This window comes from Protopterus annectens, chromosome 13.part0, assembly GCF_019279795.1.
Source record: "Protopterus annectens isolate FY-2018-M chromosome 13.part0, PAN1.0, whole genome shotgun sequence".
Taxonomy (NCBI): Eukaryota; Metazoa; Chordata; order Ceratodontiformes; family Protopteridae; genus Protopterus; species Protopterus annectens.
Window position 1 is genome coordinate 452,389,209 of NC_056747.1, and position 72,089 is coordinate 452,461,297.

Consider the following 72,089-nt stretch of genomic DNA (forward strand, 5'->3'; position numbering starts at 1 on the left):
AGAAAGCAGATTCTGCTTCTGGTGTCCATTGTAACAAATCCTGTGCTGCTATAGGCTTTTTATGAATCAGGTTAGTCAACGGTGCAGTTTCCAAGGCATAGTTTGGAATCCAACTCCGACAAAAATTAGTCGTACCCAGGAAGGACATAATTTCCTTCTTGGTAGTGGGTTTTGGTGCTTGCAAAATCGCTACTTTTCTGTCCTCATCTAATGTCCTACCCTCCTTGGATATTACATATTCTAGGTATTTAACTTGTTTTTTTCCAAAGCTGCAGTTTATTTTTGTTTAATTTATGTCCTTCAGTGGCTAAAAATTGTAATAGCGCTATGGTATCTTCTTTACAATCTTGCTGGGTGGGGGCCGCCAGCAGGATATCATCAACATAAAGTAAAATCTGGCTACCTCTTGGTGGGGTAAATCCCGCCAAGTTGCTTGCCATTTCTTGTGAAAATATTGTTGAACTTTCACAATACCCCTGTGGTAGTTGCATATATGTATATCTTTTCCCCTGAAATGTGAATGCAAACCAATACTGGCTGTCAGGGTGTATCGGTATTGAGAAGAATGCATTGCTGATATCTACCACAGAAAAATATTTCTGTTGAGGTTTTAAATCATTCAACAGGGTGTGTGGGTCTGGCACCGTAGGTGCCCTTGGTATTACTGCATCATTTGCAGCTTGTAAATCTTGGACCATACGCCACTCTCCATTCGCTTTCTTAACAGGAAATAAGGGTGTGTTATATGGTGAATCAGGAGATTCCACCAGTACCCCTTCCTTAAGTAAGGCTGCTATAATAGGTTTGATTCCTACTTCTGCATCTTTTCTTAAGGGATACTGTCTTTTTTGTGGTCTAAATGCTGACTTTGGCGTTATAGTAACTGGTCCCGCTGTATGAATAAGTCCTACATCTGATTTTCCTGTTGACCAGAGAGTTTCTGGTATATTCTGTAAGGCATTCTCTTCCTCCTTCAATAGGAGTTCTAATCAGCTGTCCTTGCTAGACTGCAAGTGTACAGCTGGGTGGGTCTCAGTTATCTAATTCAACTTCTGCATTTGTATTCCTTGTTCTGACAGTTCTAACTCTGTCTGTTTTTCCCATCTCGTGACTTTTTCTCCTAAGTCTACCCATTTTACATTCTTGTCCTTAGTTAAGCTAACATGTGGTAATCGATTAGATTTATAGAGTGCAAATAACTCCTGGGGCAATGAACAGCTGGCTACACTGTTCCCTTCTGTATCCCAGTACAGATTACGTAATATCAATCTGTTTGCACGATTTCTAAACAATTCTTGCTCATATTCCTTATCAGGTCCAGGTGTGTTACAATAATACAGAGTACAGTGCAACAAATGCTGTTTATCAATGTCAAGGGAGGGGAATTTGCTGATGGCTACGTTCATCAACTCTTCGGTCACTGCCCCTGCATAAGTCGTAACCAAGTCCTGGCTGTACCAATAAAACATTTTACCCTCCATTTGCACTGCAAAGGTATCAATTTGTCGCTGTGCTTCCATACCCTGCATAGTTAGAACTACTGCTATACCAAATAGCTGCATAAGGTCTCTGCCCAAGAGGTTTACTGGGCATTTTGCAGAAACAACAGTTTTGCTTTTCTGGGTCAATCCTGAAACAGGATCAGTTATCACAATATTATGGGAGAGGGGCTCCCGATACAGCAGTCCATTAGCTGCTTTCACTAATATGTAATCAGGTGACTCTGAGTTCTCCGGCAGTTTGGAGTTATGTATCAGGGTCCGTGATGCCCCTGAGTCACACAAGAATCTACTTCCCTCCCTTCTACCAGGAGTGTAACTTCTGGTTTCGTGTCTGCTAAATAGAGCTCTAAGCTCAATAAAGCCAAATCTAATATTTCATTTTCTTCACTATCCGTGACTTCCTGCACTTTCTCTATTTCTTCTGTCACATTCTCTACTTCCTCTATCACATTCTCATTTGTCCCTTCTCTGCTATCCCCTTCTAGTGATTCCTGACTATCATATAGTCAGTCCTGACCCTCCTTATCTTCCGTGGTTGCTTTCTTGTTTTTCTTGCAATCCCTTGCCAATTGTCTCTTTTTACCGCATTTAAAACATTCACCCCTTTTCTTTCGCCCTTCAAAGTCCTCTGATCGCTGATCAGATTGTTTGTTTCCCTGGGCATTTCTCTTGCCCTTTTTCCCAGACTGTACTACATAAACATCTGCTCCATCTTCTACAGAAAATACTTGGGCTTTCTTTTTCTTTTTGCTATTAAAATGCCTTTCGGCATGCCTAGCATATTCAAGTAATGACTGTAACTGCTTGTAAGATGATCTACCATGTGCTTTGTAATAAAGCTGCTTATGGGTGCAATACTGCCTTTCAAAAATGCATTCTTTAACTGCTGCTCATATGGGGAATCATGTGTCTGATCTTCAGGAACCTGCATTCCACAATGGTTATTAAAACATTCTAATAGTCTCGCATAATATCTGTCAATAGTTTCGCCTTCCTGTTGGATGCATTGATTAATGCAAGTCCAGTCTGCCCTAGGCTTCCATTTCTCAGAGATTCGGTCTGTAAGACCTTTCACTCTGTTGTCTAATTCTGCACTGCTATGTAGGAGGGGCCTGAGCGCAGCGTCACGGGGATTCCAGTCGCCACTAATCATGTGCCAGTCTGGTCCCACAATTTGTCTGACTACTTTTTCTACCTCTACTCCGTTTAAATTATAACTTAGCCTCATTCCTTGCAAATCTTCTAAGAACTTTCTAAAATTAACTTTTGGCTGGGGAATTCCCTCAGTGGCTTTCCGGATGTCTTCCCGAGTCCAGGGTCTATACACTAGAATAGTTGGGTCCTGACCTTCTTGTCCTGCCTGCGATTAGGCACTTCTATAAGTGGGCATATTTCTTCTTCACTCATATATTGTGAATTTCTACCCATTTGATATAACTCAATGTCCCCTTTTGAGTTTACTGCCCGTGTTCGAGACCTGGTCTCGACGGGATCTCTAATAAACGGTTTCGCTTTTGTAGTGTCTCTACTTACAGTGACAGCAGGATATCGCAGGGGTGGACTAACTTGTTCACTTGCCTCATATTCTGGTAAGGGAGGCGGAGGGGCCGACGCTATTACTAAGTTATTGTTCTCCCTATCTAAAAACATTGCTTTTGAATTATTACTCTTTTGTTCCCTTCGGTTTACTTCCTCAATCCACCTGTGTGCCTGAGGAATTCCTAATTGACGTTGCTTGTTTACCCGACCTTTAGAATCGGTTTTAAACTGTTTGACAAGTTTGACAAGCGAGTATTTTTCTAGTTTACCATCAAATTCATACTTATTAACCCATTTTGAATAGTATTTAATATTATCAGCACGCTGTGACTGCATGTATTTCGCGTCTTCGGTTAACGGCGGATTTTGGGATCTTTTTATACAATTATTACCCATTTTGTTCTACCCTTTTAATCATTATGTAACTCCTTATTTTTAACGTGGTACCACGGATTTTGTTATAGTCTGTTCAGAATGACTGCCTACCTGCTCTGTTTCCCTGATCTATGACAAGACAGTAATCCTTTTGTCCCTGACTTGTATAAACAAAGTCTTAACAAAATAAATACAAATCTAGTCCCTGATCTAAAATAGAAAAAAAAGGTAGATTCACCTTACCTGAGCCTTCGTGATTGATCACCTGGTTCGAGTAAACCCGTCCTTCAGTCGCAGATCAGAAAGTGGCTGGCCTCTTTTGTACGACAATTCAGTCGGAGGGCTTTTCAACTAAGAAGAACCGATGTGGTTTCTTCCCCGTACGGTTTCAAGCCACCTGGCCTGTCTGATCCGAGGCGAAGTGAGGGTTTCTGGTCCGAAGGACCAATCTGTCAAAGGAAAAAACTTCAAAGACCAATACACGTAAGGTTCAGTTAAGGCATATTTATTTACTTGCCGCAAGGAGACAAAAACATGCAAATACAAGGATTTGTCTAACTACTAACAGGAAGTATGCTTATTCTTATACTATTTTACAAGACATGGCCTTCTATGGCTGACGTAATCAAACACAACTTTCAGTATTGTTCTACAGCAGATGTTACTCAGATTTTCTGCTGACATCACTAGATTTGTGAGAAACTTTTGAGAAAAACAACCTGGCCTTGGTGGGCACTAATTCGTTTACAAGCTTCCATTGTACAGTGTTACATTTCAAGGTAGTCTTCTAACTCAGATACAAGCAAATGCTGATTGTAGTTCATGTTTTCAAACAGGCTTTGTCCTAATTATCTATAGCTTCTACAGCTGTGTATTTTCTCACAGCACAAACAGAACTTCTTGTCTAAGTTTCAAACAAGTAGTATTGTTCTATTCATTATTTTCCTAACATAAGCAGGAATCATCTGCTTCTCAGTAAATTTCCAAGGCACGAGCAAGATTTTAGCTAACAATACAAGGTCAGAAAGCATCTGCAGTTTGTACAAATTTATGCAGTATGAAATAGAATAAATGTGTTAACCCTTTTCAAGCTCTAAATGCACTAAGCATATTACTAATACACACATTAATACATATTTTTCTGACAAATATCATGTCAAGGGGTTATCTGGGCAGGATTGTTAGAGTGGAAAAGTGGGGAAGAGGCTGACATATGTAGGGAATAGCTACTCCTTGGATCTCTACAAGTAGTTTTTTTTTCCAAGGAAAGGTCATTGGACCTATGGAATGGACTACTGTAATGCATAGTGAAGGGAGAATTGACAGAAGCATTCAAGAAGGAACAGGACAGGTGGAAAAGTATAAAAAGGATGATAGGGATAGAAGGAAAGTATAATGTTAAGGTAATTAAAAGAGCAGGTAAGACAGGCTTATTGTCTCTTTTTAGAATTAAGCTGATGTAAAGCATTTGTATAAATAACAAATATGGACAGTACAACGGTATTATTTCCTTAATTATTAATTTTATGGCCTAATTTCTATAGCTAGCTTCTTCTCTTCCTTACAACATCCAGACATTCCTATAAATTTAGGGATTAGTTTCAGTCTCTGTCTTGGAATATATTTAAATATTTTCTATAATTTGTGCTTGCAATATTTTGCAACTCACTTCCCCTGACCTTGCTATATTGCAGACTTCTGACCCTTGCCTATGTCTACAACCTGAGTTACCCCTGTGCATACCCCTGAAATGTGTCCAATTGTTTTTAAGTGTCAGAAAGAATATGGAGAATTTTTATTTTCTGTAGTTATCCTTCAGACCTGATGTACTGTATAACTATTCTAAATCAAAGGCTTGAAACAGAGCAATTTTTGTATATTTCTTTAATATAAAGGCTGTTTTATTCTAGGTAAGATAATGCTGATGGATAAGTTTTAATACCTACCACCTCCAAAGACAGGTATGCCATTCTCATTAGTTTTGTGTGTGTGTTTTTACTTAGGTGCCACCATGGCTTGTTTTGGTTAGCATAGCACTGCAGAGGCCTTGCAAGATGTGCAATCATTACATGCAGTTTATGCAGCACCTCCTTAGGCTTTGTAAATATGGTAGGGCTGAGGTACTTTCTGGAGCCTGACTTAGCTGAGGGTAACTTTAGAAAAAAGTTCTTACAATAGTGTCTTCCTTTGTTATAAGAGGCAAAAGACTCTGCAGCTGTCCTAAAACTACCATGGTCCTATGAATGGGAAATATGTTTAATGTAGGATCTACCAGGCTAAGTGCATTAGAAACTGCAGGTCCATGCCTGGACTTCAGAACAGTGTTGCGCAATTCAAAGAAAGTTATAGAATGGATGTGCCCACGAGGAAGCTGCCTTTTTGTGCCTGAAACTGCTACTTGTAGCTTGTGCACTTGAATCCATGTAATCAGCTCTGTTTTAATCAAGCAAAATGTGATGAAGTAGCTAATTGGTACCGTCTCCCACAGAACCATAGAAAAATAATAGACTGCACTTAACTCAGACAGAAGCTTATCACATACATAAAAACATACCTCTGTACCTGTTTCACAGACAGGGGATATATATACTCTTTTTTCAGCATAAAGCTATCAGCCTATACCTTAATGCAGATAACATAAAGAGTGTACTACCAAAGTGATCCTTAGCATTCATATGTAGATAATAAAATTGTATACATGTAAATACATATTCAGTGCTTTTTATTCTTTTTTATTATTTTTTATAACCAGTGCTACTAAACTTACTTTCTTAAGTATGTATGCATGTAAGTCCTGAGGCTCAGCTGTATTTTAAAAACTTCTAAAGATTTTTTTTTAAACTCTGCTTCTCACTGTATGCTGTATGCTATATTCTGTAATGAATGCATTGCTTTGTATCATTCTGATAACATCTGTACCACTGAGCTGAAAATGTGTTTGGTTGGAGTGTGTAAATAGTCCAAGGACAGCCCACCTAATCAGTTAACAAGTAAACAAATAAAGAAAAGTATCACTTCTCACAGATATGATTACCTGAATATTGCCTTACATTAAATTGAGACTTCTGTGGTACACCTAGGATACGGACTGCCTGTTTATCAGAGTAGATGACCTTTAAAACATGGCTGAGCCCTGTACCTTAAAGTAATTCACTAGGATATTTTGTACTGTAGATGTACAGTACACTGTATTGCTCTTTCTAAATACTGCGACTTTTAATGCACACATATTTACATTATATTTATGGAAGGATCCATTAATACATTTCAGTTGGGCATCTTGTCAGCTGTACGCAGAAAACAGATTACTTATTGAATAATGTACTTACTAACTTTTGCTATACTTTATTTGTTTTCAGCTGACTATGTAGTGCAGTTTATATTTTGGCACTGGCATTGATTCACTGTGTGTTGGCTTTTCTCCTTTCTTAGAGATTGTGTCATTATGGAGTTAGTATATATAAGTAATGGAGGTGTAGATCAAAGCCTCCCAAATAATCTCTCTGTCTATTTAATTTTTATTTTATGGGTGTGCAGGAATATTCAGTGTGTATATTACAGATGGAATTATTGCCACTGCAGTTTTCATATTGTCACAAGCAGTAATTCATTATGTTGTCTGTTTCCTTAATTTCTTATGGTGTGTAATCACGGAATTAAGGTAAATAACTAAGGGGTTTGTCTGTTTAATTAAGTCATTTCTGTTGTTCACTGATATTTATTTCACTGAGGTATGGTTGAAACTGTGTGATTCCAAGGCTCTGTGATGCTAGTGCATTTTTTGACAATTTTTTGTCACAAATTGTTTAATTCAATAAATGTATAGAGACCCATTATGCCAGTCCAGACAAGATGTCGAAATAAACAGCTATGACAATTTTTGAGACATTTAGTTTGATTTTGATTCTGCTATGGTTAATTTTACACTGTGCGATTCTGAATGAACCATATCATTTCTCCATGTGTGAGTCAGCAGTCAAAATAGTAATTTATGTTAAATGGATCTAGACTTAAAAATGCAGTTTTGTATGGAAACAGGGAACGCTCATGGTACTGGACTGCTGGGCTGCCCCCCCCCCCCCACCACCAAACTAAAAAAAAAACACAAAAAAAAGAAGAAATGTGCCAACTCAGCAATTCATCTATAATTTTTAAATTACAGATAATTGTTGACTTTCTGTTGTGTTCAGCATGCATTGAGTTCCGAGGAGAGCCAAAAAAAACAACAAAAAAAAAAAATCAGCTTCTTAAAATTACCATTCTGTTTTGAAAACAGTCTGGCACTAGGCTTCCTGAAAATCAGTTGGGTTTGATCGGCAGTATTTAACAAGTCATGTTGCTTAGGCTGCCTAAGGTGAATTTTTATTTTTTTTTGCTGGCAGAATGTGTGTGTTACTGCACAGATGTGGGAAGAAGGTAAGAACTTAAAGTGAGTCTGTGTGTGTGTGTGTGTGTGTGTGTGTGTGTGTGTGTGTGTGTGTGTGTGTGTGTGTGTGTGTGTGTTTATGTGGGAGAGAGAGAGAGAGAGAGACTGTCTGCATACATGGAAAAACTACTGAAGGGATTGCTAGGAGAAATTTATTTTGAAAATTATTTATTTTGATGTCAGTGAAATGCTTGTGCAGACATGACCAAACTACTGAAGGGTTCATTGGGGAAATGTTTTGTTTTGGTTCTTGTGTCTACATGGCAAACAGCTGAAGGCATCACAGGGGAAAATGTTTCAATTTGGTGGTTGTGCATACATAGACAAACTACTGAAGGAATCATGGGGAAATGTTTCAGTTTGTTGCTTATGCAGACATGGACAAACTACTGAAGGGATTGTTGGGGAAAAGTTCCATTTTGTTACAGAGAAGTGCTTGTGCAGACATGGATATACTACTGAAGGGATCGCTGGGGAAATGTTTCATTTTGGTGTCAGTGAAGCCCTTGTGCATACACAAATGTACCAACTGAAGGGTTTTCTATGAGAAATAGTTTATTTTGGTGCTTGTGCAGACATGGATATACTACTGAAGGGATCGCTGGGGAAATGTTTCATTTTGGTGTCAGTGAAGCCCTTGTGCATACACAAATGTACCAACTGAAGGGTTTACTATGGGAAATAGTTTATTTTGGTGCTTGTGCATACATGGCTATGCTACTGAAGGGGTCAATAGGGAAATGTTTCATTTTGGTGTCAGTGAGGTGCTTGTAAATACATGGACAAACTGCTGTAGGGATCATTAGGTGGAAATGTTTCATTTGATGTCTGTGAAGTGCTTGTGTGGACATGGACAAACTACTGAAGGGATTGTTGGGAGAAATGTTTCACTTCAGTATTAGTGAACTGCTTGTACATGAACTGGCAGATGAATGAAGGGATTGATGGGAAAATGGTGTCTTTACTGTTTGTGCATGCATGGTTAAACTACTGAAGGGATTCGTGTGAAAATAATTCATGGTCACATCTCTGTATGGAAGGGAAGTTTAAAATAAATCACTTTATTGAACTGTTGCTGTTTTTATTATATTACATCTGATATCTGAGGTATAGTAAGTCAATAAAGTTAGATTCAGTCTGAGGAAGTCATTATTAAGACGAAAGCGCTTACTGAAAAAGTGCTGCTGTTTTGGTGAATAAAGGCTGTGTTGTTTAAGATTCAGTGTGGATTATTGGATTTTTGGTCTGTTGTTGTTTTTGCTGAACACTCCATTTTGGTTTTAAGTCAATAAAGTTAGCTTTTAATTGCTGGATGCAGAGATTGTCTGTGGATAAAAGTGACTGACAGTGTTGACATTTGTTTAAAATAAACATTTATTATTCTGGACTGGCAGAAGTAATGTTCATATTTTTTTTCACTTTCAGTAACAGTCAAGCATCAGCACTGTACTTAGTATGTAACTATCGGTGTGGTTTGGGCAGGCTGTGTGTAATAGCAACTGATCATTGCCAGAGTGTTGCACTGAGTGGTGTTGCCATAAAAGAGCACTTTGTTCCTCTGTTGAGCTTTTGGCTGTCCATTCCTTTTATGTGAAGCCCTATTCTCTTTGTGGATTTTATCTAAGTGCTTTGGTTTCTTTTCCCAGAACCTCAACAGTATAATATATACCTCTGGCCATTTGTTCTTTTACTTTTCTTCGCAATCTGCCATGATAGTGGCACACAGAAAATAACTATCTTTTCAGAGGGGTAAGAAGGAAGGCAATAGTCCCAGAAAGACTAAATATGTGTCCTTACTCATGAGTTTTTCTTCAGGCCATCATCAAGTCAAAAGTTAGTAAAGAAAATCTACAATGCACCTCAGTGCATCTACAACTCTGTGGCTTTGGTGTCCTTGCAGACCACCATCTTAATTCAGTTACTTCCTCTAGTCTTGAAATTATAGTGTAGCATTGGCCACTTATAGAGTGTTAAAAGTATGGGGAGGGAGTAAGACAAATATGAAAAAGAAAGAGGTAATCTGTCTGGATGATGTGGCTCCTGGTTGGGGGAAAATAGAGGAGGGCACTGGGGGAGTGCAGAGGAGACTAGTGGGTAACAGGGGGATCCATGGATTGTTGATTAAGGCTAGACATCTAAGGTGTATAGAGTCAGTAAAGTGGCTATAATGAATAGGTTTGTACGTAAGCATGCTGTGGATGAAAGTGAATGATCACATCTGTTTGATCATAGGTAACGGTTATTGATCTACTGTAATACAGCCCTGCCCTGCTGTATTTGGCTCAACTCATTAAGTTGCTTCCTGCAGCCACCCCCTCTTTGCTTTGAAGTCACCAGGTGCCATTGCAGGGTGATGCATATTCTTTTCAATGATAGATATAAAAAGATGAAGTTTATAAATACAGGGGAAATGAAAAACTATTTAGAACGCTGTTTTGATCTCAACACTTTTACTTAGCACCATACCACTCAGTCTCTTAGCATAAGAAATCTGGACAAAGCTAAAAATAATGGTGGGATAAAGGCCCAAAATTAGGCACAAATTTTAAATATCGCTCTTATAAACTAAAAATAAAATCCTAGAATAACAGGTTTAGCTTTAGCATGCATTTTTGAAGGGTAGTGTTGTCGCCTCACAGTAAGATGCTGTCCGGTTCGATTCTCAGCTAGAGCGTCTTCAGCGTGGAGACATGCATGAATGGGTGTACCTTCATTGAAGGTTGTGCGTCAGGGCCTGGCAAGCTGGTATGTAAAAATCAACTGCCAATCATTAGTGGATGGGAGTTCCGCTGTGGTGACCCCTAACCGGGAAAAGCCGAAAGACACAAACAAATTACATCTGAAACTCAAATGTCTGTTATTATTTAGTGACATCAAGCCTTTATGATTTTTCAAAAAACTATAACTTTTATTGAGGAACAGACCAACTATATGCAACACAAATATGGACATTCTGCAGAAATCTGGACAATTGAAAGGCATGCTTGGGCCTCTCCTTCCAGCATCCAACTGACCCATTTGTCTCTTCTATAGGGTCAAGAACTAGGTTCATTAATTCTCTAACCAAGATGAGGGTCCCATGGGCACTAATTCCTTGCTTTAGGCAGGAAATTTATGGTCCATTCATTCACCACAGGAGGCAAAAGTTGAGTGTTTATGAGCAGGTTATCAGTAGTTACGTGAGCACCATCTCCTCAGTCCTTACCATCTCTGTGGCAACTGTGATTTCTACAATCACTGTTTTCCTAGAGAGATGCGTGTGTTCATCACACAAATATGACCAGGCTTCCTAGCAGATGTGCTAATTGGCCATTATCCAGCCATTAATAATGTCTGCTAAACTGAACACTTCTGTTAGGGTTAGTAGTGCAGTAAGCTGAACTACCTTCCTTCCCTTCAGAAGTGCACGCTGGTGATGAAACTTTAATTCCATTCTTTCCTACTAGGCAAATGTAGTACCCGAGAAGCAACTGTACCTCAATGTACTCTGAGTCCTAGTCATATCACAGAACTGGGATACAAAATATAACTCTCATGTTAACAAAGCTAAATGCACTATTCTGGGAATTCAATAAACTCTGTGCAAGCTTTGCTTGATGCTTACATGGAGTTTATGTGTTTGTGCGGTTAGCATCAGCACTAATTACATATTCATGCCATGCACTGTGATTAAACATAAATAAGTGTGCTTCATGGCTTGAAACAATATTGCCAACCAGAAAACCATGGGAAGCAACATGAATAGCAACAAACATGTAGACTTGTTTACCTACAGGCAAACTAAGTTGGCAGGATTGCATGGAATGCCACAGTGATTACCAGGGTTAATAATATAGCTATATATATGGTCCAAACACATTACAGGACAGCATAGAGTATTGGGAATCTCATTTCAGGCATCCTTACAAAAGTAGTATAATACTCCTTAACAGTACATAGACTGTCATTTAAAAATACACAATCAGGGGAAGTGTGTATATTGAATAGGGATAGACAGATGAATTGTAGGAATGAACACAGGGAAAGTAACAGATGAAACATCTTAATGCACAGCAAAGGACATTTAAATGAAGACAGTTGTAGCAGGAATATTAATCACATATTGACATAATACAGTACAGATTGTACAGTGTAAATGTGTATTATGTGACTGTCACACAAGGTGACAATAATAGAGAAGAATGTCTTTGAGATTTGAGCAGCCTGACGTACAATGGAGAGGACATCTATCAGAGATGTTATCTACAATAGGGGTTAGCTGCGTATTATGAAGCTGTGCAAAATGAGTTGTCTGAATATGACTATAATGTCAGCAGAGATCTCCACTAAATGGGACACATAGCTACAGGCTCATGGACAACAGTAAATGGAAGCACACACAATCATGGACAATATCAGAATAATATCACCAGTAATCCCATGTCTATGACATAACATATGTAATTGTGTGTGATCATAGATGTTTCTCCACTAACACACTTGTACAACTATTATGAGATGCCAGCAATTTTTGAGGGCAATCAACCATATTGTCCTGACACTGTAACATCTGCTGGAGGTGTTAGGAGGGACACTGCTATACCTGTATGTGACATTATGAACAATCCAGGCTAGTTCATAGGTTCATAGGTTTGTACTAGGCTATCTGCCCTAGGGCATTTATAAGCCTAGCCAGAGTGTATGTGGCTTACACCACCCCTTAGGATGAGAATACTATGCCCTTTTAGGGTACTATGCCTCTGTCTAGTAGTGACAAAGAGATGACCCCCGGGGTAAACCTACGATCTCCCATCCACTCATCGAGATTTCTCTTGAATAGAGTCAGTGAGGGGCTCTGCCTAACATGGACTGGGATTCTGTTCCAGAGTGTAGGGAGCCTCTGGGTTATGAATCTGTCCCTCCAGCACGTTCTATTTATTTCTGTGTTGAGGTTTAAGTCACTTGTTCTCGTGGCTCTGGTGGATTTGGATTTTCTGAGGAGGAGCATGTCCATTAATTCAGGATTGGACATGGCCTTGTACGTCAGGCACAGATCACCTCTGAGTAGGCAGTATGCGACTGAATAGAGCTGGGGTTTTTTCAGTCGGGCAGCATATGACATATGTTTAAGACCCTTTATCCTCTTGGTGAGGAACTTTTGGGGTCTTTCCAACTGCTGCAGGTGTCGGGTGAGATACATCCCAAATGGGGCATTGTACTCAATCATTGGCCTGATAAGAGAAGAGTACAGGGGCACAATGACCTCTCTTGATCTAGATGTGAAACCCTTCATGATAAGGTGGGCAATATAGAAGGTCTTCCTAACCACTTTGGCAATGTGAGTGTCAAATGAGAGGTTACTGTCAACCTGGGTCCCTAGGTCCCTGATTACCTCTTCCGTGCCAATGGATTACCGCCTATGTGGTAATTTGTCGGTACCTTGTTTTTCCCAAAGGGTATGACTATACATTTTTTGGCGTTTAGCTTAAGGCCATGGCTATGGCACCAATTATCCATGTCTATGAGGCCTCTCTGAAGGATGTTTGTGTCCGCTGGAGTATCAATTATGGCACCCAGTTTGCAGTCATCTGCGAACTTTGTCAGCCACAATCCTCCTATGTTTGCCTGTACCTCGGAAAAATAAATGCCGAACAAGAGGGGTCTCAGGACTGAGCCCTGTGGGACACCGCTTGTGACTGGCTTAGAGTCTGACATAGCTCCAGCAACTCTGACCCTGTGGGTTCTGTCCTTGAGCCAGTTTGCAACCCATCTTGTGACATATGGGTTTACATTTAAGCTGGTGAGTTTGTCTATGATGCCCGAGTGGGGTATTGTGTCAAAGGCTTTTGCAAGGTCAAGGTAGGCTGTGTGAACTGCCTTACCCTCATCAATGGCCTTAGTGACTGTTTCAAAAAAGTCGACCAAGTTCAGAAGGCAGGATCTGCCCTTGACAAAGCCAAATTGGGTAGGATCCAATGTCTGTAGGTCCCCAATGTCTTTGTTTATGAGTTCCATAATGATCCTCTCCATAGCTTTGCAGACCAGGCTCGTCAGGCTTATGGGGCGGTAATTTCCAGGGTCCGTAGAAGCACTGCCTTTGTGAAGTGGGACCACTGTTGCCATACGCCACTCTTTGGGTACGTATCCTGTGGTAAGGCTAAGATTAAACAGCAGCCTTATGTGTGGGTTTAGTTCCTCTTGGAGTTCATGTAGCACACAGCCCGGGACACCATCCGGTCCCATTGATGCTGTGTTTTTAGCTTTAGAGAGGGCGGCTCTCACCTGGGCATCTGAGATGTTAGGGAGACTACACTCTGCTGGGATAGTTATTTCTCCTTTTGGCGGGGAGGGGGAGGAGAAATTTGCACTGAACCTGTCTGCCAGAATGTTGGCAATGTCAGTGGGTTCAGTGTATTTTGTGTCATTTTGGACTAACTCTGAGCATATCTGGGAGTTTCCACCCAGGTATCTAACATAGCTAAAGAAGGCCTTGTGATTGTCTTTTGTGTCATTTGCGATTTTTCTCTCAAAGTTGGCCTTGGATGATTTTATGAGTAATCGTAGTTTTTTGCTAGTACTCATCAGAGATGCCTTTCCTTTTAGGGATTTTGCTCTGTCATGTAGTAGCGTCCTCCTTCTGTTGTAAAGTTTGTTTATGGCTGGGGTCCACCAGACCGGTCGCCTGCCTTTGGGGGAATGGGTCTTGGTTTTATTTGGGATTGCATGATCCATGATTTCTTGAAGGTGCCCATAGAAGGCATTTGCAAAGGATTCAGCAGTGTGGGTTGTGGTTTCCACTGGCCCAGGGGCCTTGAAAGATACCACTTCAGTCTTAAGAAGTGTGAAGTTTGCTTTTGAGAAGTTCTTCACTGTGGTCTTTTATGCAGGGGGTGGGGGCGGGATGTGGATTTCCAGTGAGATTAATTTATGGTCTGATCTTACCAAAGAGGGATGTACTTCCGGTGTGGAGCATTTTGTACCCATGTTTGTGATGATCAGGTCTAGTATATTGTCTCCTCTTGTGGGAATGGTGACTAGTTGTTCCATTGCATTTGAGTTTATGAATTCTAAGAACATTTGGGCTAGAGTGTTGGGGCTTGAGTAATGTTCCCAGTCTATGTTTGGGTAGTTGAAGTCTCCCAAAATTATGGTATTTGGAGAGACATTCATACTCTCCAGTGTCTTCAGGAAGGCTGTGTGGGGTTCCTGAGTTTGAGAGGGTGGTCTGTAGCATGCTACAAACTGTAAGGCAGTTTTGCCTATAGTTAGTTGCACCTGGATAGTCTCCGATGCTTCGTGCATTGCCACTAACCTGGAGGTGTGGGTATCTTTGATGAAAATGGATACTCCCCTCCTTTTGTGGTTCTGTCCAAGTTTTGGGGCCGGAAAGCATGATATGAGGTAAAACCTGATAGTGCTGGGGTGCTCTCAGGAGCCTTGAACCAGGTTTCAGTAACTGCACAGACATCGATGTTCTCCATACTGAGGAGGGCTTTGAGGGCGTGCATCTTGAGGTTTAGACTTCTGGCATTGAGCAGCATTACCCTTAGTTTTTTCCACTTGTGTTTTCTAGGGAGGTAGGTTTGTCATTTGAGCCTTGCCTAAAAAGGCACTATGGGGTGGCAAGAGCCTTGGCCAATATCCGGAAGCCGAGGGTGACAGGTGCAAACCATCCCTTGAAGCAGCGTGGCTTGTCAAGCATGTCATCCCAAGCAGACAGACACTGGATCCCCTTAGAATGACACCAGTAATTAAGCCAATTGTTAAAACTGATCATTTTGTCTTTGTACTATGGCATCATTCTTGGTGAGGGTAAGATGCTGCTCAGGGTCAGGGTCATACCGGCCTGGGCTACATAATCAGAGAGCTCCTCTATGTCTCTTTTCATGTAGTCCAGGGAGGTACGTCTCAGGTCATTCACACCTGCATGTACAATGACTGAGTCATATTTGTACTTGCTGTGGAGTGACCTGAGTGCTTGTGTTATGTGGCGGATTCTAGCTCCCAACAGGCAGCTTACTGTGACCCTCTCCTTGTTCAGTCTGGTGAGCGGGACGTCAGTGTGCCTGACTATGGAGTCACCTATTACAAGTGTGTCTGGCATGTTGTTTGGCCTTAAGGGCTGTGACTGTTTAGCACACTGACTTTGTGAACTATGTGTTGCATTTGCTATATCTTGAGGTGGTGGTTGCTTGGGTGTCTGCTTTGGAGGCCTCTGTTGTTTTGGTAGATTTTTAATCAGCGCCTCTGAGTATGTTTTTGTGTGTTTATGTGTTTGGTTTTCAGTTGTGATAGTTCTATGTGAGACTGGGTTTGTGGTGTGCGTGGTTACCTTCTCCTCCTGACTGGTCTTGCCAGTACTGAATTGAGAGAGCTCAGCCTCCAGTTTGGCTATATAGTTGCATCTCTCATATATTTGTATTTGTTGGGAGGAGGAGAGGGTTGTCTGTGTACATGAGGCAATTGTAACATTGCCTCAAGATTCCCAGATTCACCAGCTGAACAGGAGAGGACGCTAGCAACTGACCCTTCGACATGCTAGAAATAGTGAAAAAGATTGCTGTGTAACTGAGTCAGAAAGGACCTATAGGGAAATGGGTACTCAACAGAATTTAGGTGAATGAAGTACTTTTCGTTTGTTTAAGAGTGCTTTACCTGTATACAAAATGCTTTAGGAGCAAGTGCTGAGCTTTTCAGATAGAGTATAGGCTGTTTAAATTGCAAGTAGAACAGTTCTAAGGGAAAAATTGAAGAGCAGACTTGGCAGAGCCAGAAAAAGTATAACCTTGTTTAACCGACCGCGCAAAGGCGGATTTTAAGCAGTGAACTACAAAAGAGCTAGGAATGGTCCCAAACAACCAATTACTAACAGCTTCTTGTGCTGAGGTCACTTCCCCCAAGGATAGGTAGGCTGCTCAAGGCTCCCAACTCCCACTGGTGAGCAAAGAAACTTCCTTTTATCCAAGTAAGTTAATGGACAACACAGGAACTACACCACAGCCCAGAATACAGCAATGTCTGTATACTGGTCTAAACTAGTCGAAAAAGGCGGGAAAACAAGGATTATTTTTTTTGGGTTTTTTTGCAGAAATACACAGAAAATGCAGAGACAGTGATAAATTAGTTACACAGGCTAGCACACTTTAGTGGGCAGCCTCCACAGTTCAATTAAACAAACAAACAAGCAAACTTTCGACTAAATTCGACTAAATGTAACTTTAAGTGCAATTTTTAAAATAAATGCAGTAATCAGTAAAAAAACATTTCAGGCTAGTTTAAAGTAAGCAGCAGAAGCTATTTTCAGTGAAAAAAAAGCAAAGATACTTAAATCCAGAAGGTAGTCACTTTTTCGAGTTCCTTGCTGCTAGGACCACTCTGTAAACCCACGTGGAGCTTGTCTGAGCAGTTGACAGGTGTGCATTGCATATTGATGGCACAATCGACACTGCCATGAATGTAACCCATGCCATCAATGTTCTCAAACAACTATGCATCTACTGTGTGCATCACTTACTAAGCAATCTACAACAGGACCTAGCAGACCAAATTAACATAATCTGTCACCATAGCCTGAAAACTGGATTGCTTCCAAAGGAGTAGAAAACAGCATTAGGCTCCTTGCACAAAGGTGGGCCATCGATCAACCCTGGGAGATATGGCCCTATAAGTCTAACCAGTCTCATCTGCAAGGCTATGAAAAGAATCATCATGGACCTTATCAACAAGGACAAAGGTGACCTTCAAACACTACACCCAACCTAATTTAGCTTTGTTAAGAACAGATCATGCTTATTAAACATAGTATACTTCTTTGGCAAAATCAACAAAGGGCTGGATGAAGGTAAGACAGTGCATGCTGGATGTGTTGATCTGGCCAAATGTTTTGACACAATCCTCCACTCAGTTATTTAGAAATTCTTCCAGCTGAGGATTATCCCTTACCTCAGTAGATGGTTACCCAATTTGGCTCACTGACAGAACACATACTGTGAAAGCTGGTGAATCAACCTATGCCAGTAGAGCCATCATTAGTGGCATACCACAAGGATCTATGCTATTCCCTTTACTATTTGGAATGTACTTCTTGGAAATCCAGGCTAAAATATATGGCCTTTGATTTACAAAGTCTGCTGATGATTGCATATTGGGTGTAATCACCGAGTCCACCAGTGATGTTAACATATTACTGGAGGGGCTAACATAGACAAATGACTGGTGCCAAAGCCACTCGGTCTACAAAGAAATGCAAAAATGTGTCATTATATTTCCCTTCTGCAAAGTGGAATTCCCTGCTAATTACAGCATTGATAACACCCTTCCCCCCAAAGTCAAACCCAATGGTACAAGAGCTGGGAACACAGGTGGATAGCAATCTGAAATTGAATCATGAAATTATCACAGTTGTAAGGAAAACTTTCTGTGTCATGCACATCATAGGTCAGGTCATCATATCCAGGTGTGAATATCTTATAACACCACTGTACTCAAACCTCATCAGAACACTAATAGCGTACAATGCTACCTTTTGCATGTACCTCACCAGACACCTGAAGCAGCTGGAGTGATCACAGGGGTTTCTCAACAATAAAATACAGGGCCTACAAACCATGCCATGATGTATGTGGATAGACTTGAAGCCCTGTCACCATAATCAATATCATATAGGATAAGGTGACTTGTGCCTGACCTACAGGCTGGTCTCTGACCTTGCCCTGATGGAAATGCTTCACATCTGAAAATCTAATGGCACAAGAGTCACTTGCTTTAGGAATCTTAACCTAGCCTGTGACATTAACAGAACAAGCTTGAGAGACAGCTATAGTTGATGACATCAGCAGAGTCTGTTGACAGGAAGAATATAATAGCAGTTTCTGAAATGCTGGTGTAAAATGCTCACATACCAACACACACACACACACACGCACACACACACACACACACACACACACACACACACACACACACACACACACACACACACACACACACACACACACACACACACACACACACACACACACACACACACACACACACACACACACACACACACACACTGTCAACCCCCAAACCCACTTACCTGTATCGACATTCCATACCATTGACATATCCATCATTCATCCATCTGCACCATCAACAACCACAGCACAAGTCTGACTTGCAGACTGTTGGACAAGGGTCTATATCATATGAGCGCATCAGACAAATTGTGAACGTTCATAATATCGAATGTGCTGGACCTCAAACTTCCTATTCTGGGGGGGCTGCACCCCCACCCCCCACTAAATATATATTCCAACTCCAAGATTACACTACAGTGAGGAAAGGGCAAATATCCCATCCTTCACTGTACCGCGATCTCAGAAAAAGCACTTTGAAGTGCAATACATTCGGTATGAGCATTCGCAATTTGTGTGATTCCCTCATATCATATAGACCCGTTGGACAATACTTTATAAGTGATGATATCAGCAGTGTCTGGCAAGAGGAAGATGGTAATACCAGAGTCTGACATGGTCTTGTAAAATCCTATGTCTAATGTCAAGCAAGTGCACAAACACACAAACACACCATTTGACTGCAATGAGAACAGAACTCCTACCTATCAAACTACACTGACTAGAGACCTCCATATGTAACGCAAGTGCCACAGCACAAGTCTGACTTGGAGAGTGTCAGAGAACACTAATGACATCAACAGTGTCTGGTGAGAGGAAGATGTTAATAACAGTGTCCAACATGCAGTTGTAAAATGCTATCTCTAATGTCAAGCAAGTGCACACACACACACACACACACACACACACACACACACACACACACACACACACAGACACACACACACACCAGTTGACTGCAGTGAGATTAGAACCCATACCTATCTATGTACATGGACTACAGTACTCAGTACTTTATGCAAGTGCCACAGCACAAGTCTGACTTCTACAAGGCTGTAGGACAATATATAGTGGATGGCATCATCAGTGGATGTTGGAGAGTAGATATTGGATGCCCTGCATAAAATGGATGTATAGGCATGTGCAACTGTCAAAATATTGGTGGTCTATGGGTTTGGAGTAGTAACTGTAGGATACTCATTTATGTTCTTTTGACTAGACAGACACACACACACACACACACACAAGTTGATTGCAATACGATTATAACCCCTACCTAAGTAAGTACATTGACTAGAAAATTCAGTACTTTATGCAAGCGCCACAGCAGAAATTTGATTTTACAAGGCTATAGGGCTATTTATAGTGGATGACATCAGCAGTGGATGTTAGAGAGATGATGTTGCAAGGCCTGCATGAAATGAATAGCTAGCCATGTCCAAATGTCAAGATATTAAAGTTGTACATGTTACCAGATTGATAAGGGTGCATTTGATGTGTAGTATTTGGTGTTGTATTTCCAATGTGCAGGTATACTTTAAGAGACAGCTTTACAAACTATATGCAAACAGGTGTCCACATTAGAAAAAGTACTTGAAAATCTATCTGAATGTGTATTGTCATTATAAAGATGTGCATGGCATACAAGTGTAGTTGATACATTAGTGAACAAGTATTGAGAGACCAAGGTTGCAGTGCATGGGGGAAGATAGATGGCTGCACTGTAAATATGTATTTTCTTAGATAGTGCCTTCCTTTTGTTTGTTGTCACACTATGACATGAAGACTAAATGGACAGTAAATAAAAGCAATACATTCAATTGATTACTTTGCATAGTGCACCACCGAGCAGTGGGTTTGCCCAATGGATGGCAAAGTGTGTGTGTAAGTGAGATACACATTTATACTGCTTTCCCTGTTTACACATAGTTAAGCAGCTAGCAAACACAAGGCTCATTGATAATATAATGAGAGTTCTGAGTACTGAGTGTAGGAAACACACCTGCTTTTTAGCTGACTCTGTGGCAGGCAGCAGGTGTAAATGCATTGACACATTTCTTTTAGAGCCCAGATGATATAGGGTTTGAATCCAAGTGTATGTAGTAGTTTTAAATAAGTAGTGATAATGCAATGAAAATATTATTTATACTACATTCACTGTCTGTTAGTGTGTGTTACCTTGGCACAGAATGTTTAAGCAGCACTGTGGGGAGGTAACCACACTAATGAAGAACTATTCACCATCACTTGGCATTGGCATATGATGCCAAAGTCTGCACAGACACAGAAGCCAAAATGTAGGGCTCCATTGCTTTTTTGTTTACTTATGTGTGTTGAGTGTGATTCTATTTTTTGAGCAATTAAAAGTGTTAAAATGAGGTAGACAGGAAAGTGGTGAAATGGGAGGGCAAGCAGGGGAAAGAACAAAAGGAAATAAATATAGGAATGTGCAGGAGGAAGGTAAGATAGAACCATAGATATTCACTTCTTCAACAGCATAACATAAAAATATGGTACAGAATATTTGCTGAATTTGGACTGTCACCTCATCAAAGATGGGGTGACAATAATGCAATCATATTGTACAGCCAATTGGACAGAATCAAATGTGTCAAGAACACATGTACAAAGTGGAGAGCCATGTATGGGATGATATTTTTTGGGGACATGTGCCCTTTTTCCTTTTTTAACTTCAATAAGGGAGAAATGTTGGGGAAGGGTGGTAGGAATTTCTGAGTTAGGGAAGTAGGGTGAGTGAGGAAGTAGACACAAACAAGGCAAACAAGACAAGACAGAGGGACAGTGAGGAATAATAATGTTTGGGGACTCCATAACTGGGGTTAGGTAGGTAACAACAGAATCCCATGTCCATCAAACATGGGGACAGAGAATCTAGTCTTCACCCAATGGACTGTCATCCATGTCCCCTTACTCTGCTGGCTGCTGGAGTGCTTGATGTCTCCTCCTCCTATGGACCATGAAGGAGAGCAACCTCTCCATTCAGCATAAGCGTGCACCAATGGTGCTATGCATGACCCTATGCACCAGCCCTGACATCTCCTGGTGTATGTTAAATCTCTACCTCTGACAGTACTCCCAGAGGGTACCAGAGCACCAACTGTCAGGGTAGTGCTACTTGAGTGGGCAGCAGAGGCAGTACTGCCAGATTGGGTCCCAGATGTGCTGGCATTGGTGCTGGAGCCAATGGAGCAGGGTCAGGCTGAGCAACTGGGGCTGGCCTACCTCCCTGTGCTATAAAGCATTTTGTGATTTGTTAAGAGATGGATGACATGGGAATGTTTTGACAACACATACAAAAAAAAAAAAGAGAGATAAGTGTTGGGGTGAGAGAAATAAAAGAGATAAAATTAGTACCATCATACGTGACAAACAATGCATTATCACAATAATACAACTGTTTTATCTGGAAGTTTACATTTAAGTATACTTTCTAACTATTACAAACTATAATTATTGATGCTCAAAGTAAGCTTTGCAATTTACAGCTATTGGGCATATGCTCGGTCCAATTATACAGATTAAAGTTAAGAGCATGACATTTATGCCACTTGCATAGATTTTAATTTATGTAATATTTTTAAAGGATTGCACTATTTTAAACTTGCTACATGTGGTATTTGAACCCACAATATCTGACTACAGTCTTACACTTGAATTCTAAAGTTGGTTTGTGCTACAGACTGAAACATGCATACTTGCTTTTACAGTTATGATATGCATGCATACTTTGCTACAGCTGTATAGAAAAGAAAAACATTTTTTTTTCATTTAAAAGCTACAATAATACTTCTCTTGTGCTGCATACATACACCTTGCTTCCCTCAGTCTCTCTAGATGCTCAACATGGGCCTCCCATTTCTCAATGAGGTCTGTATTAGCTGTGTAAAGAATAGAAGATAACAGAAGAGCATTATGCATACCAGTCTTGCCTATATTTAGCTTTTTATTATACATTCTCTTTATTAGTATACTTATACAACTGTGGGGTATTGCTAGTTCTGAACTCATCCATCCACAGGTTGAATGTATCCCTCTTGTGCCATTTTAGGTCACTAAAGTGGCACCTACACTGTTCTCCAGCACATGGAATAACATTTGCACTGGATTAAGGTTTGGCCAGACTACTCAAAACATTAGGCTTGTACTGAGAGCCTGTATAGTCCTCTTGCAAAAGCTTTTGGCTGTGTTGCTTTACAAGGAGTCCAATAAAGATTCTGGACTCCTGAACACCCTACCTCTGTGTCCTAATATGGGCACCTTCCCTTCTAACACCAGACATGTCTAACCAGGAAAGCACAGAAATAGATAAAAATGATTTCCCTATAATGCATGCTATTGCTCTTACTGGTAGAGCACAAACTTCAGCAACAATGCCAACCACTTTTGTGCAACATTAAGCAGACAGCAACAGTGCCAAAGAGAGAGGAGAACAATTTTGGAAATTGGAAGGTTAATCTGACACTTAGTTTGAGAGTTGTTTACTGATGTAACTGTTACATGATTTCATTTTGTAGATGTGCATTGGGGGCATAAATTTCTTGACCTGACACATTTTTGGTTTGACTTTATACACTGCTAAAATTGATTTTTACACTGTGGTATTCAAGCCTCTGCATAAGAGACAAAACATTTTCTTCCACAGTGCTGATTTTACATCTTTGACACAGACAAAGTGCTTCTCAGACATAGTCATAAATAATTTATAAATACAGATGACAGACTGAGGTGTTAACCATGTATGTGTGTGACCTGACATGGTCCTTATTTATACATTTATGTCTGTATGTGCCTTATTGTAGTCTGAAGGCCATCCAACTCCAAATAGCAGAATTATACTTGCATATACCCTCAGTCATACATCTGAACCTTCAAAACACAGTAAGGATGTCTTATCTCTCATACATATAATGCATATGAGCTCCACTGCTATGCATAGATATTGGTATTTATAATTATGTTTAAATTGTTATAAGTGATATTTAATATAATGTGAACTGGAACAACAGTAGCAATGTCTGGTATTTCCTGTATTAGAATCCAGGACAATGTGTATGGCAGCCCTACACTTAACACCTGTTGCCAAAGGAATATTGAAATAGCACTTGGATGTTTTTCTGTTCATTACTATAAACGGAACTGTAACAACAGTACAATTTGTTGAACTTTTTGTATTAGAACACAGAGCCATATGTATTACAGCCCTACACTTACACCTGCTGACACAGGAATAGTTAAATAGTTGGATATTTCCCTATTCATTATTAAATGCTGTGTTTTAACTGCTACTTAATGTCTCTAAGTGGTGTTGCACGATGGAAAGCAAAAAAATGCAACAATGTATCCTTTTTGACATTTAGAATATCTGTGTTCTGTCTGCTTCCTGTGTGGGCCACTAGTCCAGGTTTGCGAGATGATAAGCACCATGGAAATGAGATAAGCAAAGCTAAACTTCGTTTAGGCTTGTGGTCAGTGTTTACTAGGTGCCATCCTTAAAAGACAAAGTTGGGACTTGAACTCTGATGTACACATAGTATATGCTGTGTGGATCAATGTGTTTAGCAGATGTCCTACACACACAGGTGAGTCACAGATGTAGTTGCTGCACTGATTATCAAAGAAGTACATTACATGACATGTACTGGATTTATTCATTTCCTGTGTTTGCACAAATACTGGCTTTAAAAAAAATAAAGAAATCTACGTCCACTGTCAGGGATACAGAGAGCTCAGTGGAAAGTTCACAACAGCATATGATTGATGTTGGTGTTGCTGTTTCAGGGAGGGCAAGTATGTTGCAGGAGGAGATTCCAGGTAGGTTTAACTATTGTTAATTGTGGAATTTTTCTTGTAAAGAAAAATATTGACTGCAGTACTTGGGTTTGTTTACCAATTTGTTTTTTTTTGGGGGGGGGTAGCTGATAACAGTTTACACACATTCTGGTTCATTACAAATGAGCTTGGGGTGGATGTGTCATCCAAGTTTCTGTTACATGTATTGTTAATGAACATATAAAGGGCCAAAACGTTTTTGACCCTTGTGTTACTGTTAGTTGTGATGATGGTGTCCTTACATTTTCCTTAACTTCTTCCAGGACCATCCTTCCTAGGAAGTGGGGAGTCATCTGAACAAGGTAAACCAAACATTATTATTTCAGTACTGATGAGCAGTTCACAGAGACATTTATTTTAGCCATATGTGTGATATGGATGTCAGTGTATTACTGTACTGTACAGACAGTACAGTACAGTACAGTCTGTAATAGTGGCACCACTGTTAGTTTGCTAGCATATATTGAACTATAGTAGTGTAGCTATTAATTTATTTCCTTTGTTAATTGCATATTATCACATGTGATCCTGGCAGTGGTAGTGTAGAAATCTTAACGCCTGATGTCAGAGTATCGACAAACTCTGGTGAAGATGGTGGCTAAACAGAGGCACAGTCATGGGGTGCAGAGGTTGACTCTGACACTGAGGATGACATTCACCCATACCCTGTAATTCCATCAGACACAGCCAGTAGGCCTATGCTAACCCTTCCAGTGAGCCCTCACAGATTGGACTGGTGGAGGGTGAGGCATTCGATGAGGGTAGTGTGGTTACTGTAGCTTCACTGCCTGTTGACTCTGGCTATAGCTGAAGCATGCGTGAGGTGCTATGCAGGAGGGTTGTTAGGGGTGCTTGGAGGAGACCTGCTGTCCATCCCCCACTTGATGCAGGTGTTTCTTTCTGTGCCACTCAACATATGTTCAGGGCTGTCATGGAGGTGCAGGCACATTCCAATAGGGCTTCTGAGGAAATGCTTAGAGTTGTAGATGCAGTACAGGCTGGCAAGCGTGACTGCCTCCACTGTGTTGTAAACATACCTTCTCTGACCTTGTCAGTACAACATAAGTGGACTGCTTGGCTAAACTTTAGAAACATAGAGCTTAAGACCAAGTCTGATGTCCATAAACAGGTGCTTGCAAAATATCCCAAACAGCATCCAAACAAAGGGGTAAAAAGGTTTCACAGACAAACCATTCATTCAAAACTCCAAGAAAGATCCAGCTACACTTAAATCTTCACTGTGTAAGCCATTAAACACATTGTATTTGAGGACTATGGGATAGGTACAAATGACTCCTTAAGGACATACTAGTGTTTCAGCTACATGGATTCTGAATGCCCACAACTTTTCACTTTTTGCTTTTTAAGTATTTACTGGTGAAGTCAGGAGAAGAAAGCCAAACCCCACTAACTGTAGACATGACATGTTTCACCTGTTTTCTGGACTTGGTGGTACAGCATAAGTGGATTGCTTGGCTATACATTATAAACATAGAACTTAAGACCATGTCTACAGCCAGTTTATGCTAGTCATTGTTGGGTAATAATGTGGCTGCAAGCTGTGCAACTGGTCTTTAAGTGAGTCTCTACAAAATCCATTGGTTAAAATGAGAAACATCAGTTTAAGTCAAAACATAAGTCTTGGTTTGCATTTTTTTTGTGATGATGACATTCTGTTTGAGGATTACAGTGTGACATTATTCAATATCATGCCTGTATTTGAACAGACATTATTGATAAGCTAGTTCAGTCACAAAAACGTAAGGATAAATTATGAAAGCAGTTTGTTTAAATGTTAAATGTCTATTCGTAGCTGGAATTTCTGGTAATTACGGAGAAAGTTTGTTTTTATCATTGCAAAGGAACAATGGGCAGTAAGCACATTATGTTGCTGTATTGAAATGAACTGTAATTTGGTTTGAGTTTGGGTACAGTATTTAGAGGTAGATTATTAACTAACATTCATAGTGATTGCTACAGAAAACGTCTTTCAGAGGAAAATTTAACATTTCCATAAGTGTTTGAGATGCCCTTAAGCAAACAGGTGGCAGGCAGATAAACACAACAGCTGAAGAAGCATGAAGTCAAGTTTGTATAGAAACACAGAATACAGGCAAATCCTGTAAAAATGTAAAACACTTTGTTATCAGTGTAATAATAATCACCATTCACAAGTGTGTTTATAAAGAGGAATATGTAAAATGAGCACATAACAATGCAAGTGAAGTTACAGGCCAGAGTAAGAATAATAATCATGGTAAAAATATCATTCATATATATATATATATATATATATATATATATATATATATATATCCCCGAAGGCACTTTCTGCCACAGCAGAAATCATCAAACATACATAACTGAAAGTGCTATTCACCAAAGCAGCACTTTTGGTTGTGTATGCTGGTTACGCCGGTCGCACTACGGTGTGGTTAAGGGAGAGTTCTCTTTTCCCCACTGCAGTGCGACTTTGGAAAAAGACTATAAAAGTAGGGGGGTCGGTGCAGGGGGGCTTGCCCCCCCTGCATAAAAGAAGATTTATTGTTTCTTGTTTTTTTTTCAAACACACTTTAATGAAAGTGCTTTTTCGGTGAAAGCGGTTTTGTTAAAGTACGTTCGGTTATTGTGGATTCAGACTATTGAGCTTTCATTCAATAGTCCTAGATCCATTATATATATATATATATATATATATATATATATATATATATATATATATATATATATATATATATCTAAGAGAATCAAGATGATTAATTATGTGAAAATTACACTGAAGTATTGATGTTCTGATAAATTTCAAAAGAATGAAAAGAATAGCTTGTATCTACAGTTACTATAAGCAATAAAACATTGGATGTGGAAACTAACACATGGGCTGCAGTACTGATTTATCCTGAAAGAATGTTTCATGCAGTATTTAATAATAAAAGCTTACAAAATGCATATTACATGCTACTGTGAAACTTAAAGCGTATGCAGGGAGTGTGTCTGTGCTACGTGAAAGAATGGTTGCAGTATTGCTATTAAAACTCAAAAAAAGAAAAAAATGTTTTCCTTTAATTCTGCTAAAAGATAAAGGATCTCCATTATGCAGGAGGAAATGGATTCAGAAATTAGACTTAAATTGGAAACATTAATTTCTAATTTGTTAACTGGGTGAGTTATTTAGCCTATTGACCCCCATTCCATCACATCCAAGTGTGGAAGAAGTGTACAACCAGACCTTTCAATTGTCTCTATTTTGGAAGAACATTTCTGTTTTTATGCATGATTTAGGATGTCCCTATTTTTGGAGGTATGGCCCTATTTTCAGGCTTGATTTTTCCCCTCCATACAATTTTCTGAATCCTCTTTATCAGGTGTGATTTTTGAAGCTGTCTATTACCCAGAAAATGAATAACATTCTAGTGGCAATGATATTTTAAAGAATGAGGCACACATTATTCAGAAGCAAAAATAAATGATTTTTTGCCGTAGAATTTTGCAATATGGTTTATAAAAGTGTATAGATTTTAAACTGCCTCTTTGGTAATGCGATTATATTTTTCTATAATTTTTGTCACTCTGTTAAATGTGTTTCTAAGTAGTATCCTGCAGTCCTATGGGAAGTGTGAAGATTTATGTGCTATTTGGTATTCAAGTTTTATGCTAATTAGATGTCCCAATTTATAGCTAGATTTTCCAATTTTTCAAGGACCATTGTTTCTATTTTCAGTGTCTGTAGGTTAAGAGGTATATGTACAAAATACATTTAAAAAAATAAACAACTGAGTTACAGGTACACACATTCTCTGCAACAAAACATAACTTTTGACAGCTATACAGTAGTATTACTTTACATTATTAATATTATAATTTATTTATTTTAAATTTGTTTACTGGTAATGTCCAACTGGGCACATGTCCCTTTTCAGGGGAGGCCCAGGAAGAAAAGCTCCACATTGAACATACAGAAATAACTAGTTCAGTAGTATTCATAGTACAACAAGTAAAATGCTAGTTTAGACTAAGTTAGATAATTCACAATAAGTTTAAACAATTGCTAGGTAATCACAAAATTAAACAGATAAGTATAAAGAACATTGCAGCATTATATGTTGACATTTCAACAGTATAAACCATGAGACATTCTACAATTTCAAATAGATTGCAATGAGAAGTCAAAATATTTGCTCACCTCAACAGTATAATAGGACTGAGAAATGTTAGTATGCATTGAGGCATGTGTAATTATAATAGACTGAGGTAGGTGATGTAGTCAGAATTTCCTATAGAATACACAGAGGGAGTTGTTGTAGTTTGTAAGTGAAGCAAGGTAGTAGTAAGGTCAGAGAGAGATGATAGTCAGGACTGGAGCAAGGACACAGCCATTTGTTGAATAAGTAGGTTTTTAGTGTTGTTTTAAAGTGGGCTAGTGATGTAACGTTGTGATGTTTTCTGGTAGTTCATTCCAGATTTTTCCTACATAATTTGAGAAGAGGGAATCTCCTGCTTGATTTTTGGATGCATTGATTTTTATATGGTGTTTGTTAGTGGAGTGTAAGGTTCTGTTAATGGCATATGGTTGAAGTAATATTTGCAGGGCAGGTGTTTTCTCAGGTTCATGGAGGATTTTATGGGCCATAGTTAATTGGATATTGTGAAGGAGTTGGGGGAGCTCTAGCCATTTGAGTTGTTTGAGTGCTATGCAATGGTGAGTTTTAGCAAATAAGTTTGTAACATATCTAGCAATTTTTTTATGACAGGATTCAAGTTTTGCTAGCTCATATGTTTTTAGATTTGTGAGTATGGGAGCTGTGTACAGTAGTGTGGAGATTAAGTGAGTTTGGGCAATGGCAATCTTTGTATTTTTAGCGAAGCAGTGTTTGTTCCTATACAATGTTCCAGGTTTTTTATGTACTTTCTTTACAGTTTGGGTAATATGAATATCAAATTTTAGTTTGTAATCAATTTCGACTCCTAAAAGTTTGGTGTGAGGTGATGGGGATATGATGGTATTATTTAGTGATACAAAGTTGAAAGTGTTAGTGGGTGAGGCTGATTTAGTGGGATGGAAGATCATAAGTATATTTTTGGGGGGTATAACATTAGCTGTGCTTTAGTGAGCCAGGACTCAACTGCTAGAAAGGATTCTTGTGTTAGATTTTGAAGTTCTTGAATTGAGGAAGCAGCACATATCACTGTTGAGTCATCTGCATACTGGATGAGAGAGGCTTGTGGGGTAGACGTGGAGACTATTTGTAAATATTAAGAATAGTAGTGGGCCTAAGATAGAGTCTTCAGGGACCTGTGGCAGTAAAGGTGATTGCCAAGAAACTGTTTGCTGGCATCCAGTAAAGTAATCCTGGAACCAGACAAGGGTATATTTCAGAGTTTAGTTCAGACAGGATGTTTGGCAGTATAGCATGAGAAACCAGATCAAAGGCTTTTGACAGGTCAAAGAACATGGAGGATACATAATTATTGTTGTTCCTGTGAAATTTGACATATTGGTAAATGACATTAGGGTGGTTGATGTGCTAAGAAATGGTTGAAAGCTGTGCTGATTGTTTGCTAGAAGTTTTTAGCAAGCAGATAATCATTAACTTGCATGCGAATGACCCTCTCTAGTTTTTAGACAGTGGCGATAGTATTGCGATTGGGTAGTAGTTAGAGAGATCTGTTGAACAGCCACCTTTATGCAGAGGTATAATATAAGAGGTTTTCCGTATGGGAGGGACTTGTTGTTCTGCTATGGATCTATTGATAAGAATTGATATAGGATAAGCTATTCCGTCTGCTGTTAGTTTTAGGAACTCAGCAGGCAAGTTGTCTGCAGCTAATGTAGTGGGTTTTAATGTTTTCAGCAGCTTTTTGATTGTGTCAGTGGCAACAGGTTGCAGGGAGAAGGCTGATTTAATATTGGAAGAGGCAGTGGTAGCTCTGATAGATGAAGGGGTTTGAGTGTTGGACAGTGCTAAGATGGTTTCAGTAAAGTATTTATTAAACTGAGAAGCGATATTGTCTGAGTTATTAGTAGTGGTGAGGGGTGTACTGATTTTGCCTAGTAGAAGTATATTGTTTATTGCTGATCAGAACTTTTCCAGATTATTACAGTGCTTTGATTAGATTTTAGAGTAGTAATTTATTTTGTCTTGTTTAATTTGCCTCTTTGCTTTGTTTCTAAGTTCTCGGTAGGTTTGTAGAGTGGGTTTGGGACCTTGTTTTAATCCAGGTTGCCCAGGTCTTGTCTCTAGATTTAAGTAGTGATTGTGTTTGTTTTGTTAACCATGGGGCATGGTTAGATTTAACACATATAGATCTGCTGGGGACCTGAGAGTTTAGCATTCATAGGAAGGTGGAATTGAAGTAGTCAAAAGCTTCCTGTAGGGGTAGCAGTTTCAGTGATGTCCAATTACAATGTTTGAGTACCTCTATAAGGTTGTTGGTGTGCAGGTGTTTTTTGTTTCTTATTTGTTTAAATGTGGTTTGCTTGGATGGTTTAGTTAATTTCTTGATTAAATAGGTTGGTAAGTGATCACTGAGACTATAGATAGCCAGAGTAGGAATAGAGGGCTGGCCCATTTGTTAATGTCCAGTCTAGAGTGCAGTGTTTGTTGGATGGCTTATTAAACCTAGTGGGTGACTGGATGAGTTGCATGAAGCTGTGCAGGCCATGCAGGTTGATGCATCTGTAATCAGTTTTCTGTAACAGATATTAGGTCACTGTTGTCCTAAAGGTCCATTGAACCATCATAAAAGCAGGTGCAATCAGCCTCTTTATGTAGGTGTTCATTCAGGGCTATTTTGAGTAGGTTTAACTTTTGATTGCTTTTGGGTAGATGATTCCTTATGGCTGGGCCTACTCTATAAAAGGCTCTTTCCCGTTTTGTAGTTTTAAATTTTGGGCAGATTATGATAGGAAAGGTGTTCTGGTTATTCCTTAGTGAGGAGGTTTGTTCTCTGGTGAAAAGGATTCTTTTTGGAGAGGGACAGGAACTAAGGTGAAGACTTTTGAATAATATGGTATGCACAATTCATGATGGCTCTTTGTGTAATGGTTAGTTAGTATAAGTTATTTAAGGGGTTGCAGTGATACATAGTGTGACACAGTGGTGCAATGGGCAGCATTTTTGCCTAGCAGCAAGAGGTTCTCTGGCTTGGTTCTCGGCTGGGGTGATTTCTGCATGGAGTCTGCACATCCTATCTGTGTTTATGTGTTTTCTCTCTGGATGCTACAGTTTCCTCCAACATTCCAAGGACATGCTGAAAGGGGGATCAGGGATTCTAACATGCCCATAGGTGTGAGTGTGTAAATGTGTGATACAGAAGAAAGACCTGCCAACTTTAAAAGGACCTCAATTTCCTCCTTTGCCTTGAAAACCCTGAAAGTAGTGGGGCTGAAACAGCAACCAGGTGATGCATACCCACATCCACTAATACAATACAATGGATTATTAAGTTTGTCAGCCATTGTGCGTTACACAAGTTTAGATTAGTGAATGAAATAGCTGAGTTGCATGAAGAGTGTTTCATGAGGTATTACTATATGCCTCACCTATTCTTACAAATGAAATATTACACTTATAGCTGAACTTTCCACTTGTTACAATGAAGTAGCCAAATTTGCTGCCAACTTGTAGCCAGACTTGCAGCCAACCTTGTATATAGAACTCATCACAGCAGGGCCCTGAATCAACTAAAATGGCTTGAACTACCATATTTAACATACTCACAACTTATTACTGCAAACAGTCTTATACAAGCACTAGAAAAATGTCCAGCACTGAAAGATACACTGCAGTACTACTCTCCAGGTAGAGACCTTCAAACATTCATAGGTTCATAGGTGTTTACTAGGCTAATGACCACAAGGGTCTTTTTAAGCCTAGCATTGCACCCCAAATTTCTAACAAGTTCCGGCACCCTTGATAAGTGTAAGCAGGGGTTTGGGGGATGAAACATTTATAAGCAGGGGCCTGGGAGATGAACGGTTTACAGGCTGCCAATGTCCATTAGATATACAGGTGCCAAACCAGAGGTGAATTTCCTGTTCCCCATCCAGTTGTCCAAGTTACACTTGAATTGATTTTGGGGAGGAACTCTGTTTCATATGGATGTGGAGCCTGTTCCAGAGATGGGGTAGTCTCTGGGATACATACCTATCTCTCCAGCAGGTCCAAATTATATCACAGGCAAGGTTTAAGTCTTTAAGCTCTTAGCAATCACAACAAAGTTTAATAACTCAGATGGTGACTCACTATGCTCCTATTATTATCTAAACTCTGGAAAAGAAGCATCATTGTAACAGACTATGAATCTTTCTGCCTTCAAACCCTTACTAAAAACAGCACATAAATCCCACAAGGTCATGGACATGCCCTTCACCTGGATAACTCTATTTTCCTTTGCCGTTTCATACTCAGTGTCTCTTTATAACCTCTATAACCTTCTACACAATAGATCTTTCTACACTCCTCCTCAATTTCCTTACTACCTTAATCTCCAATTTACATTTCAATGTATTTCTGACCTTCCAGCTGTATCCATCTACTTCAGATATGCTCCACCACTTTCTTATAACCAGGTTCCATGTCAGTAAGTACTCTAATATTCCTTCAAGTGCTATCCTTGGTTCATCAGTCTTACCATGCCTCTGTCTTGCTTTTAGCTTTAAATTGTCTCTACCTACTGACTAATGTTTCATACTCCTTACCTTGATTTTATTTATTTACTCCTAACATCTGTAGTGTAACCCTCCTTACCTATGTCTTAAAAGTCATAGCTAATGTCAGCTTGTCACATACACCGCACATGAAATGCTTGCATAACAAATGTTTTATGCTTGGAATTTAATACCATGCATAATGTCACTGCAGAAGAAATGTTTGTTTTATCTTTGTAATGTGTCACTACAGAGCAATTAACCGTTTGTATCTACATGTTCTAAGATCTATCTATGTAATGTATCTTTGTAAAAAATAAAAACATTTTTCATGAGTATCTTAAAATGTATCTACTAGAGCATTTCTCTGCAGGCCTCCACCAAAAATAGGCTTTGCCTAGTCATACTGTCCCAGTAAGCAAAGACAAATTAAATACATAAATAAATAAATAACTTTGAACAAGGGGTGGGGTAACATTTACCATTTTGGTGAATCAATGTATAGCACCTAAGTTTTGCAAAGGCAGACAGTTGGCATTTGTAATGAAAAAAGATAGGATAAAGATCCTGAAAAACTTGAGTGAGTTGGAATATTACGCCAGTGAAAAGTAGAGAATGAATAGCTCTAATTGCTTCATTTGTAAAATGGATGTCACATGTGGTACTTGTGATTATAAAGCAGCTCTGAATTGGACTACAATCACTGAGCATATTTCTTACTTGAGGAGAAGAACTAATGGCACTGATGAATTGTGGAACTGTGTTTACTGAAATAGAGTTAACCACTGCTTATCGATAAGTATTACATGATGATAATTCAAAAATGTATGCGATGAGTCATACACATATGTATTTGCATAAAGCAAATTACTATTCAGTTTGAGCTCTGCACCATCTTTTCAAAGAATAACATAAACATTGGCCAAAGATATGAATATAATTGCTTACTTGAATAAATTATTGGCTATGGAAAAGACTGAAAATGATCATCTCAGTAAGACATATAACATGTCGCAAGGACTGTAAAATTATGGACTGTGTTAAAATATTAAATCATGATTTTGTTAAATGCATGTTGTGGATAGAAAAAGGGTGTACTTTTTCGCAGTGAAAGTAAAGGCCATTCATAAGGCACTGCCACACGTCTATTGTGGAAGGATTATAGGTGTCCCTTAGCTTAATTTACTGTTTTGGAAAGATTTTACCTAATCAACAACAGTATTAAGGCCACTGTACAGGTACCTGATGTCATGACAATGGACATGACTTGAGCAAAATGATTTTTACAAAAAAACAAAAATACTGGCTTGTGATGAAGAGTTGGTGAAGAGTTGCTTGTAACACTTACATCTGATGGCTTATCCTATGACATATATGTAGTGATTCAATGTGTCATACCTGTTGAGGGATGACCAACTGCATTTGCATCATAAACCCCTTTTCCTGCTAGCAGCAAACATTCTTAAATTGTATCCATTGTGTGTGTGTGTGTGTGTGTGTGTGTGTGTGTGTGTGTGTGTGTGTGTGTGTGTGTGTGTGTGTGTGTGTGTGTGTGTGTGTGTGTGTGTGTGTGTGTGTGTGTGTGTGTGTGTGTGTGTGTGTGTGTGTATTTATATATTTTCATTTTCTTATTCTCTGGTTACCCACTTAATCCAGTTCAGGGCTGTGGGGAAGCTGGACTGTATCCTGATACTTATGGGGTGAATGTCAGAGAGAAAAAGAGAAATTAATTCTAGATAGGGTACCATCCCATTACAGAATACACAAGCATTCACTCACACACAACATACAAACTTATTGTATGATAGTCAGTTCATATATGGTGCAACTTTGGGAAGTTGCAGTAAAGCATAGCACACATCAAAAATCCATCTGATTAGAGACAAGGCATGCAGACTCCACAAAGAGGGCAACATGACTAAGAAACAAAGTCAAGGACCGTGTGCTATTAGGCAACAATGCACACACGCACGCGCGCACACACACACACACACACACACACACACACACACACACACACACACACACACACACACACACACACACACAAATTCTGAACATCTTAAACTAGTTTTTATAAGGGTGTTAAAAAAAGGAAAGCAGTATATATTTGCATGTAGATCTAACTAATGCTGTACAAAGCTGTTATATTACTAACTAGTGGCAGATTTAGGCTGTGGCGCAGGAACACAGTCCCCCTTTTATTTACAGTGACCTTTGACTCTCACATGCTACCAATTTTCTCAATGCTTTCCTTTTTTAACCATGCATTTATGAAATTGCAATTTTCCATCTATTTGTACCATGATCATCCACTCCATTGTACCACTTCATTGTTTTTTGCTCAAACTATAGCTGCCTTTCTTATGTTACTTTTTTCCTCTCTCATTGTATGAGTTTATTGCTGCTTCTGCTCTCCCCGCCACACCCCCTGTAGCTCCAGCTGCTGCTGATGTGGATCACAAATTCACGATCTAATTGGACACTGATGAGGAAGTTAACCAAGCAGCCAATTAAAAGAGCCAAGGGAATGAGATGCAGCAGATCACATTGTGCACAGTAGGGGCTATTGTTAATTATATTAACTCCTAGTAGACAAAAGAATAAAGATGAGATTTTAGTACACTTTCTCTGAAGAGACAGCACAAGTAAACCTGTGGGGAAACCTTTCTGTTGTAAACTCTGTGTTACAAAATAAAACAGAATTGTCATTTCCCTTTTTTTCTGTTGTACTTGCCATACATTTATAATACTTATTTCATATGCATTTTACTTAAAGAAGAAATAACTGCATTATGGTTACCAGAGCACTGCATTGCCAATATTGCTGTTCATAACTCAGAAAGGGTAAGGCGGGAGCAACTACAGCAAACTTGTGGGCTCTGCAACTTTTCCAAATCTGCAGCCATACTACGGATTTGATAAAGTATTATTGGATGCACTCTTGCAGGAGTTCAGTATAATTCAGATGCATTTATCATTAGTATTTAATGAGGAGGAATGTCTGTAATGTGAAGTTGAAGGGAAAGTTCTTGGTTAGAAATCTCTGGGGCCTTTTCAGTTGAGCGGTATGCATGGATTTCTACATATGAAAGATGGGTATGGATTCAATGATGGGTCTGATAAAGGAAGAGTATAGTGGTAGGATGACTTCTTTGAATCCTGAAGATATTCCTTTGGAAATTAATCAGGCCTTACAGATCAATTTTCTGATTGTGGTGGAAACACGATGATCAAATTACAGAGAGTTATCTAGGTTGCCAGTGACAATATCAGTCTGAAGCAGAGAACCGTTGATGATGTATAAGGTGGGAACAACCTCTCTGCCAAATGCTACTATCCTGCACTTTTTCCATTTAGTTTGAGACCATTTTTGATACATCATGCACGTGCTTATTCCAGCTCTTGCTGGAATTGTTTTGCATCAATGGCTGAGTGGATAACAATGTGCAATTTGCAGTCATCAGCAAATGCTGTCAATCACACTTCTGGGTTATTGGCTTGGGTGTCTCTAAAATAAATTCCAGACAGGTGAAGGCCTAGAACTGATCCCTGTGACACCACAGTAGTTATAGTTTTATTTTCAGAGAGGGAACCAGCAACTTTCACTACTTGGGATTTGTTGGATAGCCAGTTTGTAATGCATCATACAATGCAGGGGTTTACATAAAGCTTGTCTAGTTTTTCAATAATACCAACATGAGAGATAGTATTAGACGCCTTGGCCAGGTAGAGACTGAATAGTTTAAGTAGAGGCTTGCATAGTGCCTAGCTGGCACTGATGAGAATGCAGCCTGCTATGTTGTCTGTTCCCATGGATGCATTATTTTTGCCTTTGAAAGGGATTGTAACACCTGCTTCAAGCTGATTTCAGTGAAACCTAATTCTCAGGGATAGTGGGGCAAAATTTGGATCTGAGAGGTAAAAGTAGCACTAAATATGTCTGCTAACATATTACCAATATAGTTAGGGTTAGAATGGATGATATTATTATAGATGACATCAGTGTGTTGTTGCACATTATTCCTTAATTATTTTGACGCAACATTAGAAAGATTTGTAGTTTCCTTTGGAATCTGTGGCAGTCTAAGTTCACTTTGTTTTACATTTTCTAATACTGTCCTTAAGTTTCTTGCCAGCTTGTTTCAGTGTAGTCTTAAGGCAAGGAAATAAGGATTCCTTGCAACCTTTCATTATTTTCCCTTTTTTTGTTGTATAGTTTATTAATACAGGAGTTCCACCAGTGAGGCTTATTCCTGTATTTACCATTATATTTAGGTGGTGGGGTGGTGCCACTAATTTGCGGACAAATTTTACCAGTGAAGAGGACATACAAGGTGGGGTGTAGGGAGGGGCTAGGTTGGTAAGGACCAAGTCAAGGATATTAGAGCCTCTTGTGGGTAGATTTACAATACTATTCAGTACATTGGTATTAACAATGTCTAGGACATGCTGAGCATAGCTATTTCAGAGATATGAGAGTGACAGTCAGTGTTTGGGCAATTGAAGTCCCCTAGTAAGAAGGTATTTGATTTGATATTTAATGCCTCAATGGTGTTGATGTAAAGTCAGTTTTTTTAAGCTGACATTGATGGAGATCTCTAGCTAACGATGAGCTAATAACTGGATTTGTTAAGGGTGATTTGGATCTCTAGGAGCTGCATGGTAGGGTTGTGGGCAATTTGATGTGAATTAATGGTGCTTCCAAGAAATATAGATACTGCTCTGCAGTTATAAAAGGGTCTGAAGGCATGACAGGCACTAAACTCTGGTATAGCGGGAGTTCTCTCACTACACTGAAGCTATGTCTCACTAACTAAACAAATATGAAAGTGTTGACATTTTGCAGACAGTTTATGACTTTAAACAAGGCATATGCCATCAGAATAACCTTATCAAAAGTTTTGATTATTGCTGCCCTGCTTTGATCTTACTGTGGGCAATTCTAATGTACTTCCATTCTATAAATTACCACCATGTACTGTGTTTTATCCTAGGCTGAGTCAGAAAATGGACTGTCTAGATCAGTGTACTACACCAGTTAACAAATGTTAGCTAAATTGAATGTAATGTGGATGTTTTGCACAACAAAGAGCTTTACTACAGTCTGGCATTTTGTGAAAGAAATGAAGGGGGGGTAAAAGCATATCGGCTTTCAGAATATCTTTTCATACTTCTGCAAATGTGAGACCTGTAACTGTAAATCCTGCAATTTCAAAACTGAAAGCCCAAATGTCAGATAAGGATATGGAATTTCAAACTTGCTGTAATGTTCTTAAAGTATTTTTACAGTGTGCTTCATACCCCACCCCTCCCCCCAACCCAGAGTGCTTTTCTTCTGCAGCCCACCCCCTGCTACTCATATATACAAACTCTGAGATCATTGTACCCAAGAGTAAAGGAATAATCAGGGGTACCACAGTCTTGAACTTGATGTATATTTTTCTAATCACACATTTAGTCTCACTGTTCCCACAAATGGCACGCTAGTCCCAAATATTTTACATTTCGACAGCACACATTTCCAGTTATGCATTCACTATAATTTGACAGACTACAAAAGCTCATATTGATTATAACTGGAGCAAATACCTCATACATCAAAACAGCCGATAATTGTTTATGTGCAGTGTGAAAGCGTATTTCTACATCTTTTAAATTGAATTTCAAACATTTGAAATGTACAGATAAATATTATGATAAATATTATGAACAGTCAACTGGAATTCAAATCTAAGAAGTAACAGTTGATCTCTATGTAAAAAATCACAACCCTAGTATGATTTGTATCTGATTGTCCCAAAATCTTCAAACATGCTTTTAGAAATTAAAAGGAGCACAGCGATGGGAGTCGTGCCTTCTGTACAGCAGCAGTGTGGAGGTGTGAGTACAAAATGTAAATCATAGTAAGCAAATCTAGACACAAGTCGCACATTGCACTGGTTTTTTTTTTTTTTTTTTTGCCTTGAGCCAAGAGAATGCACAAAGTGGTGGCTTCACAAATGTTCCTGATTTTGCCTCATATTTTTGGTCACACACTCAAAAATGTTATGATTTTATGGTAAATTGTTGAGGATTGTGGTCATTAAATGAAGAAATATTTAAGTTTCAGACCATATTTTTTAAGAAGACCCACACTAATTCAAAATCTGCAGTTCTAGCGATGTTCTAACTAACAACAGCAATATTTAAAATCTGTTCTCGATTTTCATTTTTGGTTTCTGATTTTAGTGCTAAGAGGAGCAGTCACCAGTTATTTGATATTGCGTGGTCCTTTTTTTTTTTGTTATCACAGTTGAAGTAGTTATAATGGCTGAGTCTGCCAATGTAGGGAAATGACTAGGTATTTGCTGTTGTTTGTTCATTATTATGACTTTGCAGGACAAATATGATTTGTACAAAACAACTTGGGCATCTGACAAGTACACAGACAAAGCAGCTGCAATTGTGAAAAGGATTGTCTGCGGTTTGCTCATCACTCTGGCTTTGCAGAACTAATGCGATTTATGTGAAGTGACTTTGCATACTTTAATCCATGGCAACTGTGTGGAGCAAAGTTAAATACATTACATGGCCATCATTTTTTTATTAAAATCAGATGTCTGGAGTGCTCACAAAGGTGACTTTAACTTAATGGGGATGGAGGTTGTCTGTGGTCACTAATCTGGCTTTACAGGACTAGTGTGCATTTGTGTGAAGTAAGACTGACTGTTTTTAATTACCGTGTACCTATGTGAAATATACTTAGCATACATTACTGTGGTATTCTTATTGTTATTTTTTTACTACATTCCAGCATCTGATGTGTGCAGAGTCAGTAAAGTGGCTGTAATTGATACAAGGTCATCTGTAGATAAAAGTGTCTTATTGCTACTGTTGTTTGATCACTGCTAAACAAGTCTCTGGTATGGTGTTGTAGAAGTGGTGTCATGCAATGCATTGGATTTTATCACAGTATTATAGTACAATACAAAGCTATTGAACCAAAGGGCCTTTTTAAGCCAAGCCACACTTCCCAATAACATTTGATAGATATTGGCTCCCAAGGGATTTGTGGGGGTATATATACTTGGCATGGGTGGCTGAGCATTTACAAGCTTTCTGTATTTAATTGACACATAGGTGTCAGAATAGAGGTGCATTTATGGTTCCCCTTCCACTGATCCAAGTTTTGCTTGAATTAGTGCAGGGATGAACTCTGCTTCATATGGATGGGAAAGCTGTTCCAGGGAAGAGGGAGCCACTGAGACATCTATGTGTCCTGACAGCATGTATTAGCTGAAATCAGTGTAAAACTAGTATTGTTATGGCTTATGCTTGTGTATGTGTGTGTGGGGAGGGGGTTTCAGTGCATTTAAGGGTAATACATGAGTATAATTTCTTTCAATTTCCATCACAAAAGTGAAAGTTGCATACAATGAGTGGATAACCTTTGTGATCTGGCAGGAACAGAATATGTATTAAAACATTCACATAGTGGTGTAGTGAATAACATTGCCATCTGGCTGAGTTCTTGGCTGAGGCTTCTTTTGTGAGGAGTCTGCATGCCTTCTCTGCTTCTGTGTGCTGTGTTTTCCTCCAATACCTCAAAGATACACTGTAGGTGAATTGGCACTCCTCTAATTTGTCTGTAGGTAAGAGTGCAGCATATGTTCATAGTATCATAGGTTCATAGGTTTTCACTAGGCTAATGACCAGAAGATCCTTTTTAAGCCTAGCCATGCATCCCAAATCCAAAGATAACCTTGATAAGTATAAGCAGGGGCTTGGGAGGTGAAACATTTACAAGCAGGGGCCTGGAATAAGAACCATTTACAGGCTGCCTGTGTACATTAGAGCCATAGGTACCAAACCAGAGATGGATTTCCTGTTCCCTATCCAATTGTCTAAGTTGCACTTGAATTGTGTTAGGGAGGAACTCTGTTTCACATTGATGGAAAGATTGTTCCAGAGAAGGGGTAGTCTCTGGGATATATACCTGTCTCTCCAGCAGGTCCTATTTATATCACTGGCAAGGTTTATGTCTTTAGAATGGGTAATTCTGGTGCTGTTTATTTTGTGGATATGCAGGAGGTCCATTAGAGTGGGGCTGATAATGCCTTGTATGCCAGGCATACATCTCCACTTAGCAGCCAATAGGAGACAGAATACAGGGATAGGGCCTTGAGGCAGTCTGTATAGGACATGCTGCTTATGCCCTGTACTCTTTTAGTGAGGAACTTCTATGGATGTTCCAGTTGTTGGATATGCCTGGTTAAGTACATACTAAAGGTGGCATTGTACTCAATGATAGGTCTGATGAATGCCGAATAGAGAGGAACAATTACTTCCTTGGACCTAGATGCCATACCTTTGTTTATAAGTGGCACAACATAGAATGATTTCCTCACTACTGTAGACATGTGATGGTCAAAGGCTAGATTACTATCTGTGTGTGTCCCCAAGTCTCTGACTACTGGTGCATCTCTTAGGGGTGTGTTGTCAATATGATAGTTACCATGAGTGAATGACTTCCCAGAGGAAACTATTATGCATTTCTCGGCATTTAGTTTTAGTCTATGGCGTTGGCACCAGTTGTTTGTCTTTGTCAACCCCTCCTGGAGAACATTTGTGTCTGTGGTTTATTCAATGACAGCTCCTAATTTGCACTAATCTGCAAATTTACTAAGTCAGAGGCCATTAACATTGGCCTTGACTTTAGAGAAGTAAATGCCAAAAAGGAATAGTCCCATGAGCAATCCCTGAGGGACTCTGCTTGTGATTGGCCTCTTTGCAGAAGTGGACTCCCCAGTTGTAACTTCCTGTGTCGTGTCTGTGAGCCAGCTCACTATCCACTGTGTTACATAGAATCATAGGATCATAGGAAGTTATTAGGCTATTGGCCCTGAAGCCCTTACAAGCCTAGCCAAGAATTTAGCCCATGTTCCAACAAGTCAGCATCCTATGCCACTGTCCAACAGGGACATAGGTGAAATCCCAGGGGTGTATTTTCTGTTCCCCATCCAGTTTTCCAGATTGCACTTAAAAAGGTTTAATGAGGTACTCTGCTTTACATGCAGAGGGAGTCTATTCCACAAAAGGGGGAGTCTCTGGGACACAAATCTGTCCCGTCAACAAGTCCTATTGATGTTACAGACCAGGATGAGCAGGGCGGGATCTGAGATTGCTTTGTATACCAGACAGAAGTCACCTCTGAGGAGTCTGTAGGAGACTGAGTAGAAGGACAGGGCTTTTAGCCTATCTGTGTAGGGTAGATGTTTGAGGCTCTGGATTCTCTGGGCGAGGAATCTCTGTGGTCTCTCCAGCTTCTGCATGTGCTTTGTGAGGTACATGCCGAAAGGAGCATTGTATTCAATAATCGGTCTTATAAGGGAAGAATACAGGGATGTTATGACCACTTTGTTTCTGGATGAGATACCCTTACTAATGAGGTGGGCCATGTAGAAAGCTTTCCGTACAATGGAGGCAATATGGTGGCCAAAAGTCAGTTTGCTACCAACTTGGGTTCCCAAGTCCCTCATGACTGATTGCATGCTTAGTGCCGCCTTATCAATGTGATAAATTGTGGGGACATCATCCTCCCCAAAAGGAATGATGATGCATTTTTGGCATTCATTTTGAGGCCATGTTTCTGGCACCAGTAATTTGTTTGGGTGAGACCCTCTTGGAAGATATCCACATCACTAGGAGAATTGATGACAACACCCAGCTTGCAGTCATCTGCAAACTTGGTCAGCCATTGCCCACTAGATTTGGCCTGCACCTCTGAGAAGTATATTCCAAATAGCAGAAGCCCCAAGACTGATCCCTGGGGTACACCGCTTCTTACAGGTCTACTACTTGAGGTGGCTTCCCATATTTTGACTGGGTGGGTTCTATCAGTGATAAGATCATAGCTAATCTCTAAGCTAGCTTTCTTAACAGGCCATTTTAAGCCTAACCAATCTCAAAGGTAAGAATCAAACACTGTATCGTGTATCTGTGAGTCAAAGATATTAACCATTATACCAAGCTCTATACCTAACCTTTATACTTAACCTCTTAAGTTTGTCAACAATACCCAAGTGGGGGATTGTGTCAAATACCATAACCAGGACAAGGTACACAGTGTGCACCATTTTGCCTTCATCCATTGCTGTAGTGACCTTCTCAAAGGAGTCCACCAGGTTGACTAGGCATGATCTGCCCTTAGTTGGATCCAGTGTGTGGAGGCTTCATACATTATTATTGATCATGCCATTAATAATTATTTCCATGACTTTGCATATGAAACTAGTGAGACTTCTGGATCTTTACTTTCCATGGTCTGCAGATGGCTCAATTTTGTGCAGAGGGATGACTGTTGCTGTTCTCCATCCATGATACATGAAGCTTGTTTGGAGGCAGCAGTTAAATAGCAATTCCAGGGGGCCTGATAGATAATTTTTCATGCTATTTAGAAGGCATCCTGGGATATTGTCTGGGCCCATCGATGCAGTGCTCTTAGGTTTGAGAGAGCATTAAGGACCTGTTCCCTAGTAATAGCAGGGATAGTTATATTTGATGGTATTTCCTGAGTGAAGTCTGATGAGGGGAGAGGGCTAAAGTTGGAGATGAATTTGTTGGCCATTAGGTTTGCTATATCTTCTGGCTCAGTATAGGTGGCATCATTTACAATGAGCTCTGCACACAATTGTGTATTGCCTTTGAGGTTGTGGACATAGCTAAAGAATACCTTGTGGTTGTCCTTTACCTGAAAAGCTAAATTGACCTCAAATTTGGCTTTGGTGGACTTTATTTGTCCTCTGAGTTGTTTGTTTAGTTTGATGAGAGTACTTTTATCCTGCTGGGTTCTGCACCTCCTAATATTTGCTGTGATTTTCTTCCTTCTGTTATACAGCCTATTGATGTTGTGATTCTACTAGGGTGGCTTGTTTTTTGAGTTAGTTCTATACTTCTTCCTGGTGGGTACAGCTGCCTCTACGCAGCTATTAAGATGCTTGTACAGGGTTTCTGTGAACAGTTCTGTGTAGGCAGTAGTGTTCTCAGGGTTTATAGGGCCTAAACGCTTGCCAGGTTATCACTTAGTAGTAGGAAGTTAGCTTTAGGGTACTTCTTGAATATTCCAGGATTAGCTGGAGTTCCAGGTCTTATTTTTACTTCAAAGGAGACCATTTTATGGTCTGACCTTACCAGGGAAGACATTACACTAGGGGATATTCAGCACTGTCCCATATTAGTGAGGACCAGATCCAGTATGGTTGCACCCCTTGTTGGTGTATTGACAATCTGGTCCAGGGAGTTTGTGTTTACAAAATCCAGGAATCTTTGTGCCTGTATGTTTGGTGTCATATATGGTTACCAGTTAATAGTGGGGTAATTAATGTCACCCATGAATATGGTATTGGGTTGGTTGGTGAGTATTTCCAATAAGTTTAAATAAATAGTATGGGTTTCCTGTATCATAGAGGGGACCTATATCTTTTAAGGAAGTGGTATTGGATTTTGCCTATGGTGATTTGAACATGGAGAAGTTGAAGTCTGTTGTCCTGTTTCACCAGCCTTGAGGTATATTTATTTCTGATGGAAATCAAGACACCTCTACCTTTAGTCCCTCTCTGTGTAGTAGCTGGTCTAGATATGTCGAAGGCATTATAACCTTGCACTATCGGTGTGCTCTCCATGGCTTTAAACCATGTCTCAGGGAACTGCACAGATATTAGCATTCTCTAGGGTGAAGAGATCTTATAGGGAGTGGAGTTTTTTGTTTAGACTCTTAGCATTGAGCAGTAGCACCTTTAGATTTTCTTGGTTTTGATTTGCTATGTTGGAAGTACCTTCAGTTTGCCATTGCCTAAAAAGGCACTATGGGAAGGACAATGTTTTAGCTAATATTCGAAAGCCTAGAGAGGAGAGGTGCAGACCATCCCTGGAAAATCAGTGTGGTCTATTGACCATCTCCCTCCATGCTGACAAATATTGCACTCCCTTTAGAATGACACCAGAAACTGACCCAATAATTAAAGTCACTTTTCCATTGTTTATATTATGGATATTATGGCATCATCCTTGGAGAAGGTAAAATGCTGCTCAGTGCTTGGCTCATGCTATCCTGGGACACATATTCCAAGAGCTCCAAGATATCTTTCTTCATATAGTCTAGAAAGGTATGTCTCAGGTCATTTACACCCACATGGACTATGACAGAGTTGGTACTTATTTGTCAGTGACCTGAGTGCATGTATAACGTAGTAGATCCTGGCTGGCCCCTGATAAGTAACTGAATGTGACTTTATCCTTACTCAGCCTGGTGAGAGGGACATCAGTGTGTCTCACAATGGAGTCTCCAATGATGAGAATGTAGAGCTCTGTGGTGGCTTGCCTTATGGGCTTAGAAGTAGAAGGTGCATGCGATGTGGTTGTATGTGTTGATGTGAGTGATGTTTTGAAAGAGTGTGTTCAGGGTTGCTGAGTGTTTGTTATGTGTACTTCATCTCGGAGGTCTTTGGGATTTAGGTAGGTTACATTTAGGTGCCTCACCATATGTGTGTCTTATGTGTCTGCTTTGAATTGTGTATGATGGGTGCAGAGTGTGTACTACTGACAACCTTATTGACATTAGGAGTGTTGTCATGTGAGAGTTTTGCCTTCATTGACATTGTGTAAATACAATACATCTGTCACATACCACATCAGTTTGTTTGAGAATTAACTAGCTGTCAGTAAACATGATGCAATTTCTACATTCAGGATGCCCATATTTAGCAAGCTGTTAATGGAGATAGTGGGAAAGTTCATATCCATGGCAATAGACCATTTTTTTATTGATTAGAGAGCTAGAGTGAGATATAACGTAATGTCAGGAGTATCCAGTTTGCAACTCTGGGAAGAGTTTTTGTCACAGCATATTAATTGTCCTATGTGCAACTAGGTATTGGTGAACTTTTAATGGTACTTTTACAGGACAAATGTCAACTCAAGGTATGTGTGGCTATTCAGAGCACTGCCAAAGACCTGAAGGTAAATAAATAAGTAGAGTCTAATGATTTATGGATAAAGTATCTATGCAGATATTCTGAAGTTAGAAGCAAATCAAGCAGTACTTATTGAAAAGAAAGAAGTAGGTTGTCAAGAATGATTAAAAGAGGGGAGCCACCTAAATGGCTACTTCCAGGCTACTACTAGTGTTGGTCTCATTACAGCTTCACTCTGCTAGGATGCAATGCTTCTTTGCTTCTTCTCTCACCAAAATCAAATGCTATCACTAAGCCCAATATGAGAAACAGGCCACAGCCTATTTGATAATCCACAGTCTTGTTCCAGATGATGTAAGGGTCTATAGACTTATTGTAGACTTTCCCTGGTAGATGCCTCGAACAGCAACCAGACCAGTCAGGAAGGTCAAGCACAAACACTCTCTTCCCAGCCAGAAAGAATCAGGAATCTATGCACTCTGCTCCTTCTCTCACCAGGGGCAAAGTATAAGCACAAATTCCAAACTGGCACCTATGAAGCAGTTATTAGGCTTTCTGGTGATCAACAGATCCCCAGGAAATAATGTTCCTATGCTCCTTCTCTCACCAGGAGCAAAATAGGAGCACTAATCCCAAGATGACTACTGAGAGGCAGAATGTGGGCTATCCAGTAATTGGTGGTCTTGGAGCAGGTGTTGCAATTTTTAAAGGTAAGTTGGATACAATGGTTTAATATCCCAAGAGCTGCAGTGTGCACTAAGCTGTTAGATATGAAAGAAGGGTAACTTAAGCTTTAGCTATGTAAGTGGAGAGCCACTCATTTTAAAAGAGCAAGGTAGGTTGGAAGGGGTGGGCACTTCGTATTCTGGTTCTATGGAACACAGTGGGATGGCCAATAAATTTAAATAGTTGAAGGGGGTGATTTCACAAAATGAGAATTTTGTGCTTAACCACAGTAGCCAGTAAAACTGGAGAGGGAAGGATATATGTGTTCAAATTGACATAAGGGGCAGGTAAATAGAAAGGCAGTTGAGTTTAAGAATACAACAATGACAGGGTAGGGAAAACCTAATTTCTGTGTGACTCATAAGAGACGCAGCTGTGATCTTTTTCCTAGTTTAAATGCACAATTAAAAACAGAATACAAGTAAACACAGTGCAAAGAAAATGAATCACAATATAAAAAACAGAAGAAGGCAATAAAGCAACACAAAATACAAGATAGCAAAGCAGACTAACCTTTCCATCACAGCAAGCTGTGGCAGAGTACTGGTGAACCTTTCTAGTAAAGCAAGTACATTCATGCATATTGTGATATATTTAGTTTGTCAGGGCCAATGATTTTTCACACACACATAGTGGCACTAACCCTAAAAAGCCAGGTCTCATACAAGATGCTGTGACAGTGTGTGTGTGTGTGTGTGTGTGTGTGTGTGTGTGTGTGTGTGTGTGTGTGTGTGTGTGTGTGTGTGTGTGTGTGCGTGTCTGTGTGTGTGTGTGTGCACATAGTAAAATATAATTTCACTGATTTTTTATCTGTGGACATACAGTTTTGTTGAGTATATACAGAACTATTCTGGGTAGCAGTGAAAAAATCAGTTAACACGTTATCTTTCAAAAATAAGGCAGAAAATACATCATGGAACATCAAGATCCTTAATTCTTCAAGGGATGGCTGGCAACACCTGCATCCCAGGCTGTATAATTGGATTTTCACACAAGCTTAGCAGCAGTCTCTGCCCAAGTCCCCAACAAGTCTAAAAGAAACCACGCTCAGAGATGTACATAGAAGGTCAATATAGCTTGTGTTAGAGGTGGCAATGGTGTAGACATTATTTCTTTAATTTTCCTCACAACACACAGAAGGTTGCTATAGATTGTGTGGGGGCCAGGAACAACTTGTATAGGTGCAGACTACTGCATAGGAGCAACAAGATGGAATGCATTACTGTGATTGTTATTTTTTCACCTTCTTCACAGTCAAACATCAGATGTGTATATCTGGCTATCTTTCTTGGAATAGGCATAAGCAAGCATTTTGTTTATATATATACCTGACAACAACAAGTTTTGTCTCAGTCTGGCAACAGAGGGGTGAAAAAGGTATGCTGTATATATATATATATATATATATATATATATATATATATATATATATATATATATATATAGCAGAAGTAACCTGAAATATATGACTGTAGCCATTTGTGCCTTCACTTTCATCTCAACCAAACACCAGAGGAATACACAAAAGGTGGCTAGCTTTTTTTTTGTGTGTGTGTGTGTGGGGGGGGGGGGTTAGGTGCTATTCTATTATGATCTGCTATTTTGTCAGCTTTGAACATTACATTTTGGATACAACTTATTTCTATGTTGAAGAAAAAATACAACTGCATTTTTTCATATTGATGATTTTTGTTCAGGCCATCATTAGATCAAAAAGGTGAAAAAAACCTCTGAAATTCCACTTCTATAACTCAGTGGCATCTGGAGGCCTAGTAGCCAACAGAACTCTGGCATAATTTAATTATTTTCTCCTGTGTAGTTTTGGTCAGTAATGGTGTGTTGAAAGAATTCAGGAAAAAGCAAAGTCAGAGTACATCTGGATTTCTTTTGTTAATCATGATGTTTGTTCAGGTCATCATTGAATGGAAAGGCTGTTAAAAAATTCTAAATTGCAGATAACGGCATCTAGAACCCAATGGCTTGGGGGGTTGCCACTACGGATTTATTTAGTTATTTCCTCCACAGTTATTACAGTACAGTTTTGCCCAGTTAGTCTGTACTGAAAGAATGAATGAGAAAGCTGAACAGTAATAAAACTGTGAGTAAACAAAGAAAAAAAGTAATCTGAATGGTGTGAGTATGCTAGGGTGAGGAAGCTGAGTGGGGTGAGGGGTGGAATTGGAGGAAGTGTGTCCTGGGGAAGAGTAGGGAGCAGTGGGGGGGGGGGGTTGTCACCATGGTGTAATTTGCCTGGTGTACTATGTTAACTAAAGCTGCCCTCTGAATGTTGTTAACCTATTCCTGTGGAGCTGAATACTTACACAAGCTATTATTTTAGTGTAAGGTTCAAGGGGCTAGATGGTAAAAACCCTGAATCTACTTTGTGATCATAACTAAAGAAGCTCAGAATTCAGAAAAGTTGGCAATGCCAAATATGTAAACAACATTCAGATAAGCCAGCGTTTCTGAATCAAGATCTTTTCCACAGATGAGTTTTATTTCTAACCCATAATATGCTAACCCATGTGGTAATCACTCCGATTCACACCCAAGCATTAGAAAGCCATTCACTTGACAACAATGTATTAATACACTGTCATTAGAAACACTGAATACATTGTGAAATACAGGATATGTGTAGGTTTTGTTTTTGAGAAAGGGCTCTCCTCCACAAATATTTTGAGTTATGCTGATCTGTTGGATTAACAGGCATTTCTAGATAAAACTAATATAGTAAGAAAAAAGACCTAAAATCAGGGATACATTTTTAAGCATAACCCTATATTTCTAATAATGTGCATTTTCTGCTTAATATGTGTGAAACTATAATGTCTGGTTTCACTGAGAGTAATCCAGAAAGTCAAGACGGAACAAATTAGGGACAGTTGAGTAGCAAGTCAAGACGGAACAAATTAGGGACAGTTGAGTAGCCCAGGGAGGGGGAATTCCATTGCCTTGCACTGTGATTTTTTTTTATTCATTTGATCACAAAGAGATATCTTAAATGTATTCAGTCAAGAAAATAGGTGTAATTGGTGTTGTGTGTGTGTGTGTGTACGTGTGTTCACACGTGGGTGCACACGCACGCGCGCGCACGTGTGTGTGTGTGTGTCTGTGTGTATACATGTGTATGTATGTGAGTCTGTCTGTCTGTGCCTCTCCATCTGAGCTTTTGTGTATGTGTGTATGCGCATATGCATGTCTTTGTATGTCTGCGTCTGTTTTTGTCTATAGGTGTGTGGGTCTGTTTGTACCTATATATTTGTGTGTGTGAATGTGTGTATGTGTTTCTGTGTGTTTCTGCGTGTCTGTACCTGTGGATATTAAATAATTTGTTAACATATTTTAGATGTAAAATATTTCCCCAACAACAACAACAACAACAATTACATATACCATATGTTTGAAACATTAGGCAGAAAAACTATTTTATATCAAAAATATAAAAAAGTATAATAATAAATAAATTCAAAACAATTTAACAGCTAGCCCATTATCTAGGTACCTGTTGTGTCAGGCCTCAGAACACTACTGGGCAGTCCTTTGTTTCCCTGATAATGACCACCCTGTAAGGCATTATTGCTTGCATGTTTCACAACAAAGGAGGAGACACGGAGGGGGGGGGGTTCTATCCTATTGTGCCTTATAAAGCCTAGAAAAGTAGAGTTAATAAATGTTAACATACTGTTGTGATGTAATTATGCTTAAGTAGCATTTTAAAAGACCTTTAGATGAGTTCAGTAAGCAGACCAGTAAAAGTATGCTTACAATGGGTCGGATTCTGTAAAGTCTGCGCGATTTGTTGCATTTTGTCGATAACCGTGCAAAAGTTGCAGATAAGCCTATAATATGTAAATATGCCTCAATGAACTTCGACTATCTCAGCACATGACAGAGTTTAGCAGCAGCAGTGGTGCACTGCTTATCAGGCATAGCCATTCCATACATCACAAAACTTTTCTCATGAAGCGTGATGTACATTAATAAAGTTACTGAAATTAAACTATCCCAGTGTTATCTGCATGACATTTGTAAATACATAAATACAGCAATCTCTTCAGTAAGCTTAGACACAACTATAGGGTATCTGTGTAAATCATTTAGTAGTAAAGTATACTTGATTTTACTTATGGATTCTGACAGAATCCATAACATTTCTAATAAAAGCATTAGTAAAAGTGAAGGGCAATCATGGGTACTTCACCAATGTTAACAGTAGCTAACAATGGGTGTGGGACATGTATGGGGAGCACAGGTAATCCACACACCTAAGGAAATAGGGAGATAGAAAAGCAGAGCAGGGGTATGGCTGAAGAACAGGGACAGACAATAAGTATGTTGGAACAGGAGCAAATGAGGGACAGTCAGACTGTCATGGGAAATGTATTTTTTAGTGGGAATAGGCCCCAGTTTTTCTTTTTTGGAGAACAGGAGTGAAGTTAAAGACAGGGAAAGAGGAGGAGAAGGCCAACACAGCAGGTAAACCCATATAACAAATATCACAGCACATGACAGACAAAGGTCAGAAATAAACATTAAGGAAAGGTGAGTTACACAGACAGCATATTCTACAACATGGGAAATGGAATGTTGACAAATGGGGTGGGGTTGCATACCAGCCATAGTGAAATGCAGGAATACATATGTGCCTATGCACTATTAAATTTATATGACATGTTGCAAACTGTGGGGCAGTCATATCTGGACATGTATGACCAATGGCAGATGCGTGTTTTGGGGTAATAAATAGAGATCACAGTATACATTGGATATTGATTCCAATACTCAAGTAGTCTGTCAGCAGCTGACATGTAAGCCAAGCAACAGCAGAGATGAGCAAATGAAACCCATGACATGCTGAAGTATATCAGGAGAGGACAGAAGTGAACCATGCATGCAAGAGGCAAATGACCACGCACAATGCCAAACAGCAGTACTGTATCAAAGGGCAAACTGGCTGCTACCTACACAATTAGGTGTACACAACTCAAACATGTAATGGAATGCATATGGTACAGACATAAGCCATGTCAAAGGCCAATGCACAAACACACAGGTGTATACATATGTGTATAATCTTCATTGGCCTAACAGGAAATTATTGGAAAGCAATGTCAATAGACATATAAACACCAATGACATGCAATAATATATGGTCAAAAATATGGATTGTTATATAGCAGATATCAGGTTGTGCACATGAATTTCTGCAATGCACACTGTTTAATATATAACACACAAGTATAATAAGAGCAAGGATGTATTACAAGCAGTAGCAAACAACTTGAGTGCATATGTCCTGCATCTGTTTAATGTCCACAGAGCTGGCACAACGTTTCCTTCTAAAAAAAAACTACATGAACATGGACAGGAATTCCAGCAAAGGAGAGCATATACCATGCATATATACAAGATATATGACATACCTACAAAGGTGGAAGAGAAGTGGACAACAAGGCCAACATCCAGGAGGGCATGGCAGTAAAGCTACATAGGCAAACGGTAAAGCAGGATGGCAATATGTAAGGGGGCACATTGCAAATGCATGTGTACACCATATAGGGTGATGTTGAAGTTAACAGAAACTACACCGAAGAGAATGGCCGATGTATGTCACATGGGCAGACTGCATTGCAGACATCAACAAAAATGGATATGAGTAAATCACACATCCACAGTATTGTGCCATCATATAACAGTAATGGGCATAGGTAAACAAACTAAGAATCAGTATCACATAGACATATATACTGTTATGCCAATGTAAAACAACATGTGGAATAAACACCTGTGGTTAGATATCACTGGCTATGGGTATGACTAAGCAGGCAACAGTCCTGTGAACAACATTACAGCACATTAACATGGAGTCAATGATGGCTAACAGTCCCAAGGTACAATGGTGTTTCTCTACTGATCAGAATATGTACAAAGACATGTAGCAGGCAAATTCATATGATACAACATGGCATCATCACTGCCAACATGTGCAACACACAGTGACAAAAAATGTCAGTGTGACAGCATGCCAAGTGTCCTCCAAAACATGGGGGCAAGGACATTTCCTTCTGCTGAACAGATGTGACATAGCAACCCATATATCATGCCCATACCACTATGGTATATGTGGAATATGGGCAACATGTTGTTTGTGAGTTGCTGTCAAACCCACATACAGACACACACACACACACACACACACACATATATATATATATATATATATAGAGAGAGAGAGAGAGAGAGTAGGACTCCTGCAGCAGTATTTGCATAACAGCCAAAACTCATGGACATATGAATTTTGAATGAAAGTCTAATATGGTAGCAACATAATGCGAAATGTCATACATCTGCAGTGTACATTTGGCTGTGTATCACAAAAGCATGGCAGACAAATGCTATGTATATGCGAATGTGCATATATAGTCCAGTCACATATATGGCAAACACCATGGTGGCATCATTTGACAAGTGGATAACACAGACAATAATTATGGTATTGAGGGCCCAACCTTATGAGGATGAACATCACAAATGATCTCCCAAGCTATTTCCTTGAATGAGTCTCATATACCCTGTGCCACATCTTGGAAAAAGTTCTCCATTATGTCCTTCATCTTTGTCCAAAAGAAATCAGTCATGACCTCCTGGATCTGTTCCTGATAATTGTCTTGTTATGGTCCTAGGTGTTGTCTCCTCCGGGGTGCAGCAAGGATGATGGCACGTGCATATCCAGCTTCCTGTCATCATCATCATCTCTGTCATGGTTGTCATCTTGATTGGAGGACTTGGGAAGTGGTTCTGGCATGCACTCATCTCTAATGTCTAATGGGTAACTGTCCATTGATCCCATGATCTGTCAAGGTGAATCATAAGATAAAAGACAATGCATATGCATCCCTGCTACTAGATGACTACTTAACATACCCACTACGACACAATGCACAGTCAGAAAACAGAATGAAACCTTAGAATAAGGTATGGCCATCGCCAAGTGTACCACTGTATGTAATGTAGGTCATTAATCAAAACTATCAGGTCACACATTCCTGTGAAAATCGTAGCTGACATTAAATAGAATCTGATGTCCACATATGAAATCTAGCAGACATTAAGTACCATCCCATTGACATGATGTCTGTATATGAAAATAGACTTCTATCAGCATACACTACAGGTGTTATTAAAACCACGTTCTCAGATGAAATGGCCTAAAATAATTATGTAGGAGAAGTATAATGCACAGATTTGCTGCTAGTAGATGGCTCCTCATACACACAGCACCTTCCTTATGTCACTTTATACCTATGAATGTTTTCAGTATAGGCCCATGTTAGGGCCACTGTATCCATCACAGAATGTGAGCAGCTTATTCCAAGCCTGACCCAACATCAAATTTTTGCAATGCAACACAAAACACTAGAAATAATGTACAATCATAAACACAGTGACAGCCTACAACATATTAAAACATAGTGTATATGCTACAAATAGTACTGTCTGTCTACAAATGTATCAGTTTTTTACATACATTTATTAGTAATCACTATATACGACCCTGCAAAATGCAACCAGCTTGATGCTGATTATGGAATAGACAGATGGGAATTTTGAACAGGAATATCTATGTGCACAGTTATCCCACAACACAGGATACAAGTGGGTTGTAACCAAATCATCAAAGGTGCTGTAGACAGATGTTACCCATGTTGAACTGAAAGGCATGCCAGACATAGTATGTGAATATGGAGGCTATTGCAACAGATCAATCACTGAGAACCATATCCATAAATACAAATGTCCCAACAGGTCCATTACAAACAACTGACAAAGCACTATTAATTTGTATATGAAGTCTTACAATCAAAAGCAATGTGACAGTTATGTGTAAATGATTGTCATCTAGGTTGTGAGGTACAATTCAATACATTATCTTCCACAAACATGGCTTGCTGCTAACTCATATGTAAACATGTTTTTATTTAATTCATACTTGTAATCATAGGGATTGTCTGACTATTACACTTACTTTACTGATGGATGCATGATGGATATTCCTGCCTTCCAAGCTGTATAGAAGGTAATGCAAAAAAAAAGTCCTGTGACAATGATTCATTCTATTTTATTTACAAAATCTGACAAGGTAATCACCATATCTTTCTCCCTGTGCTGCTCCTTCAGCCTGTGCATCTGTTTGATGCACAAGGCCCAATTTTTAGTGCACAGTTCAACACATACAAAAAGTAAAAAGTATGTATTAACTATATAAGCATAAATAACATCGATATACATTGCTCAGCTCATGTTCTCTAACTTTTAACTTGAACAACATTAAAGATTCTGCATCCACAGTTTTGAATGTTTCACACACAGTCCTTTACACATTGGAAGAGAACTGAACACAGATTAGAGGACCTGAAATTCAAACCAGCAACTCTCAGCTATGTTCACACTCTAACCTTGACACATAACCACCCAGCTAATTCATTTTGTCTGATATTACATGGATGAAATGCAGTTAAACAAATCAAAGGTACGAGTGTGCAAGGATGGAGTATTAATAGGGAACATGACTTATGCTTTATAATAAATACAATGTGCTTTGCATTTATGAAAATAAAATTGTCAGCACAGTGGTCACAACACAAAAACAGAACTGGAGCAATGTCATGTAACAAATAACTGCTCTTAACAGGCAGCTGCAAATTCCTGTACCTCACATACACAGAAATGTGGTTTAGGTGGGATGACATAAAGTATATACATATATTTTGTTGTCAAATTAAAATTGTACCTCAAAATTATCACTGATCTCAGGGGATGTCTATGTTCTACACTCAAAATATGTATCTGACCATCTCACTCTCTCCAAATATAATTGTGTAAAGCGTGATGAATATAGCAATAACACTTGAGTTGGTGTGGTTAATACTGGATTTACCCACAGTTGGCATGGTTTGGTCACAAGGATGAATCCCGAGTGGCCAAACAAAGCCAACTGTGGGTAACTGCAGCATTACCCATGCCCAGACATGGGTTATTGCTATTATACAATATTATTTAAGAAAAAAGTTAGTTACTTTTCTTAAATAATGTCCTTGTATAATGGTGTCATACTACTCTTCCTTGTTTTTCCCCCATATCCTGGGGGTTTCCTGATGTGCTGCGCATGCGTATGGGACTTTCATTCCCATGCTTACGCAGTATATCAGTGCTGTGTAAAGGAACCAATCGAGACAGGAAGCTCTCCATTGGTTTTTTTTTGTTTTTGTTTTAAATTAAAAAAAAAAGAAAGAAACTGGGAGACTTTCAACATACGGGAAAGATGGGACGGAGAAAATAAAAGAATAATCAGGTATATTTCTCTAGTTTTTCATAGCATACCTCATTATCCTTTTATTTTTCTCTGTCCTGTCTCTTTCATTCATTTGAAGTCTTCATTTTTTGTAAGTTCTTTTTTTTTTTAAATGAAATAAAGTGATCTGTGACAAAAGTAACATTTTTGTGAGGGAGCATGCTACCAACTACTGGGGGAGGGACGCTGTGACTTGTGGCTTAGCTGGGCCATTGGCCATTACAACTAGAGTAGCACTTTCATGCTGGTAGCATACTAATAGAGCAGAAGTCATAGAGTCATGGATTGTAAAGCATGACCGCGTTTAGGCTGGTAATTTGTATTTACATTGATAGTTTTTTTTTCTCACTGGGAGAACTGCATTGTGAAGGCAATGATATTGGAAGTGAGGATCCAAATAATGTATTGCATAAAGCGTACCACTCAAATGCCCCCAGTTTTGGATAATACTTTTGCACTTACCTTCTGAAATTACTGATTATTTGAGGAAAATGGTGGTGGATTGCAATCAACAAGTTATGACATTCATTGTAGTTTCAAATTTCTTTAACTTCTGGAAATGCATGTTAATTCATGTGCTATTATTTTGTCAACTTACTAAATAAGTGACACTGTAATACTTAAAAATAAATAAATAAATAAATAAATAAAATTTTTGTAGCATACATTAATGGAAGAAAGTCCAGGCAACCAGCCATTTTTACATTGGTATATGCTTGATTTACAATGGGCACAACAGTTGGGCTGACCAATTAGCATGCTCGTTTTTTAATGTTAATAACTAGTCATTTTATAATGTGAATTAATAAAAATGACACGTATTAAATTCAGTTTGCCAATGTTATCACATTCCACATTTTTTTGTAGAACTAACCCAGTATGTTCAAATCTTTACACATAAACCTGTAGTAAAAGAGCTGCTGTTGGCAGAATATTATGGATTATGAACATATTTGTTAAAAATGCAATGAATAAATGCTATAGTCATAAGCATATACAAAATAACAGTTAATATCAATAAGCAGGTATCTATATCAGCATTTTCAAAGCTTTTATACAGACGCAATGTTCCAAATATGAGGAGCGATATCTTACAGCATCATCTAACACACATCACAACTTCCTCCAAAACAAATTACTATTGTGTGTGTGTGTGTGTGTGTGTGTGTGTGTGTGTGTGTGTGTGTGTGTGTGTGTGTGTATCTGTATTCCTGCAGACAATGGATGAATATGGAAATATCTTAAACAGAAACACTATAGGCCCTAATGCTCAAATAATTGCCAGATAGCATCAACTTTTACAATGTAGAAGATATGTTTAGACAATCGAACATGCAGTAGTATTGTGTTAAGCAAATGGAATTTTAATACTACTGTGGACTTTGTAAAGCAGAATGGACTAATGAATGTCTATATGAGTTACTGTTCAATCATACACAGGTAGACTGGGTAATACACCTGAAATATTATGCATAAAGGACAAATGTGCAGCCATCAGCGACATAGGTGCTATAGGTGTCAGTGATACATGACCATACTGGATGTGTGAAATGAAGTTGTTATATGTTGGAAAAGAGAAACACCTCAAATGTTTATTAGTATGTACATGATGAACGATATTAAACAAATAAATCCCATGGGAAGTGAACACATAATTACAGGGTGAATAGTTACCATGCCTTTTCAATTATCCATATAAGCTAATTGCCAGAACAGCTACTTAATGGGTTTAAAAGGCATATATCTGACATATGGGACATGACTATATTTTTGATTTCCTTAGGAATGTTCAGGTATATGCAGGATTGTGGCACATACTCTAAACATCCACTAGCTGTTTCCCCACCTCAGTGACACTACGACAAAGATCCTCAGCATGGCAAACCTGCACTCTAGTCCTGTAGATTCCTGCATGACATCAATATTTCCTTGTAATCCAGTTTTATATATCAGTCATCATGAAGTTCCATGGTCTGGCTGTTATGCGATCCTCCACTCCAGTGTAGATGGTCAGCATTTGAGTGTTCTCCTCTAAAGTCTAATTGGGTGCCCAGACACATTAAAGCCTACTGGAAATAGTCATCTCAATAATAATGTAAATCAGTTAAATATGTCACAATTCAATAAATAGATCCCACTCAGTTCATGGGCATTAATTGTCTGATCTGTAAATGCATGAAAAACACAATATAAAACTGGTGCTTATGGCATGGTATGAGATCATTGGAAGATAATGGGATTGTGCTAGATCTGGTCCCATTTAACAATACCTATTGGGTATCTGTGCGGAACACCTTCCTGTTATGGCAAAAACTTACAAGGATGTGAACAAATGGAATGGAATTCCAAAACCTTGAATTTTAATGAACCTTATTAATTATGTATGGTCTTCTTTTGGGTTTTCCCGGTTAGGGGTTGCTACAGTGGAACTCCGATCCACTAATGATTGGCAGTGGATTTTTTACAGTGTCAAGTTGCCAGCCCGACACCCAACCTTCAAAGAAGGCACACCCATTCATGCACGCACCTACCTGCATGTCTTTAAACATCACTTGACCAGGGGGAGGACATGTAGACTCCACACAGAAGGTGCTCCACCTGAGAATCGAATGGGAGAACCTCTTGCTGTGAGGCAACAATGCTAACCGCTGCACCACTGTGGCAAAAATGAGATTTCAAAGCTGTGTGCACATTGCTGCTATTACGTTCAGGTATTCCTAACTCATAGGTAGCTGCAAAGGTAATTTTGCACCTACTAGTACTGTTGTGGTGGAATATTCTCTCCTGACAGACCTATGTTATCATTGCTCCTTAGAAATATATGTGTATTTGATTAGATTGATGTATTTAGGGGACATTGTGTGTAGTATAAAAATGTATGTGACCTACTGGAAGGGTGTAGGAATGACTTGTATGCATGCAAGTGAGTACATCTGCATCACTAGCAAGCTTCCCTTCCCCATATGCTTTTGTACAGAAAAATATAAACCTCAACAGTGAACAGTAGATAAGGACATACTAACGGATTTTCCATATGAGTTGCTGATAACTCAGTGCATTCTGTGGTATATCCATCCATGGTAAATCCATTGGTTCTGATGAAGTAACTTGTTTATGAAAGCGCTTAATCCTGGTCTGTATTAAATTTATTTGCTCCTACATCTGCCTTTGTTTTTTCTTTGGGACTGCTCTACTGTTCGTGCTTTGTCTTTTGCCTTGTGTTTGCATGATGGCTGGGGCATACATATGCTTCTATTGCATATGTATGTCTTTGATGTGCTTGACTACAGATATAAAAAAAAAGTAGTTACTGTATGAAAGACACCTTAAAAGTATTTTAAATCATGTCTTCAATGCAGATGAGTGCTGGACTGTTTTAGTATGTGTATACAGTGATTTGTTGAGTATCATATTCTGTGTCTCTACAATCTTTTGTTTTCAAGTTTGGAGTATGGGTCACTGTGTGACTTCAGGAGTATTAATCATGATACATAACCAACTTTGTATTGTATGTCTTTCCAGGCTATCATTGTAAGGGAGATAAGGAGAAATAATATGGTAAAAACACGATGTTATGTAGTCCAATCTCGCCTACATTCTTACCCCTGGGTTCACTCGGCCATACTCTAGCTCGAAGTCTTCAATTGGCTCGTGGCTGAGAGGTATCCCATGCTGCAATGCGCCTATCCCCAGATCTCGTTTGCCGCTCATACAGCTCAGACGTGGTCTTGCTCTTGGCCGTGGCTAAGTATAATTTTTAGATTTATTTTTTCAATATTGTAGCTCCAAAAGCTATTTTCATAGCTAGTGTGTGTGTTTTGCTTCCACTGGTTGTGTGACTGGTTCTGTTGACCCTTTTCTTGGTATCCCATTTCCCTTTTTTGGTGTTCACGGGCTAGGACCGTTTCAGTTAGAGGACCTAGTCCTCCCCTGTTTTTTGCAGTGTAACCGTTAGCAGGTTTTGTTGTGTGACTGTTGTTGGTGCCTTTTTCCTTGGGCTAGGCCTGTTTAACTTAGAGGACCTAGTCCTCCCTGTGGTGATCCCACGGTCTCTAGGCCATTTCAGTTAGAGGCTCTAGTTTCCCGCGCTCTTTCTTGGTTATTTTGGTGAAGGTGTCCCTACTGTTTTTCCCTGTGTGTGCGTGTTCTTACTATCAGCATGTCCAAAGATTCCAAAGAACATAGGCCTTCAAGCTTTAAAAAGTGTGTTAAATGTTATAATAAGATGTCATTGATGGATGGGCACTCAGTGTGCATGTATTGCTTGGGGGCTATTCATCTACAAGAATCCTGCTTGTTCTGCCATGCTTTCAGTCCCTGTGTGCTGCAAGAGAGGAAGAACAAGCTTATTTTAAAAGGATTGCTGAAACCTTCCTTTGAAGAAGACTTGGAGAGGTCTTCTAGTTCCAGATCCTCTCCTTCCAAACCAGACAGAAAAACAAACAAAAAATCCTCAAAGAAATGCTCTCCAGCTCCGTCAGTTTCCTTGGAGCTGACAGAGAAAATCATCAGAACTTTAGTTGCTTCTTCAGCTCCACTGGCTTCGAGGCTGACAGAAGGCAGCGCATCTACGATGTCGACATTGGCTCCCAGTCTATTGGAGCTGGTGACAAATTTATCAGTTCGGAGCCGGTCTCCAGTTTTTCGACTGGTTTCTCTGACTCACACATCTCCATCTGCAGGAGATCCAGGTCCCTGACCGTGTCCTCTAGTTCCTCTAGGACCCTTTCCGATGACAATGTCGATAGAGTGGTGAGGAAACTGCTCCAGTCATTGGTGCTGGTAAAATTGCTTTAGGCTCTGGCCCAGTCAGCTCCAGAGCCCAACATCCCTTCATCTTTGGCTGTTCCTCCTCTGAACCTTTCTTCTGAGCCAGAGCTGTCAGTTCTGTCGGACACCACGAGGTCAGTTCTAGTAGCCCCTTCTAGCATCTCAGCTCTGATCTCCGCTCCGACCCTGTCCGCACCGTCCATGGGGTCCAGGATTCACAGTTCACCGGTCGGACCTGAGAGGGAGGTCTTGGATCGATCTTCTTTAGCTCCAAGCCTTCCTCTCAGTGCTTCTGCTTGGGTGAGTGTGGACCCGACATCGGCTTCGGACCTCATCTCCTCGACTCCAAGGGCTACTACCGTATCTTCCATGGTTAATCGACCTTCAGAGCTGGGGAGATCAGCTTTTGAGGTCATGAGGAGTGTGCTGGCCAGTTCGTCAGCTGCATCTTACAGCACTGACACTCTTCCCCCCCCAGCACTGATATCAGTCTCAGATCACCCTCTATCCAGGGACAGCGGAGACCTAAGGCCTCAGGATACCTCCATGAGTGGTCCCCAACTTTCTGAGGCCTCCCCAGATTTTTTACTTGAGGAGCCCCCCAGAAAGAGAGTATGCAAGAGGAAGCACATTGACTCCCAAGATGAGTCTCTCACATCTGACACTGACCTAAAGGAGTCAGAGGGTTCCCCCAAGTCATCTTCTGATGATATCTCTTTCCCAGATATCTTGGAAATATTGAGACAGAAAGGTGACTGGCCCTCCAAAGCCCCTTTGGAGGAGTTGGTGTTCCTGAAGGCTTTTGGGTCCCAACCCTCCACCTCTTGGGTTTCTCCCCCTTTCGATGAGCTCCTGGACCTCATTTGTCGAAAGGTGTGGGAAACTCCAGACACTGTGGAACCAGTCCCTAGGAGACCCAACAAGTTTTTGTCTGCTCCGCCTGGTAGAAAATTTCTTACAAAAGGCGTTCCAGTAGATGCCATGGTGGTGGCAGCAGCCACCTAGAAGGAACTTGCAGAAACTTCATCTACCATCCATCCCCCTAACAAGGAGTCCAGGGCTATGGACAAGTATGGGAAGAGTATATTCTCTTCAGCGGCCTTTACACTATGGTCGCTGAATTATTTGTTGCATTTTGCACAGATCCAGAGAGATCTCCTAAAAGAGCTGGGAGATTCTCTACAGGATAATGTTTCTGATGCTTTGGCTCAGAAGGTCAATGCTCAGATGTCTTCCCTAAATTCTATTACCAACTCCTCCATGAGGCTGATCTCTTACGCAGCTGATGGAGCGAGCAGGGCTGTGGGTTCTCTCTTAGGAGACAGTCCTGGATGCATCTGTGCAACTTCGCAATGGATTTCAAGTCTACCTTCACCAACTCCCCCTTTGACGGTTCATCCTTATTTGGAACCAAGGTGAAGGACACTCTCACTAGGTGCAAGCAGGAAGGAAAAACCCTGTCTGCCGTGGGAGTCCATTTTTCCATGCCTTCTAGACCTTACCCCAAGGGCTAGAAGGGTGGAAAAATGTGGTTCAGAAAATCGCAGAGGTTTTTTTCATGATGCACAGGGTGAGTCCCCCTCCAGAAACAGAGGAGGCGGAGGTGGAAATTCAGGTAGATGCCACCCTAGAGGCAGAGGAGGCCCGCGTAACCAAGGGGACTGTAATTCCTTTCATGGTTCCCCTACCAGCGCTCCTGATGGGAGGCCTGACTGTGTGCCTCTGGAGCCAGTCAGGGGTCACATTTCTCTATACCCAGAAGCCTAGTGAGGCATCACCCATGACAAGTGGGTATTAGAGATAATTTCCAGAGGTTATCATATTCCCCCTCTTTCTTATGCCCCTCCAAACAAAAGAATCCCAGATGTTCCACCCAAAGGGATTTCGCAACTTTAGAAGTACAAAAGTTGCTGTCAAAGGGAGCCATCCAGCCTGCCCCCTCAGACCATGTAGGATTAGGGACTTACTCCAGATTTTTTTTGGTGCCGAAATGAGCAGGGGACCTGAGACTCATCTTGGATCTCAGCCGTTTGAACCTTCATGTAGAGAAGTCCAAGTTCCGTATGGTCATGTTACAGTCAATTCTCCCAATATTAGGGAAAGATGTGTGGATGTGCTCCATCGACCTCAAGGATGCTTACTACCATATCAAAATGGATAGGGCATCCAGAATTCACTTACACTTTTGGCTGGGAGCCAGTCATTTTCAGTTTCATGCCCTGCCTTTTGGTCTCACCACAGCCCACATGGTGTTCACCAAATGCATGGCAGTGGTAATGGCTCACTTGAGACATCAGGGATTCCAAGTGTTTCCATATCTGGATGACTGGCTCCTGTCTGCCACCACCAGGCATCTACTGCTACAGACCAGGGATGCCACTATTGTGCTGTGCAAAAGTCTGGGAATTACTCTGAATTGGGAAAAGTCTGGCTTGTTGCCCTCGTAGTGTGTTACCTTTATTGGTGCCGAATTAGACATGGTGCTCATGAGGGCCTTCCTTCCAGAAGACAGAATTCAGGTTTTACAGCAGCAGGTCTATGCTTTGCTACCATTGAAGAAGGTCAAGGCAAATGTGGTCCTCAAGTTATTAGGGACCATGGCTGCCACGATTATACTAGTTCCTCCTGCAAGACTACACATGAGGCTTCTTCAGTGGCTACTTTTTGCCCAATGGTCTCTACAGCATCTCCCACTCTTCCATGTTATTCTGATTACAGACAGGTGCAAGCAGGATCTGCGCTGGTGGCTTCAAACCAGCATTCTCAACGCAGGCATGCCTATCATTCTTCCTTCTCCGGTTGCCACGGTGACCACTGTTGCCTCCCAGATCGGGTGGGGGGGGGCATTATCTTGGCAGGACAGTCCAAGGCACGTGGCAAGAACATGAGACCCATTTGCATATCAATGTCTTGGAGAGGAGAGCGGTGCTATTAGCGTTGCAAGCACTTCAGGGCTTTCTTCCTCATGGGACAATTGCAATTCACTCAGACAACTTGTCAGTGGTATGGTATCTGAAAAAACAGGGAGGAACCAGGACGTATCCCCTTTGCAGAGAGGCACTTCAAGTGTGGCAGTGGGCAGTATCTTCCTGATGCTTTCTAGTGGCAATGCACATACCAGGGAAGTCCAACATGATTGCCGACAGGCTGAGCAGAGCTATTCAGATGCCTCATGAGTGGTCCCTGAGTGAACAAGTGGCGGAGCGGATTTTTCACAGATGGGGTCAGCCTTGCTGCAATCTATTTGCCAGCCCCCTCAATGCCAAATTCAGCAGCTACTTCACCCTTATCCTTCCAAAGGGGGAGGCACCCAGGGATGCTTTAGTTCACAATTGGCCCTCTGGTCTTTTTTATGCCTTCCCACCAATCCCCCTGATAATGAAGATCATTCAGAAAGCACAATCTTTGGGAAGCAAAATGATACTGATTGCACCACACTGGCCTTGTCAGATTTGGTTTCCTTTTCTCCATCCTTATCTAATGGACGATCCGTGGATTCTGGACCCAGAGCCAGATCTGCTGACTCATATGTCAGGGCAGTTCCATCCCTTCATTCAGACCATCAAGTTGACAGCATGGCTGCTCCAATTCCGTCCCTAGTCAGGCTTCATGTTTTTTCCCCAGAGGTGGTTCATATTCTGTCTTCTCCCACAAGCCTTCTACTAGGAAGTTTTATTCCAGTAAGTGGAAGAGATTCTCCATTTGGGCTCATGAAAGGCAAATTGATCCCTATACAGCTCCCATTTCATCAGTTTTAGAATTTCTTTCTCAACTGTTCAGTCAGGAATAGCTGCGGCAACCATCAAAGTGCAGTTGGCAGCCATTTCTACTTTTCATGTTGCTAATGAACCCAATCTAATGGTGCACAGACTTTGTAGGGCTTTTTTGAAAGTACTATGCTACTTTGACCTCCAGTCTTTGATCCTGTAATGCCATGGGACCTTAATTTTGTGTTATAGTGGCTTACTTCACCTCCTTTGAGCCCATGGCAATCTGTAACATTAAATTTTTGTCATGGAAGACAATCTTTTTGATATCCATCACTTCGGCTAGGCGGGTCTCTAAACTCCAAGCTTTATCGGTTCGGCCCCCTTACTTGGTATTTCCACAAGGATAGGGTTTCGCTGAGACCTAATCCTCCTTTTATGCCTAAGGTTGCTTCAGTGGTCAACCTCAACCAGTCCACTGAGCTGCCTGCATTTTTCCCTGAATTCTCTAACAGGGCAGAATTTAAGTTTCAACAGCTAGATGCCCACAGATAATTGCGTTTCTATTTACATAGAATAAAAGATATTAGGAAATCAGATCAACTCTTTGTCTCATTTTCAGACAATAGACTAGGGGCTTCAGTTTCTAAAGTAACTTTGTCCAGATGGATTTCTAGTTGCATTTCCTTCATCTAGACTTCAAATGGCAAGGAGTTACCCTTTAAAGTGAAGGTTCATTCTACACAATCAGTGTCTACCTCTATGCCTTTCAGGTTAGGATGTCTATGGATAATATTTGTGCTGCAGCCACTTGGGCATCTCCTCACACCTTTATTAGTCACTACAAATTGGATCTGATATCTAGAGGCAGATCTTTTTTTGGTTCCACAGTGCTCAGGAGTATTTTCCAGTGAGCCACCCAAGGTTTAGGTGCTAGGGACACTGTCCCAGAGGTAAGAATGTAGGTGATATTGGACTACATAACATCAAGACATTATGTACTCACCATAACATTCGATGTATGTAGTCCATCTCACCTCACATTCTTACTAACCCTCCCACCTACCCCCTCCTGGAGGATCTAGAGGTCGAGTCTCTGTTTTCAGCATTTCTTTTTTGATGTGTTGAGTTGGTTCTTCCTCTCAGCATGTTGGTGAGTGTGCATGTGAGCTTGCAGCAAACAAGATCTGGGGATAAGCGCATTGCAGTATGGGATACCTCTTAGCCACAAGCCAATTGAAGACTTCAAGCTAGAGTATGGCCGAGTTAGAGCTGAGGTTCGGCTCTGAACCCAGGGGTAAGAATGTGAGGTGAGATGGACTACATACATCGAACGTTATGGTGAGTACATAACTTCTTGTTATGTGATCTGGCTAACATAAAGTCAGTGTATGTCTCTATGTACAGCAAGCTGAAATTCATTATTGAGGCCACTATGCCTTTCACCTTCTTTACACCAGATGTCAGAAGTGTGTACTGAAAGTGTCTGTCTTTTCTGGGGAGTGAAGCAGGCTGTGTACGCAAGCAAAAGGCAATTACTCTATTCATGCAAAATAGTCATTGACATGGTTAGCTTTGGGGGAGGAGGTTGCATAAGTGTCCAATAGCTGGAGGTCAACAAAATTATTGTGATCATCATTTCTTTTACATTACTAACAAGCAAACATCAGAGATGTACAAAGAAACTGGATGTCTTTTTGGGGTAGGGGTGAAGAAGCATGCTGCAGGTGAAAGCACAGAGTTAATACTTGATTGATGTGGAATTAAACTGGTATGGTTTATTGGGGGATGGATGTGTATCTGACAGCAGCAAAATGAAATATACTACTGTAGCCATTATGTTTTTTTATTTTTATTTTTATAAATTATAGATATTTATATAGAATGTGTGTATCATTTTTTGGGGGGGCAGGTGATGTTTGAAAGCAAACAGTTGTTACAAGATCACTGCTGAATGATTTTTGATACTACATTTTTTGGGGGGGCATCAGTCAAAGTGCAACATGACCATTATATTTATGCAACTTCTTCACAGTTAGAGGTTGTATACCATCTCAAAAGGGCACACTCCACTGGGAGAGCATGTACTTGTTTAATACCCAAGTATTGTATAAGAAGTCAATTTTTTTTTACTGTAAATTAAATTTGGGAAAATGACACACAACTTCTTATATACAGATAGCAGGTAATAAGTCTAGTATTACTGGGGACTTTTGTTGTCACAGTCTGTCATAATGATTGTTTTCCACCTAATGGCTATTTGATCTTTGCACAAAAGGTAGAGTAAAACAAATGTCCAAAATGTATGTGTACTAAGTTTTCTTTGTGTCAGAACTAAAACTCCTCTATATTTCAGTAGAAAAAAAATATACGATTTCCATTGTAACATGTTCTTGCAGCAATGCCATGCTTTCAAGCATTTGAAGCTATGGAGTCAGATTCAGAGGGGTGCTGCACTGGAAGGTCTGAAGTTAGACTTGTAGTCTTATGTGTGTTTTGTAAGGAAAGACCCTATATCTCTCAACTGTTCAGATTTTTGCCTGATATTTTCCATCTGTTCCTCATAAAATTTGTGGTTTTCTGGCAAATTGCTATGGATTTAAATAACACATGAATTACAGACATTGGAATTTCAGACTTAATTTCCTTCAGAAAATGCATATTAACACAAAACCTTTTTTCCAGTAGTTTCCTAAAGTTATATGAACAATCTGTCCATCTTTTTAGGCTTCTGCCTCCATTGTTGTTGGCTTCTTCAGATTTCTTGTGCTAAAATGTTGAGAGGTATGGAAAACCTGTTGTTATTACCTGAACATTTCATAATGAAATATCAAAGGAGCACAAAGGTATAGTCTTTCAAAGACAGGCCCGGTGGCTTTAGGTCATGCACATTAACTTTGAGTGTGACATTTTGCATTATACTTGCTTTTCATTTTGAGTGCTGTGGTGAACATCTGCTCAGTACTTTGAATACAAAACTAGTCTAAAACACTTCATAATTATATTGCAATACATCAGATGTAAGAATCTTAGTGATTTCTCCTGTATACAAAAGTTGATAAATTCAGTGTGTATCTCAATCATATTATTGCTGTGTTGTTATGAAATGAGACCAAAAGTTAATACTTTTGTCCAAGAAAACATAATCATTTTTGTTATTTTTTTTATGTTATAGTAAAGAATGCATATTTTACATGGTCTGTATGGCATGCACGTATTTGAGATTCTATTGCCTACTCTCCTTAAAAGCTAAAAGACTGTGCAAAACAAAAATAAAATTGAGATTATCAAGGGGGTCTTATTCAGAAAGTGTAATAAGAATATACTGAAATCAGGAAAGAGAGAGAGAGAGAGAGAGAGACTATGCAAGACTGTCATTTGAAATTAGGGTAGAATTTAGGCCATTATATCCTTTGTAAATTGATGAAGTACAACTTTTACAAAGCAGTCAGCTGAAAATAAATGTTCAGCTTTCAGTTCTCTTAAAAGTAAAATAAAAAAGCTATCAAAAATATAAAGTATCTTGGTGTGATTTACAGACCCAAAAAGGAACATATGTTTCTGTATGAAAGGGATCTTTATCTTCTTTCTACTGTACATGCTGAGGCATAAAAATAACATTATCAATATGATTTTTGCATTAAAATTCAAAATGCTCCTTTGTGTTTGAGGATAGAGACCCATTCATTTGATGTTTTACAGTGTATTATGTCAGTACCATTCCCTATCTAAAGATCTGTTCTGTGACATTAAAGCAGATTCTGAGTTAAATTTGTCCATAAAAGGCTACAGTCATTCTACGAGTTTTTATACTACAAATAACAGAATCGAGCAATGTTTATATATATATATATATATATATATATATATATATATATATATATATATATGTGTATATTTTTTATAATATGCATTCCTTAAGCTTTGCACAGATAATTTACTTATACAAATTCTTTATATTTGTGGTGATACTTGCTGTGATCCTATCATCTTCAGTATGACTGTTTGCTGGATTATCATAACTGATAAGCAAGCTATGCCAGTATGGAAAGGGACTGTCACTTGACATTGCTGATCAACTATCTCTCCCAGGCATACACTGAAACAACTGCCACTGTATGAAAATTTGCTGTGTGGTTGATAGGGATTACATAATTCCACCAGTAAAGCCTCAGTAGAGTGATGTGCAGCCAAATCTATATTGCTGCCTTTGAACACCTGCTTTCAGAGCAGTCATGGGTGGTCTTCTTTCTACCCTCCCCACCATTGGTCTACTTTCCACACACACACATTATGGTCTAGTTACAAACTGTGCCCCTTCTGCAAATCCTTGGATCTGCCACTGCTACTGCTGATGTGTTCCTCTCTTTCTCTCCCTGTCATATATCATCTTACAAGGCACTTATCAACATGTTGCTGCTATAATTTTGGTTTTGCTGCTTGATTACTGCATTTTGAATCTGAAAATAACAGCTGTTACTGATTTTATGATAACAATGAGCTTCACTTTAGTGCTATACCCAAAACAGTTTATGATAGCATTCATTATTCTACCAATGTTGCCTATCATGTAATAACTGTATTCTTTTATCTATCCATCTGTCTGTCTAATTATCAATCAAGTAAGTGGAATGTATATTCAGATCTCATTTTTAGACTTGATTTTGTTGCATACATCAAAAAGTATATATGCAGCAGTTATAGACATAATCCACCTATAAATATATAACTTGATTCAAGACAAAAACTCACATTTATACATAGTATTATACAAGCATTTGTTATGCCACAGCAAAGTAACACCACAAATCAGCAGCATTGTTATAACTTCTATACATGTGCACACTGGCATCAGTGTTTATGCTGTACAATAATTATCTCTACCACTGTGGCTTAACAAATGGGATACAGATGCAACTATAATTAGCTTTTATTACAGTTTTTTTTTTCTTTGAAACATCATTATTGCTTCTAATATTTTTAACACTGTTTCGATTTTCTATTTTCTACCTATTCACAAGAATGCCTAGAACCAACTGTCCCTTATGTTGATTTCCAGCTGTGATCACATTAACATGCATACCTTGGTAACCTTCATATAATGCTGTGATTCAACAATTAACAACTCACAACACATTAAATATTTCTTTTTTTGGTCCAAATAAAACTCTACGTTTGTTAGTAGGTACTTCATACTTGAGTTCAGAGGCACAGTGTTATATCTTGTGCATTTTGAGGGGCTTTTTACAACAAGAGATTATGGATTTTATATTCTGACCTCTGTAAAACCTAACAATTGAGAATTAATGCAGAAAAACAGTATCACAAAAGCATACTTAAAATTAGAACTCACCCACATGTTAAGTACTCATAGCAGTAGGTAAGGGCCAATGGGTTATTGTTTATTTTTTCACAGAAGGTATGCAACAATGATACATAATCTTATCTGCAAGACCCAGCTTATCTTGATTATTTTTTTGAAAATTTCACATAAAGCACCTTTCTGCAGTCTTATCAAACAAACAAAAAACTGCTACATAATAAGGAAAACTACAAACTTTTTTTACATCTGTTTCTTCTTCAGCTTTAGGATTAATCAGTACAATATAGACTGTATTGCCTAAGATTATGAACTAGAATCAGGTATGGTATGATGAAAACTAGGATCTCGCTTTGCAAATGCAGCTTTATTTATGACTTATTAGAAAATGATTTACTTACCTTTAAATGGTATGACATCTGTATAACCAGCTATGCATCTGAAGTATGCCATTCTGTTATTCAGATATGAACAGGATATGAGCCTATTCCAGATCCATTTACTGTTCAAAGTGTTGTTTTTTACTAACCATATTGATTTCTGTTTGATGTAACAATTAATATTTGACCATACTATTGCTTAGTCTTAGCACATTAAATTGTCAATGTTGTTTGGTCACTGATTTTTGTGTAAAATTTTAATTATTTTGACCTATGCCTAACATAATTTATAATAATATGCAACATGTTTCTTTTTCAACAATGTTAGTGCAATAGCTTACCGGCAGAATTGAACTGTTCTCAGCCAAGGCACTGTCTTTCATTGTCAGCAACCCCAATTATGGAATAAGCTCAGAACCTGCAATAGCAAGCCAAGACAGCCTGAATTAATCCTGATCTCCTATAGTGGAGGCAGTGGCAGCAAGCCAAGATGGTGTGGACACCAACACTTAATGCAATATCTGCCAGTGAAGGCCAGGGGATGAGCAAGGCACTGTCCTGAAGAAGAGTAACTGGAAGATACAATGAGAAGTATTAGCAATGTCTTACAGAGTAGTGCATAACGAACATCTCACGCCATTGCACAGTGCACCATCAAGAAGCAGTAAAGTCAAGCAGCATATGGTAAGGAAGAGTGCTTTAACTTAACTCCACTGATGCCTCATTCCCTGGTGCTTAAGAAATAGTAGTCACATTGCTTCTGATCTCTGAGACATTGGGGGCCAATCCATGTGAAGACATTGAGAAAAAAAGGATAGCCAATGAGGGAGGTATGATTCTCATCTGATGAAGTCAAACACTCCATGGGTCAGGTGAGGGATATTTATTTCAGTCTGTTGTATGTTTTATTACCCTGCAGTATCTAAAAAATAATGGAAGGGCTTGTTCACCATATTGATCAAATGATCTTTTCCTAGTTTAGCTTTTACAGTAATGGTTTCTAACAACCCTTAGTGTGCCTTGTTTCTTTGCTAAATATTCTTTATCAGATATGATGATTTTGATAGTAATTCCTTAATATACTTTGCATGGATATTGAGGGGACTTTGTGCTTAGCATTCTCCAGGCATTTTGCTTCTGCAATTGAGAGCTTACAAAGGGAGAATCGTTTCCTCAGATTCCTCTTCTTTACCACACTCCGTTCTTTGAACATTGTCACTTGTCATTTAGCAGTGGGGCTCTTTCTTATGGAAACAAAAGACTGTGCATTCACAGTTTTGCACTTTTTCTTCTTTTTAATCTTCCTGCTTCTCTCAGTCTTATAGATGTGTTCATGATTTGGCCACTTGATATTTCCTCATGAGTCATTTGGTTCAATGCAAACACCAACTACCAAAAGTGACGATTTCCAAAGACAGCTGTGAGTCATCTACGCAATTCAGAATAGTCTTTGACAGACTGAGCAGCTCTTGGAATCCAAAGGATTTTGCATGTTTTGTGATGCCTTTAGGAAAGAACTGGCTGGTGCACATTTTACAATGTATAGCACATCACTATAACTGTACTGCAAAGAAAAGTATGATGTATTTCAGATGTGTTGATTCTTCAGATTTGCACTTTCATACTTTGAGTGCAGACTTTGAATTATAATTGGTGTTT